The 69,197-nt window shown below is 46.6% G+C and overlaps 6 protein-coding genes across 8 annotated transcripts; 2 read left to right on the plus strand and 4 right to left on the minus strand.

Moving 5' to 3' along the window:
• Window positions 1–4,329: 4,329 nt before the first annotated feature.
• Window positions 4,330–9,931, minus strand: LOC118794924 (galectin-3-binding protein A-like). Its single transcript, XM_036553214.1, has 6 exons — window positions 9,882–9,931; window positions 9,016–9,103; window positions 8,332–8,523; window positions 7,717–7,848; window positions 5,899–6,172; window positions 4,330–5,426 (listed from the first exon to the last, which is right to left on the minus strand). The coding sequence occupies exons 2-6, from the start codon at window positions 9,077–9,079 to the stop codon at window positions 4,358–4,360; spliced, it is 1,731 nt and encodes a 576-aa protein (XP_036409107.1). The 5' UTR covers window positions 9,080–9,103; window positions 9,882–9,931; the 3' UTR covers window positions 4,330–4,357.
• A 650-nt stretch (window positions 9,932–10,581) lies between these two features.
• Window positions 10,582–21,315, minus strand: LOC118795203 (soluble calcium-activated nucleotidase 1-like). Of its 2 annotated transcripts, none has more exons than XM_036553602.1 (4): window positions 21,151–21,315; window positions 12,848–13,531; window positions 12,255–12,458; window positions 10,582–11,373 (listed from the first exon to the last, which is right to left on the minus strand). In XM_036553602.1, exons 2-4 carry the CDS (start codon window positions 13,506–13,508, stop codon window positions 11,003–11,005), a joined length of 1,236 nt encoding a protein of 411 aa, XP_036409495.1. In that variant the 5' UTR covers window positions 13,509–13,531; window positions 21,151–21,315; the 3' UTR covers window positions 10,582–11,002. The 2 variants fall into 2 exon arrangements, with proteins under 2 accessions (XP_036409495.1, XP_036409493.1); XM_036553600.1 differs by lacking the exon at window positions 21,151–21,315 and adding an exon at window positions 17,715–18,046.
• Window positions 21,316–21,978: 663 nt separating this feature from the next.
• LOC118794975 (kynurenine formamidase-like) lies at window positions 21,979–27,638 on the minus strand. The gene is made up of 11 exons (XM_036553285.1): window positions 27,568–27,638; window positions 26,941–27,031; window positions 26,374–26,478; window positions 26,018–26,066; window positions 25,623–25,708; window positions 25,033–25,105; window positions 24,786–24,883; window positions 24,379–24,457; window positions 23,628–23,763; window positions 23,040–23,144; window positions 21,979–22,594 (listed from the first exon to the last, which is right to left on the minus strand). Exons 1-11 carry the CDS (start codon window positions 27,595–27,597, stop codon window positions 22,571–22,573), a joined length of 876 nt encoding a protein of 291 aa, XP_036409178.1. The 5' UTR covers window positions 27,598–27,638; the 3' UTR covers window positions 21,979–22,570.
• Window positions 27,639–28,444: 806 nt separating this feature from the next.
• LOC118795110 (thymidine kinase, cytosolic-like) lies at window positions 28,445–31,432 on the plus strand. The gene is made up of 7 exons (XM_036553472.1): window positions 28,445–28,606; window positions 28,724–28,755; window positions 29,116–29,229; window positions 29,339–29,432; window positions 29,764–29,853; window positions 30,084–30,203; window positions 31,217–31,432. Exons 1-7 carry the CDS (start codon window positions 28,541–28,543, stop codon window positions 31,394–31,396), a joined length of 696 nt encoding a protein of 231 aa, XP_036409365.1. The 5' UTR covers window positions 28,445–28,540; the 3' UTR covers window positions 31,397–31,432.
• A 4,400-nt stretch (window positions 31,433–35,832) lies between these two features.
• Window positions 35,833–41,522, minus strand: syngr2a (synaptogyrin 2a). Its single transcript, XM_036552912.1, has 4 exons — window positions 41,309–41,522; window positions 38,472–38,712; window positions 37,352–37,491; window positions 35,833–37,085 (listed from the first exon to the last, which is right to left on the minus strand). The coding sequence occupies exons 1-4, from the start codon at window positions 41,405–41,407 to the stop codon at window positions 36,888–36,890; spliced, it is 678 nt and encodes a 225-aa protein (XP_036408805.1). The 5' UTR covers window positions 41,408–41,522; the 3' UTR covers window positions 35,833–36,887.
• A 5,572-nt stretch (window positions 41,523–47,094) lies between these two features.
• LOC118794952 (transmembrane channel-like protein 6) lies at window positions 47,095–68,504 on the plus strand. Of its 2 annotated transcripts, XM_036553248.1 has the most exons (21): window positions 47,095–47,143; window positions 52,345–52,534; window positions 53,758–53,927; window positions 54,413–54,547; window positions 56,694–56,846; window positions 57,029–57,137; window positions 58,232–58,319; window positions 58,964–59,218; window positions 59,828–59,997; window positions 60,618–60,762; window positions 61,606–61,761; window positions 62,826–63,004; window positions 63,448–63,538; window positions 63,900–63,997; window positions 64,133–64,228; window positions 64,875–64,950; window positions 65,261–65,394; window positions 65,639–65,815; window positions 65,947–66,025; window positions 66,151–66,249; window positions 67,184–68,504. In XM_036553248.1, exons 2-21 carry the CDS (start codon window positions 52,479–52,481, stop codon window positions 67,199–67,201), a joined length of 2,484 nt encoding a protein of 827 aa, XP_036409141.1. In that variant the 5' UTR covers window positions 47,095–47,143; window positions 52,345–52,478; the 3' UTR covers window positions 67,202–68,504. The 2 variants fall into 2 exon arrangements, with proteins under 2 accessions (XP_036409141.1, XP_036409142.1); XM_036553249.1 differs by lacking the exon at window positions 61,606–61,761.
• Window positions 68,505–69,197: the final 693 nt, after the last annotated feature.

The following is a 69,197-nucleotide window of genomic DNA, read 5'->3' on the forward strand; positions in this document are numbered from 1 at the left end:
GGGCATCACATCTGTGTACAGTGACGTCACCCTCTTCTTTAGTGCTATTGTCATCTAGCAGATACTCTTTTCCAGAGTGACTCACATAGGTTACTATTTTTACTTGTTATCCATTTATACAGCTGGAAATTTACTGAGGCAGTTCTGCGTTAGGTGCCTTGCCCAAGGGTACAGCAGAAGTGCCCTAGCAGGGAATCGAATCGCCAACCTTTTGATTACGAGCCCTGCTCCTTACAGCACTGCCACACTACCTCCCCGCACACCAGTATGCCATACCACACATGTACAGAATCTACCAGACCCAAAAATCTCAGTGGGTGGAGTTACCTTGTGCTGTCAATCTCTGATCAGTGTCAGGGCACCAGTGTGGTGCAGCAGTAAGGAGCAGGGCTTGTAACTTGAAGGTTGCTGGTTCGATTCCCCACTAGGGCACTGCTGCTGTACCCTTCAGCAAAGTACTTAGCCAACGATTGCCTCAGTAAAATATTCAGCAGCATGAATGGATGAAATAGTAACCTATGTGCGTTGCTATGGATAAAAGAGTCTGCTTGATGACAATAATGTAATGTAATGTGCCAGTCAATCAAAATACTTTCCTCCCCAGATCTGATCAAAGTGGGTATTTCCAGTCAATGATAGCACCGAACAGCTCCATCTGTTCTGTGGGTGATAAATACCCACTCTCCCGGTCAGCGTTGGTCCCCATTAGCTACCAGCATATCATCATCATAGGAGCACTACACCATGTCAGTTTAGGACAAGCAGTACACGGCTCTGGACTCCGAGAGCCACAGTCTAGCAGAAATGAATGATAATTTCCATTGAGTCTCTTGCGTGGGAAGTGCAAGGCCAGCAATACGAGCCTGTCCCTTCAGCAAACAGGCGCGATCAGGGGCAGAGCATTAACAGCTCGAGGCAGAATCACCCTGGCTTTGGACACTGCTCAGAGGGACAACGCACAAGTGGCGCGCCGAGCACCCCTCTTTCCCCGAGGAGGGGCTCCTTAAAGTCCTCTGCTCCCTCCCATAGAGAGCTCTTTCAGAGAAGCATCTTAAAACCATCTCTTACTTCCTCTCAGGCTGTCTTCGCCAGGCTAACGTCGCGGTGACGCAGTGCAGGTGTCATGGGTGACCAACGCTTACTGGAATAAAAACCGTCACAGCATGCCTCAGTGATCACCGTGGCCATCACCCACACTCCCTCCCTGATCTCCAGACCGTCTTCCGGCCCCACAGCTCGGGATTAGCTGCATTTTTGCGGTAGGGATGAGACATCTTTGCAGAGGATCTTACCTGATTCACACACACACACACACACACACACATACACACATGCGCATAGTCCACTCAGGTTTCACTGTGACTCGGTGGGTACGCTGTACCTGCCTGGGCTTGCTCTCTCCGTGATAATATTGCACACTTCCAGACAGACACACATATCCGCTCTCACATCCCTCGAAGCTTCCAGAAGTCACATGCCGGAGCAGCAGGGGGTGATGGGAAGTCCCAGGAAGGAAGGTGCGATGTGCGTCTCACACCCGTGCCTGGCAGCCGAAATCACACGGAGTTCCTGGAGCAGATCCAATACCAGCAGTTTACCTCTGCTTTTCACAAGATGGCACGTAGTCACAGGATCAGTAACTCTCTTGAGCTAGCCCAGAAGATCTGTCCTTCACAGTGTCCTAAATGTTTCAAACAGTGAACGCTTACCTGATGTTTTGAAAGGGACTATTTGACTGAATGTTGTTTCAAAGGGCAACACAAGTGGATTGAGTGATCAGCTGGCTTGTTGGTTTCATTGATTGATTGCATGCTTGGCACAGATGATGGCATATGAAGGCAGACATTGTCATGGTAATCACTGTCATACTTTAGGTAAAAGGGATAGCATTAGTATCAGTAGCAGTGTGTCGTTGTGGTAGTGAGTGGGGCTCGTAACCGAAAAGTAACGACATCGCCGTTGTAGCTTTGGCGAAGGTACTTAACCCAGAACTGCCTTAGCAAATACCTGTCTGTATAAATGGATAATAAGTAAAACTGTAACCTATGTAAGTCGCTCTGGATAAGAGTGTCCGCTAAATGACAATAATGTAACGTAATGCAGTACGTCACTCACTTTAAAAAGAGCTTTACCTCACCAAAACCAACGTCGTAACACACAATATCCGCGGGTGGTGATGCACCGGGCCGCCTCTGTAAATTCGATCAGCGAGGCTGACGCTCTGAGCCAGAGACGCGGTGCTGGAATTTGACCGCTGGCTACCTCCTCTTCTTCCACGGGATCCATCAGTCATCGCAGTTCCGCGGAACCAGGTTTGTTAAAAAGCACCGCGAGTTTCGCCTGCGATAAAATAAAATAAATAAATAAATAAAAACCCGGGGAAAGAACTTACTGGCCGAGCATCCCGAGCCTGCACACACCTGTAGTGTGGCGTCAACCGACTGGGCGTGCGCGACATCCAATTTCCCACTTCCTCGGGAGTTCATTTTGAAGTAGTTATTGACTCTTTTTGCAGGAAACATTAAAAATGATAAATATTGGGTTATAATCCGATGTGCGTGTTAAACGATAATAGTAATGCTAACTAACTGAAATTTTTCAGAGAATGTACCTGTACCTGTAACTTATAAAAAAACTTATAAAATAGGTTTGTAAACTTTATTTAAATTTATAAACCCCGAGTACTTCACAATACACAATATCCATGTCATGCCTTTTGTTGTTTACCCCTTAGATTCAGAAATATGAGCGTCACAGGGCCATCTGCTGGATAAATACGTAACTACAGAAATTTTTATTATTTCGAAATGGCAGCAGCTGTTGGCAAATGCACACACTGGTCGTTACGGCCAAAGATTTCAGTCATGATCTATATAATAATGGCAGTAATAACCACGAGGACTGTTGTGTCTTTGATTATTTTATGTAGATTATTTTAAGACAGAGCTCTGATCGAGACTAGCTCTGTTCAGACCTTGACTTTCAGGTCTCTGACTCTCCCATAACGGTTGTGACAGCCACCAATCAGGACAGCACTCTGTCAGTCCTTACCAGCTGTTATGTAAGGTCACAGTACTGTAGGTTCCCCCATTCACTACGACACTTTACCGCTAAAGTGTTCTCTACAACCCATAATACTTTGCCACCGTGCCAAGTGCGTAAGTGTGTCCATTTACTTGGTTACCATCCCTTTTGAGCTGCGTGTGTCAGTGAGCGTAATGATGTTCTGTTTAACACACTTACCCTGGAGCGTGAAGGCAGCAGAGAGCAGACTGACAGCATAGATGCTAGTAGCACATGCATGGCCTGCCATCCACAAAGACAGTAACAGACTGGATTTACCTCCAGTTATGAATGTTAGAGTTAAGAGTTATTAGCCATTAGCCTAATAAAAGAGCAAGTGATTGGAAAATACAAGAGGAAGTGATTGGCTAACAAAAGAGGCCATGACGTGGCATTCATGTCATGGTCAGATAATAATAATAATAATAACAATAATAACAATAATTCTGCAAATCAGATAATAATCAGATAATAATTCTGCAACTCAGATAATTCTGCAATAACTCCATCATCTGGGTCGCATGAGTTTTCCCCTCCTGCATTGCCGTTTCTCCTTGCTTTGATGCCCCCCCAGCTCTAGCTGACTCCTCTTTGGGACAGTGTCAACCTCACCTGTTTTTCACAATCGCACGTGTTAAGGTTGTTGAAGGTCCTTTCCTGTTGGTTCCAATCGTATTGAGCGCCCTCTAGTGGAGAGTACAGCATATAGCGGAATTTCGTGCTCATTCAGCCTTTTGCAAGAATCGGACTCAAGACTTCACAACACATTTGACGAGACACCAAACTGGGGAATTTCAGGAAAATATAAACACGATCAAACAATAGTGAGCAGCTACAGATGACTAAAAAACATTTATTGGACATTAAAAAAGTGAAATCAATGAAAGCAAGCAAGAAGTATCAGCCAAAACAAAAATGTGAGGTGTTGTTCTGAAAAACATCTTCAGTCCAATGATCGCATGCATTTAGACATGCAGCAAAACACTTCATCACATTTTCATGAGACGCACTACAATTGAATTACACGTTTTTATAATCACACCTTTTTCGTGCATACACAGATTTTACCTCCAAATAAAAACCAGCGGCTGCAGATTACAGATATCTTTCTAAAAAAAAAAAAAAGAATATCTTTGACTAAAAAAAAGTTTAAACATGCCTCCTCACTCATTGCTGATCAGGAACTTGAAAGTGATTAGTAAATCAAAGTGGACTAAGGTTGGATTAGATAAAATGGGCCCTCAGGCTGCAGTCCTGTGGGGGTGGGGGTGGAGGGGTGGTGGGGGGAGTGCTGTCAGACGTACTCGGGACGCACCACGAAGCGGTAGCTGTAGGTGTCCTCGTAGCAGGGGTACGTCTGCCCCACGCTGCTGTTGGTAGGGATGAGGGCCAGGTCGTTCTTGAAGTCCTGGACGTGGAAGACGTAGTCGCTGCCGCCGCCGCCGCAGGCCATGAGGACCCGGTTGCTGAAGCGCATGCTGCTCCGGAGGTCACCCAGCCCACTCTGGGAGGACAGCCTGGCCGCCGGCACCGAGTCGCACCGGAACCCGCTGTTGGAGCACTCCTGCCGGCTCTGAAAGACGCTCGCCAACCAGCTCGCGGTGCGGGTCTGGAGGATGGCGCTGCTGTGGACCGGGGTACTGAAGCTGCGGCTGTTGCTGTAGTAACCGCCGTATTGATTGTATCCGTAAGGCTGGTGCTGCCTTCTGCCGTAGCTGATGCGGTAGTCGGTGGAGTTGATGGTGAGGCTCCAGGGGGCGCCGGTGTAGATCCTGGGGGAGAACTCCTGCCTGCTAGTGTCCAGGTGCCTCCGCAGCTGGGCGAGGGTGAGGGCGTTGAACTGGAAGCCCCGCAGCATGCTGGCACGGTACAGCTCTGTGTGCCGCTTGTACAGGTCGGAGGTGAACTCCAGCTCGTACAGCTGCTCGGCGGGGATCATGGGGAAGCGGACCAGACGCAGCAGGGCGGCCTCGCCCTCCAGGCCGGAGGAGTTGCCTTGCTGCCGAATCCAGCCCTCCACCCCCTGGAGGAGCGCGGCCTCGCTGGGCACTGCCACGTCGGAGCGGGACAGCAGGGCCTCCAGGGCGTGGCGGGACAGCTGGGCCCACGCCGGCGACGCCATCAGGGCCTCGCAGTTCCACGCCAGGTACTGCAGACAGGTCTCCTGCAGCGGCAGGTCCTCCGTCTGCACCGCGTACTCGTACAGCAACGCCGGGGTGTGGAACGAGGCGTCCCCCGGCAGCAGCAGGCCGAACAGCTGCCCCGCCTCATCCCGCAGCCTCTCCACGCCCAGGTCAGAGGCCAGCTTGTGGAGGCACTGGGCGGACGAGGCGGAGATGTCGATCTGGCGGGTGTACAGGTACCTGAAGAGGCCGGTGGGAGATCAGAGCAAGTCAGCACTGTGGATTACATGCAAATCTGCGCTGTTGACTCATTATTACATGCAAATCAGCGCTGCTGACTATATTACACACAGATCCACACCGCTGACTACATTACTTGCATATAAGCACTGCACACTCTAAGTTACATGCAAATCAGCACTGCTGACTCTATATTACAACCAAATCAGCACTTCTGACTCTATATTACATAAAAATCACAACTGCTGACTCCAAGTTACATGCAAATCAGCACTGCTCACTGTGGATTACATGTGATTGCAAGTTTCAGTCCAAATGATGATAAAATAAAACTGGGACGTTCACGCCTGGCTGCACTGGGCTCTCAGAGCTGAAATCACCGATGCAGGCTGTGTAAGACCCGCTGTATCAGGGCGCCAGATGAGGGGAGGCACCCGAGCAGGCAGTGGTATGGGGCGTCGGGTCACCTGACCTGAGGAAGGGCGTGACGTAGGGGCGGCAGTCCTGGCTGACCTCCATGGTCAGGTTTTTGGAGCCCTGGGTGTGGTTGAAGAAGGAGGCGTCGGGGTTGAGGGAGAGGACCAGCCTGTGGGCGCAGACTATCTCCTTGTCGGGGTCCCCTTCAGGACTGCGCACGATGATGGTGAGGTCACAGCCCCGTCCACTGTCGAACAGCGCCCCCAGGTCCTCCGACAGGCCCAGGCTGTGGTCCACCGGGAACAGGCGGTTGTCATTCACTGCCGTGTCTGCGAGAGATTGGCCACTTTTCAGCCTATCAGTGCGGTGCATTCCGAAAAACGATTTAGGTCATTGTTATGTCACTGTCATTTTTTTCTTTCCTTTTTTATATTCAAAAACATCTTGAAATAACAGAGCCCAGCATATCACCATGAGACAGCTGACAGCCAGCTAGCTAAGTTCAACTCAACTTTAATCCCAAACGCTACACATTTATACACAAAATATAACACACAACTAGTACGCTACGAATAACTAAAAATGTGCACCAGTTTAGGAGGAAATTCACTACACTGACTGAAAAAAATCACATTGTTTTCCCCCTGGAAGACAGCATGGAAGTGACATCACTTTGAGATGCGAGAGCATTTTTAGAGCAAACCGTAGCTGCATTTTCCCTGCTTCCTGGCTCCACTCTGGTGCTGCTTGCCTGTTAAATTCATTAGGGTCCCTGTCTGCTTCATAGGCCTCCTGCTTTTGTAATAATTCCCTTCTGAATCAGGTGTTTAATCATTTGAACACAACATTAATAAATCTATTTATTCCTCAAATGCTCCTATCCAGAGCGATGTACAAGTGTCTTACAGCATGATGCATTAAGCACACAGGATGGGAGCTGTTACAGGTAAAAAAAAAAAAAACATTCACAGTCAATAGGCATGAAGCAGTGAAAACAGAGCACAATACCTTCATCATACAGCAGTGAACACCTAGCCTAACAACAAGGCATACAAGCAACACCACTTTTGTTCATGGTGTGCCCAGATTTAGTTTTGATTCTGACGTAGATTTGATTTGGCTGTTTACCCAGAGCTGTATCAAAAGAGTGGGTATTGCGTAAAGACAAAAATGTAGGGGATAGATTCCTGGAAACCAGCTTCAGAAGGTGGTCTTTGGTAGAGGGTCTGTACAATTGAAAGGAATGCAAGAACCAAGACGCTCAGCTAAGGTTAAAAACGAGTTAAAATGCCTTCGTTACATGGCAGGTTCTCACATGAACATGTATAAAAACTCCAGCTTCGTTTAACTCCCTGAGGAAGGTGAGACACCGAAAAGCATCAGGGCGCTCCTGCACATTAACTATTTTTATTTTCAGCTTAGTTTAGTGCTGCGATTCTTGTATTCTTTTCAGCAGATATTCAGATATTTCAGATATTTTCATATATTTCAGCAGATATCTTTATCATTTTGGTTTTAGCAAATTTAACAAGTTAATGCAGTTTGTATGAATTTTGAGGTAAATTTAACATCACTGTCCTTAATCACAACTCCTCCTTCAATTAAAACTCCTCCTTCAATTAAATTAAAATTTTCATCTGCTGATTCAGCAAGCAAATAGAGCATTCAACGGTTACTTAACAAGACCAAAGACAGTCATTCAGAGCCCAAAACATTTGTCTGACTTTCAGGCATGCTCTGTCACTTGTCAAAGGACATTGCAAAAGGTCAAAGGTCACTTCTTTTCCCAACAGTGTGCTAGTCTTCCATCCTTGGAATGTCTCAAGTGCACTGCTGTGAAAACTGAATTATGGGAAAGGGGAAAGGATCTTACTTCTCTCACAGACGACTCCCGCGTCTTCGCTGTGAGAGCAGTCTGTGACTCCCCAGCCTTTGAAACGACAGCTCGACAGGGAGGTCTCCGTCCCCTTGCAGTCCATGTCGTCCAACCAGATGTAGCCGGACCCTGAAAATACAGAACGCAGAACCAGCAGCACTGAGAATCAGAGACAGAAGCACTGAGAACGCAGAACCAGCAGCACTGAGAATCAGAGCCAACAGCACTGAGAATGCAGACCCGGCAGATCTGAGAATCATGGCCAGCACCTGGGATTCAGAACTAGTTCTGAGAATCAGAAATCAGAAATCTTCTGAATTGCTGGCTTGTTATACACATTTTTGAAGGGGCGTAGTCAAATACAGAGCATCCATTATAACCAGAAACACGGACAGCACTGAAACCTTCTGTTACCAGCTGGTACCTCCTAGTCAAGGAAAAGAGAGAACACAGGAGCAGAGCTTCTTCACAGATACTCGGCTCCTGAACTCCTCACTTTCTCTGTCTAGGATGTTCCAGCGGCTCACAATGCAAAATATCTGTGATGACGGCGGTTTCCGCCTGCAGGCGGCAGGCGGTGTAATGTAGCACCCCAGGCATCATGTGACTCACCTTGCGCGTAGGTCCCTCCCAGGACGACAGACTGCGCCCCGGGGAAGCGGAGCTGACGGCACACCACCTGCGCCTCGGCCAGGTCCCAGCTGTCGTCGCACACCGTGCCCCACGTCCCGCTGTGGTACACCTCCACACGGCCCTCAGAGGACAGCTTCCCCCCCACCAGCCTCACGTCCCCCTCCCGCGCCGCTGCAGGACAACGACAGTCAGACCTCCCTGAGAATGTGAGGCTGCTCCATGGCAGCTATCCAGGTGGTGAGGCGGGGGGCGGGGGGGGGGGGGGGGGGTTTGGGGAACAGGAACAAGACTACACTCTCTAACCTACTTTTACTTCACCCACTCTCAGTGATTTACAGCAACATCTGGCAACAAGCCGATGAAAATGAAATCTGCTTGACAATACACAGCTACATCCGTCACAAAAACGTGCAGTTCGGCCAGCACTCTAGACTTCAGGAGGTCCTCAAGGGTTCTTACCCAAGTGACTCCTATTAGGGAGACTATCCGGTCTGTGTGCCTTCCTAGGCTGAATAAGGAACTTCAGTCAGTGCAAAGTCTCGGCTAGTACAGTACCTCTCTATTCTCCTAATACTATTTGTTGAAGGCATCTTCCCTACAGTCTGTCTGAAGTGGGAAATTGCTGACTCTGAGGACAAGAGGTCAGTGTCAGTCCGTACTCACCGGTGGACAGACCCACAGCCAGCACCATAAGCCACAGGGGGGAAGTGATTCCAAACGTCAGCATTTTCCGCACTGTCTGCGAGGGAAACTGGCCGCCGCACAAAGCAAAAGAAGGAAACGAAACCTCACATTGTTGTGCGGTATTAAACAGCTCCTCCGAAATGATAAAGAAATATTATAAGAACAACCTCAAAATACCTGCCGTCTCGCGTGCGCAAGACCACGCGTGAGAGACGTGTCTTTGGTTAATATTTTACCTTTAGAACACACGAACTGGGTTACAAGAAAGTAATGTGGTGAATCTTCTATTTGTGTGTATGCTAATTGTGGCTATCATCTTTATTCCGACTTGACGGTATAGGCTATAGTTAACTACAGAGTATAATTCGTATCAGCCACAGCAATCATCACAGTAAGTAATTAAATACAGACGAGTTACGTAAAAACACAGCAAGTGTTAGTAAAATAAATTCTAATGTTCATAACTCGGCGCGCCATGTTATCTGTTACATAACTGGTTAATGAAACACGCAAAAAAACAACAACTAATTCTACACTGTTCAAAAGGGACATTTGAGATGATAATCCTAACAGACATAATATCCATGTACGTATAACTGACCATTTTTGACAGACGCTGCTAAGGGAGGTACTGAGAAGAAAGTTGCTGCAAGAAGCTGCCTGGTTATTGCTATATGCATAGAATAAGTATATGCGTTCGAAATTCTAATTAGCTAATAGAAGCTAATATCTTCCTAACTCAGGCGCGTGGCTCCTTCATAATTATGCAAATGACAGTTCGAGATTTTCGGACAATGCAATCTGCCCTTAATCACACAGATCAAAAGTAACTTTTTCCTCCTTACCCCTTGATAACGGAGAAAAGCGTGTCGCTGTTCCTCTAGAAACCCCCACACCGTTTAAAGACGGGCCCGCTTTGGTCAGCAGCCTATATACGCTGACAACAATCGCTACCCCTGCGGGCAATTCCCCATTCTACAGAGAGCGGGAATTTTAAGTTTCGTTTCTCCGAAAAACGCACCGGCCATCCTGACCTGCTGAGGCACGACTCGCTCCGCTTACAATCCGCGCTTTTATCAGTCAAGTCAAAACTTGGTAACAGTAGCCTAACAGTATTGTACGTGTTTCAATTGTATATTTACCCTCTGTTTCTTTCACGTTCGGACGCCCGATCAACTCACAAAAACCTGCTGTACAGTGATACAAATTCGTTTCTGTGCGGCTGCACCTTTCCGTTTAAGTCAAGGTGCACCGACATCCTTACACTGCGACCTACCAAAACCGTGGCATCGTGATCTTCCGCGTTCTTTGTTCCTTTCTGTTTTTTTCCCAGAACAACCTGTTTTTTGCTTTGTCAGGGTGCAGCAGAGAAATAAGAAATATCTCCATAAACCAGAGTGACAGGGTGACATATTTAAAGATGACTCAAACTGCCCAGTTTTAACTAAGACATTTTACTGTAAAACAAACATCCAGCAAAAACTTTACATTTAGAGCAGGAGGTGGATTTTTTTAAACATCAACATTAAATGACAAAACAAACAACTGGTAATTTCATATGATCTATTCTGTATTTTTCTGGAAGTACAGTACATGGCATGGTCGTAAGTCTGTTTGATTGGTATTCAGTGTGTCCTTCTATAGACAGTACTTCCTCCTCGTTCTATTCGACTGGTCAGTTTTTTTTCCCATTTGTTCACGCTGCATTCGTCAGCGCAGCAATTGACTGCAGCAGCAGGCTGTGCATGAGGACAACGCCGGACAGGAGTCTTAGGGGGGGAGCACTGCAATGTCACCGAGGGGGAGGGGCCGAAGGAGGGGAACCAATGAGATCCTTCTGCCAGGCCAGCCACTGCAGGTGAGTTTCTGTCCTGGGGGCACTGGACTTGAAATCACGCCCCGCCCCGCCCTGCCCACCCCTCGCCCCTCGCCCCCCTGCCTTCTTCTCCAAAACGTCCTCGCCCCGCTAGATGAACTCCAGCCCCTCGTACTTGACGTCCCCGATCTTGGTCTCGGGCAGCAGGATCCGGCCGTCCAGAGTGAAAGCCAGGATGTAGGTGGCGATCTTGCCGGCATCCTCCTCGGACTTGAGCGCCAGCACGATCTGGTCGTCGGTGTCCGGGACGAACTTGAAGGAGGAGAAGCCGTGGGTGGGGTTGAGCGAGCCCACCCGGCTGGCCGTGATGTCCTGGAAGCTGGGTGAGCAGCTGAGCACCAGGTTGGTCCCACGCCGCTCGTCCGCCGTCTCGTCGTAGTGCTCGGAGCTGGCGCGCCGCGGCAAGAAGAACCACCGCTGAAGAGTGTCGCTCCACGCCGCCGACTCATGGATGAGGTAACCTGGGCAGACAGGGGGCGCTGTTTACCAAATTCAGAACTATCAACGGCGGCATATTAATGACCAGTGTTAACTGCTATTAAATAATAACTACTAAGATAATCATTCAAAAAGAAAAAAATAGTAAGTAGCACATTACATTACATTATTACATTATTGTTATTTAGCGGACGCTCTTATCCAAAGCAACTTACAAAGGATTTATCGATATATATATATTCCATTACATTCATTTATCCAGAGTGAGTTCCAGCACAAGAACTGAAGGTTATGCCTTCAAGTTGAATGAGCAACAGTGTCAGACCAGGCTAACAACACTTCCACATGTGTGAGTGTGATCATAACGCTATTCAAGCCCTACCACAACTTGTACAACCTGACCAGACAGCCTAGAAACTAAGGGAAGCCAAGTACACACACTATCATACATCACAGTCACGAGATCACAGAATCCAAAACACAGTGCCACACTTGCTTTCTATTTTATGGGATACAAGTTGCAGGTGTTAGGAGGTAGGGATTGAGCTGGATATACAGCTAGATGTTTTTACTGAGGCGATTGTGGGTTAAGTACCTTGCCCAAGGGTACAGCAGCAGTGCCGCAGTGGGGAATGGAACCAGTCAGTTATGACCTCTACTCCTTACCACTGTACCACAATGCTGCTAATAATTGACTGGAAGGTGTTTACACTGCTGATCTATATCCATGGAGGACAGGTGAGTGAGAGGCAGTGAGTGAGAGGAGCTGGGGGGGATGAGGCGTGATGGAGGGGAACGTGGACGGTGGCGCTGGGGAGAGTGAGAGAGCGTGAGAGAGCGTGAGAGAGCGCGAGAGGGTATGGGATGCAGCAAATGGGACAGCGCCACACCGCGGCGACCTCACCTGGGGGGTTGATCCCCGCCGCGCTCCGCAGTGCGGTGTACTGGGGCACCCAGTTCTCGTGCTTCACGTCGCCCCGGTAACCCACCACCTTCACCCACTCAGGGTTGTCGTTGACGACCTCCCCCGTGGTGGTGGTCCACTCCTTCCCCAGGCCGCCCACGTACAGGTGCTCGTCCTTCACGGCCAGCCACTCCGCTTTGAACCCTGGGACAGGGGTCAAGGGGTCAGTCGTAATCCGCTTTCCTCATTGGCACTACTGCTTAGCATTCTGAAGATGTGGGCAAATGTTTTAGAATACTACCTTTTAAAAAAATATATTTAGATAATAAAAAGCTAGACTCCACACAGCAGTAAAACACAAATCCAGCCCTTAATACTGCAATGAATAACAGAACAAAAAAGTCACTGAGGTGAATGGGGAGATGCCCTGTGCCTACAGGCCCTTCACCTGGATCCTCAGTCCTTCTGTGATGTCATGTCAAAGTGATGTCAAGCGAGTGATGTCACGTAAAAAGAGGCTGGGGAAAAAAGCTGGTGTCTGACCTGTTACCCCCAATCCCCACCCGCCCTTGCCCCCCCCGCTGACCCCTGACCTTTAGATACGGATCCGTCGCCGTCGGGCAGAATGACCCAAGGCACGGCCTTGCTGCCCTCGATGTGGTAGACCACGCCCGTGCGGTCGTCCACGCTGTAGAGCCGCCCGTTGAAGGCCACTAGCTCCGACAGCTCCATGCCCCGCCCCTTCTCGGCCAGGTGGGTCTCCAGCACTACCCGCTCCTCATCCCACTCCACTGCCACCTTGTCGCCGCTCTCCGACACCAGCAGGTGGCCCCGGCGCATGTAGCTGAACCAGGTGAGGTCCTTGTTGCTGCGCGAGGACGTGTCCAGGTCAGCAATGACGCCGATGCGGTATCGGACCCCCAGCGGCGTGCGCTCAGGGGAGCTGAGGGGGTAGGTGTCGTTGTAGCGCTCCCCCGCCCCCTCTGCCCCGCCGCGGCCCCCCCGCCAGCCGCGGCCGTCGCCGTGCGACGAGTGGCGCCACGCCCCCGCGCCCCCTGCAGCCCAATGCAGGTACAGCAGCAGGGCCAGCGTCAGCCCCACTACCACGGCGACGATGGCCCTCCAGCGCAGGCGGAAGCGTGAGTCCATGCTGCTGGTCATGGAAGAGAGCACCGGCAGCCCTCCCACAGAGATGCGCAGAGACGTCATGAACTCATTCTGCTTCACCTGCTCAGGGCCTGGAACTGCAGGCATGGAGGAAGGGGCAGCAGAATCACCTGCGGGGGGGGTGAGAGAAAGAGAGGACGGGGGGGGGGCAGGAGAGAGTCAGGGAAAGGAGAGAGGGTCACAGACAGAGAGGACGAGAAAGGAGAGAGGGTGAGAGAAAAGGAGGACAGGGGGTAGGCAGGGAAGAGGGATGAGAGTCAAAGAAAGAGTAGGAGGGAGAGAGACAAGGAAAAAAACAGGAGGAGAGAAGATAGCTGAGTTATGACAACCCCTGCATACACTATCACCAATACAGCAAGTAATACCATCACTGTCTTAATCCATCAGTGTCCCGGAAAATTTGGAATAAAGGAAAGAGAGAGGCTAAAAGCAAAGGATGAGAGACACAGCTGAAAAGATAAGATTAAGAGAGGGAGAGGGAGAGAGAGACGTAGGGGCGACACTGAATTCCAGAAAGAGACAGAAACAGAGCAAAGTTCTCCATAGAATGTTGTGCAACAGCTGATGACGATTGGTCTGTTCCTATCTGTGTGGAAAAAGGCCCTGCCCCCTTGCCCAAATTAAACTTCGTCAACAGATAGCAGGTTTCACACATCCTGTTAGACACCGGCCACCCAGAAATACTACTACTACTGTACAGTGCTGTACCACAATTTTTTTGTAGGGATACATGGTCATACCTGGCTATTATAAGGTCATACCTTAAAATAACCTTCATAACATGTCTTCATATCCACTGAGAAGAGTATTAGGCCTATTCCCCTGTATAAAATAATGGATATTAATAACTTGGAAGTAGCAAAACAATCCACCTCACCTCTTACACTACGAAATATCCACAGATACTATTCTATTCTAATCATATCTCCCACTCCACCTAAGCCCAGTGAGGGAGAACAAGGATGTTGGTAGCTACCTGAAAACACAGTTGGGCGTGACAAGAATTCATAAGCCGCCTTAAAAGCAGCTACAAACCTGTTCTGTTACCTTTCCCTCCCACAAACTTGTGAGGCCTTCTGACAGCGTCACATTAGGCCACTTAACATTGCCAGTCCCTGATAATAAATGCACCGTATGTGCTTTTCATAAATCTTTACTGCTTCCAACCGGCAGTGTCATTAGCCAGGCAGTAAAAGCTAATATCAGGCCGTCAGGAGCAGTCATTTCGGTTACTCCCACACAGAACTTTGTTGACACACTTTTCTTATCTACAGATTATAATCTTAGAGGGGTGAACAATGTAAAGGCTGAATGTAACATAACATGAAAGAAGAAATGAATATGCCTGTTCCGAGACGCTGTGCTTCGTGCATGTACTACCTGAACGCTAAGCACTGGGTCTTCACTCCACACACACCTGCATGGTCTCATTCATCACAGTCCAGCCGTGCTCCCAATCCAATGACAAAATAACTCTAATATCCCAACAATACCTTTTTCAGAGCCAAATAAAACACAGACCAACCCACATGCAAGCAGCCGTTTCATATGTCAGTGGTACCCATCAATACATGAAAATGAATCCTTAAGAAAAAAATGAATCCTGTTTTTTTTTTTTCCTTAAGAATTTTACCCTTCTTTTCTTGAGCTGCGGATTCCTGAGGAAAGTTTATAAAGGACACACAGTCCCGTATTTAAACACTAGGAACAGACCTCAGGTCAGTTGGACTCCCTGTCACAATGCCTACACTCCCAGTCAGAACTACCTCACCAACAGACCTCAGACGCCCAACCTACCAGAAACCCGGGTCCGGGGGTAGGAACGAAAACACAGGGAAACGCAGGTGCGGTGAGCCGGGGGGGGAGCAGGTGCACGCTGCAGGTGGTACAGGCGGCGATGTACGCAGTGTTAGGCGCGAGTGCGAGAGAGGCAGCGTGTGTGTGAGTCGGACAGATGCGGCGTGCCGACGTGGAGGGAGAGGAGTGGCCGTCCCGGCTGCACCGCAGGGGTGGAAAAGCCAAACAGGTAGAGCAGGAAGTGTGGCAGGCTACGTTACGTTTAGATCCAGCCTTACAGCACACGCTCCGACCCACAGCCGCTCACAAAAGAGCAAACCAGGAGGCAAAGGGGCAAAGAGCGGAGACCAAACTCAATCACAACCCGACAGCAGGGGTGTCACGATCCGCAAAGAGCGGAGACCAAACTCAATCACAACCCGACACGGAGTCATCACATAACAAGGCACATTGTAAGTGCCGTAGGAGGTGCAAGAGGAAGGCTGAGGGTAGAGTGCACGTGTTTGAGGACACTGCATGAACGTTTAGAGTTCAGCGTTTAGTTGAACCGAGATGTCTGTGTGAACAGATGCATTTTCAGACAGCGACGGGAGACGGTCAGTGATTCGGCAGTTCTGACTGCTCACTCCACCACTGGGGGGGGGGGGGGGGGGGGGGGGGGGGGTAAGAAAACAACAGCTAAACCCAGCAGAGTTCCACCCCGCACCCTCCACAGGGGTCCAGCCTAGGGGCACACCCCTCTTGCATCCCTGAGCAACTTGCTCGACTTGAATCTCTTCTAATCGCATGCAAGGTATGTGTAACTGCATCTGGCAGGCAAGTGTACATCCACTCTGCTCAGACGGAAAGCAATTTACAGTAAACCAACTGCAACCGTGTTACCGATCTGCAGCCCAGACAATGAGCGGTGCCACGCTGGGCAAGTCCCCCATGGGCCCGTAGCGTTTTTTCAGACGTCCTCTGCGAGAGGGGCCCTTTTTCTTTGCACAGTAACACAACACGCACAAACACAAACACACACACACACACACACACGTTCACACCGTGAAACAGGAACCTTTGTGACCCTGAGGTGTGTGCCGGTAATGACACATCCAGTTAGGCCTCCCATCACTCAATGGCCCTTTTCAGAACACGTCCCCTGGCCAAACAGAAACCCTTTATGATGTCATCAAAGGCCTGAGCTGGGTGGGGTGGGAGGCGGTCTGCTGTGACGGACAACCTCAGCAGCCTACGGCAGCCTCCTACAGGTTTTTTTTTTTTAAGATTCTGTTGACAGAAACTGACGTGGAACTGGTGTAGGTCACACTGATTTGATGCTGGTGCTAAATAAAATAAGAATAACAATAAAAAATAAGAATACGTAGACACATGCTATGGTACATAAATTTGACAAATATTTAAAACAAAACTAATAAAAAAAAGCTGGAACTGGAGTTACTGAATAACAGCTTCAGTGGAATATTGGCAAGAATGAGAATGAATGACAAAATGAAGGAACCGATCTTATGTGGCAATGGCACTGGAACTTAACTTGTGCAACTGACCACACCATGCTCAGCAGATACAAATTTTAACCAGTTTCGCTTAAATTGGCACTGCAACACTAGAGCACCTTCCAGAGGACTTCCACAGGCCACCCAATCCTGCTATGGGTGTACACCGCTCCTCAACCTCTCCAACACAAAAGCGACTCCCCCACAGCAGATTGTAAAACGCGACAGTAATCCTAGCCTGCTGTGTATCAAACAGCTCTATAAACTACTTTACTGGTAGCCCTTTACAGCTCTGATGCCGACTCATTTCAATGCTACTGTTATTTCACTTGTTCTTTCCAAGAACTGGGGGCATTCCAGGCAACTGTATCTTCAGCCCTGCAGCTGTATTATTGCCATATCACTATCCCTTTATCCTGAGCTGCACAGTGCAACTTAACATAGTTTCAACAAAATCAGGCTTAAATCTTTAAAACAACCCGCAAAAGAAAAAAGGTGCTATTGTTACACCCACACAAATGGGTGTTTCTGCTGCCCAAAGCCCTACAGCACTGAGAGCCCCCCCCCACCACCACCACCACCACCATCCAGCAGAGTACATTAAGTTACCGTACATTACATTATTAGCATTTAACAGATGCTCTTATCCAGAGTGACTTACAGAGGTTACAGTTTTATCCATTTATACTGCTGGATATTTACTGAGGCAATTCTCTAGGCTAATTACCTTGCCCAAGGGCACAGCAGCAGTGCCCCAGCGGAGAATCGAACCAGCAACCTTTCGGTTACGAGTCCTGCTCCTTACCACTATGCTGCCACCGTCACTGTACAGTATAGGTATCTGTCAGCATGCCCAGAGGCAATACAGCAGTCCAATACAACAGAGACACAGCGGTTGACCGGCGCTCTCTCCTCCCCTCCCCTCTCAAAGTCTCAGAACACCAGCCAGGCCGGGGCTAGGGGGCACCCCAGCCAGAACCAGACGCGCCAATTCCTTTACCCTTTCTTCTCTTCCTCTCCGCGCGCTGGACCGCCGGCATCTCTGGGCCCTGGGCATTCGTCTACGACATCCTGCCGCTCTGTCCCCAGCACATTTTTGTCTCCTCTCTTTGGGGGAAAAGTCAGGCTATGCAACGATGACTAAGGGAGAATAAAACCCCAGCCGCAAAGTCTCCCAGCACAGGGAGGATTACAACTGATTAACTGCGAGTCCAAAGGGGCACACCACACCAACAAGCAGGGCCGATCCGCTAAGTTTGCTACTCTTGTTTAAAAAATACCGCTACCAGGGAAACTTTGTTCCGGTTATAACAAAAAAATCTATACATACAAAGTTCAACACCCATCAGCCACTGCAGCTCAGTCCCCACCCCACCTGTAATTGTGGCCATGTAACACTGACATCACATGACTGTTTAATCTTTGCACAGTCACGTGAAGGTGTAGTACATCGAGCCAACATCATATTATTGGAACACGACTGGTCAAGTGCTGCAGGTGAGATGGAAGCCAATGGGAGACAGCTGTACACGTCTCGCTGAGACTGTACAGGCAGAATCCTGAAGACTCACGGGGCATCTACGACCCAAGCGAAAACGCAAGGGACACATGGGGGTACCAATGTCATGTACACTGGTGTGGGGGGGGGGGGGGGGGGGGGGGGGGGGCAATCAAATTTTTCTCCGTAGAAGTAAATAGAAGCAAAACACACAACAGTGCCACAGTTAGGCACTCACATGACCAAGGCATCAGGCTGACCGCTTCCTTCTGTGAAAGACGCAGGTCGGCAGTGTGGTGTAGTGGTAATGAGTTGGGCTCGTAATCAAAAGGTTGCCAGTTTGATTCCCCACTGGGGCACTGCCGTCGTACCCTTGGGCAGGGTACTTAGCCCAAAAAAATCCCTCAGTAATTATCCAACTGTACAAATGGATAATATGAAATTGTCACTTATGTAAGTTGCTCTGGATAAGAGCATCTGCTAACATAACAGCAGTGAAAGACAAACATTCAGATGAATGATAAGATGGAGTTGGAGGAACTGAATAAACTTCTGTGTAAACCCCATGACTCTAGAACATATCACAAAAAAAGTTACTCAGACAGAATTGCAAAGTCTGAAGCTTGGCAAGAGACTGAGGCTGTCTCATGGTGAGACAAGCCTAGTGTACAGCAAGCGATTCCAAGAAATATGTCCAAGGGGAAAAAGCATGCAAAACCACAACAAAAGGGCACAACCATAAACAACTTAAAAACATAAACCCTACTGTTTCTATAGTGCTGTTTTCAGACAGACTTGCTGGTACGACCAGTAGGGGCTGTGAGAGTAGATGTAATGTGTCAATCCTAGAATGCTTGTTCATCCCACCGCACTGGCAATCCACTGAGTTATAACTAGCGGGGTATTTTCACTAAGGCCTTAAATGTGCTCCCCAACACCTGCTGGGGAAAGCAGCCCTGCAAAGCTCAGCGGGAGGAGGCCAGGTATGAGAGAGAGCGGAGCAGTGGCTGTTAGGATGGCTCCTGCTTACCTGTCTGAGTGTCACACCTGCCTCATTAAGCCAGCCTCTCCTTCTCATATTCACTCACCTGTCTAACCTGCCCCTTCTGTGATGAAGCCCACCTGCTGTGTGATCATTTAAATTATGAATTACCTGTAACTTTTCTCACCCCCCCCCCCCCCCCCCCCAACTAAGCCAACCCCCGAACTATTTGGCTCCTCTCTCCATGACAACACCTGCCACATTGGATTGCTCGACCGTTGTGCAAACATTATCTCAGATTACAGTGCAGTTGTCACAACACGGTGCTAAGACATGTAAAGATACTGCTAGTAAGACTTGTACCACAACACAGGGTATAATAAAATGATCAGGCTATATAATGCAGACATATAATTAGGCCGTGAAGAGTGTTGCACGCTCCTTTCTATGTGGACTTCCTCCTCCTGTCAGACATCTTCAGAAAGTCCCCGGTTGCCTAATTCATCCCTGACAGCTATTACAGCACTGGAAAGCAGGCCCATATTATGTCCCTGTCATACAAGCATCCCCTCGGCCTTTACTGCAAAGAGGCAGAGACTCAGATATGACAGCTCACTGAGGCTTGCATTGACACATCGTCTCCATGCAAATAAAGGTGGACAGATTTACCAAGGAAACCACATTTCTGGTTAGTTCTGCCAGAGACTGCTCCCCTTGGCTTCTGATCATGCCACATGTTTGCCTTAAGGTAAGTTACAACATTAGTGACTGCTCCTTTGAACATGCTAGCTTGGCCACATTTTTAAATAAAATCAGACCCAAGATTAGCAATTCTGATGTTGGCACCCCTAACGAATGCTTTTTCAGGCAAAGGCCCACGTCGGGGGTGGTGGAAAGCTTGCTTTTTTTTTTAAACATCGCTTGAGAATTTCTACAGTCCTCTTGGGGAACGTTTCTTACCCCTTGTCAAGACCTCCAGATGAGAACGATACCATATGTTCCCATGTGAAAACGCCATTCAGGTGAAGTTATGTTGCAAAGTAAAAATCCCAGACTCACTGAAATGGTCATGGTAGTTAGGCAGATAATAGACTACTTTTTAACTGAGCCATATTTCTTCCACGCTCACAGTGGAACGCAACACTTTAACTAATTTGCAGGTAAAAGAGACATTAGTGTTGCTAGCTACATCTCAGCTCAACCAAACGAAACATCAGTTGTGATTTAGGCTAATGTTAGAGTTAGACAGCTTCCATCGTAGTCACTAGCACCCCCGAACTAGCTGGCAAGCTAGCATTGGTATATATTGGAGCTAAATTTTAAACTAACTGACTAGCAACCTTACACGTGCATGCAACGTTAACGTTACTGTCGTCTATAATGAACACAGCATTGTAGAGATCAAGCGCTTCCGTGTATTTGAGTGCTGCTAGCTATTAGCGTTAGCTTACACGTCTGCCATTATAACTGCACCGAAATGACACTGATTGCTAGCTAAGCTGTAAGGGCAATGCTGGCTGCGCGCAGTCGCTGGCAACTGTCCTTTTGGCACAAACTGAGTGACTTCCATTAACGGTTATTCTGAAAACCCCAGAATAGCGACAGATGTTTAGCTTCGAGTACACGCAGCCCATCCGAAATGGGGCAATGGCTAGGTAGGTAGCTAGTTCAATAGCTTACCGAGCGCTGGTACACCAGGTAGCTAACGTTAGCTCACTTCTTTTTACTAGCAAATTTAATATTTATGCCTTGATGCTTGCTTTCGATCTGACGGGCATACAGGTACAGGACCTGGTGGTTACGGCTGACATTATGCAAACGGCTGCCAAAGCAACTCCCAGTAAGCTGGCGTTTATCACTAGCGATGTAGTACGCAGACCACTTCCACTTTGCTCGACTCGTCCATGGCAATGAACCAAGCAACGTCCTTTGCTGACGTATTCCAGCCATACTTACTGTGAGCCTGTTATCGGCAGTCCAGAGCGATCTTTCAAAGCAAAAGTCAAGCTTTTCAGCTGCCCCAACCCCGGCTCCGTCGCCTGCATACCGTCAGGGAAGCAAGCACTTCCTCCTGCCGTTGTAGATCGGGCAGCGATGACAACGCGTCGATCGTGTGGGACAGGCGCTGGGACCGCCTACCCTGCCAACGCGTTCTGCGTAGTGTGCGGCAGGCTGCGCTCCGAGCGTCCACGACCGTGGTGAAGTCGCTGCGGGAAACCTGCGGGCTTGGTCGGGCGTAATAAAACAGTTGACACCCAAGGTTTTCACAGGACTTTGGATCACCTACACGGCTAAGGAGTATCTTATCGATTCGTTTCGTTCGTCTGGGGATGCCAAGGCATATTTTTTGTGAAGTCTAAGGCACGTTGTATGCTGAGAGGTCACCAAGTCTAGAGAAAAAAATAATGATGTACCAAGTTTCACCGTGAATAGGGCCTCTGTGTTATGGCGTGGAACAGTGACGGCATTGATGGAGTGAAGAATTAGAATTATGTAATAATTATCAAACAAAGAGTTTCAAATGTGGGGCTACATAACTGTACATAACAAATCCTTAAAGAGTCAGCCTAACATTTTCCATTACCCCCTCAACATTACTGTAAACAATCCTTTATTAGTTACATGACATTCAAAAGTGAGTTAAAATAAAATACAGTACACTGTGTAGTTACAGAAACATAAAAAATAAATGACACTAGATTATTTGAGCAATGCTTAAGACAATCTAACACCCCAGAAGACTCATTCAGATTCAAATTGTCTTGGGGAACAATTAACACTTTTAGACTAAACCAAAGTTTAGGGAAGAAGATTAACGTAATTATTTAGTGCATAACAAGAACATACAATTATGATTTCACATTTTTGCACTACAAAATATCATGTGTCTGAGGTTTTTCATGTTTAAGTTTGTAATTTTAAAAGTTCTGTATGCAGTCTTGTATGTTCCCATGAACATTAAGTTCAAATCTGAGTAACCTTATAATATCCTATAAACTGCACCTATATAAAACTGGCCTCCCTCACTATACTTTTCAGATGAGAAAAAGCTACATTAAAAGCCTCTCAGTTCAAGCAGGTCTGTGACAAGATTGTTCTTTAATCTATGTGGAAAGTTAGCTTTGTCAGTCTCCTCAAACTGCATGTCTCTGTGTCTATGGTAATCTATATGGTTACAGATGCTCGGCGTGACTGAACCTTGTCCGCCAATACCTGTCTAATAGCCTGGCAACAAAAACGCAGAAAGGACGTTGCCGTTACGTTGAAGGTTAGGACAGAGTCAGGTTGGGTCCATGTTTTGCCTGTTCCCATTAAAAAAAAACAGAAAGTTGCATCATGGGAGAAAAACAGGAATCTTCCATCTGTCACCTCATATCTAGCCAATTATCTTCAGTAGGAGCTGCACAGAAACACAAAGGGAAAGAAAAACATTTTAAAACAACAGTTAAAAACTGTTAAAAACAACAGTACATATTTCCACTTTTATGCTTGATTCTGTGATATCACGGAGAAACATTGACGTGGGTGGTAAAAATATCACTTCATATTTTTTGGTATTTTCAGTAGTCATTTTTGGGTTAAGAAAGTCATTAGTCCTTGTATATATTATTCGTACAAAAATATTTTGCAAGAAGATGAGTTCCTACAGGGTAGGGTTTTGTATTGTATTAAAATATCTCTGCATAGTCTAAAAAATATGTATCATTATTATTTCTCTTCTCTAAAAGTGGGACTTTATCCTCACAATTGTAACTTTATCACCAGAATTAAAAATATTTTATATTTACGTAATGTACATTAGGCTTCACTGAAGTCAGAAATAGAAGACATGCACACACACACACCTGTGTGAGGTAATAATCTTCATCAACGAACTGCTCAATGATGTTGAAGTGATCTGTGTTGGGGACGTCCTCAAATGTCACCGTGAGTCCTGAGGATTTCAAAGCCTGCAGCAGGGAGAGGAAGAGAGGGAGGATTCCGGAATCCTGCCTTGGAAATTTGACTGACGCACAGGAGGATGTGATGAAGACATTCTGTAGTGTGGACACACGGCAACATTTTGGAGAATGTACATGGCTTCTCGCTTAGCTGCTCACACACATACGCATTCTGTGGGACCTTCCCCTGTGTTGGGCCAGATAGTCAGAGCCATTGGTGTCCACAATGCTTTAAGTTACCATACATGTCTTTGATGTTATGGGGTGAGACAAATCATAATGTGTTTCATTGAGATTTATTAAATTTTATTTTATAAACTCAGAATGTTGCGATGTCACGCAAGCTGTGATATCATCATGATTTAATGAATATCCACAATTTGCCTGCTGTTTCTGTTCATATGAATTCAAAAAGTGGTCCATTGCTCCAATGCCCAAAGCAGCTGTGCAGAGCCCCAAAAAGGTGACCCCCAGGCAGTACACAGTCCTGACCTTGAAGTAGTCCTCTGACTGCTTCCTGAACTCGGGCGAGTCGTTCTGCGCCACGGCAACCACAATGTGGCATGCAGAGGAAGCCTTCTTCAGCTCGGGGACCAGTTGTCCAGGGCTGTTCCTCAGTGCTACCTCTCTAGAGTGGGGACATGAGACGTGTGACATTATCTCCTGAACGACCCCCCCCCACAAGGAAGGCATGCATGAAAAACAACACAGCTGTATATAATTGAAATAAATATAAATAATATAAGCATAAAACGACTGCTCTGCTCTCACACCTACATTCCACCGCTGATGTGCAATTCACACTAATCTTATCTCTTATGTGATGGCAGTTCCACGCAAACCGATGAGATCAATATGCCAGATCAGATTCGAACGATGAACACTGACTCGGTGGCTCTGTGGTTAATGTCCCATGTGACCCTGCATCCCACTGTGGCCCCGGGAGGGTGGAGGGTCAAACCTTTAACTTGAAAATTGGCGACTGGTGACATACTGAACTAAAAGATACGAATTGTGGTCACGTAATGCACTGGTGTCCTGCTGAGTGAGGACCCCGCCCATCACCTGTAATGTGGCAAATAAATTTGGATCAAACAGATCCTTCATTACATAAACATAAAGCACACTCCTTCTGTATTGCTCGCAGCAATAAGATCCACAAACGAGTGAAGCACCCTCCTTCCCTCAGCTTGTAGCACTGCTGCTGTGAATTTTAGAGGGCGCTACGACGTGCAGTACGTACTCCGTCATCTTCAGGGGCTCGTTGACGTAGGTGGAGAGGATGGGGAGGAGGTCGTAGATGCCACTGACGAGGAACGCTCCTATCAAAGGCAGAGTGAACCAGAGAGCGGAGAGAAATAAAGGGACCCTTGATTTGCTAACGCAGTGTGTCTTTGGCGTTCTGTCCACTTTGCACAGACTTACAGCTGACTGAACATGAGCTACAACACAATCTATTCATCCTTGCTTATTTACAAAACCATGTTTAACGATAAAAGGCAGCCAGTAAACCATAATAAGACTTGGCAAGAGGATAAGTAACTGTGTGTGTGTGTGCGTGCGTGCGTGTGTGTATGTGAGCCTGTCTGTGTATCTGCGTTAGGGTGTGTCTGAGTGCACAGCCATGTGAAGGTGGAGCAGCTTTGGCACCTTTGATCTGGGGTGAGACACCGTACTGGGTCCAGTCTGTACAGAGGACCATGGCAGCCAGGTGAGCTCCCGCGGAGTGCCCGCACAGGTAAACCCCACTGTAAAAGGACAGGGGAGGAAACAGAGAGAGACACGTCACGCTCCGAGACGCCCCTCACCTCAGAGCACCCCAGCCATGTGCTGTTTCTAACAGCTGTCTGAATGCCAAACCAAAATGGCAGCCATAGCCTGAAACCACTTTCTGTACCTCACGCGGGGGTACTGCTGAAGGACAGACAAAACGCTGCGTCGCACCTGAGACACCATCAGATCCATGTTACCTGCAGAGACAGAGGGGGGAGGACAGCGCTCTTACATTACTGTCATTTAGCAGACAATCTTATCAAGAGCAAATTACACAGGTTACAGTTTTTAATAATTAAATGGTAGAACAGTGGTAAGGAGCAGGACTCCTTACCACTGTTCTACCATTTAATTATGTATATTAATTTTATGTATCACTTTCCCATTAAAATAATCATAATTGTGTGCATGTCCATTGGCTTATTGTGTGTGTAATGAGATCGTACTGAGGCTGAGAGAGAGAAGAATAAGGCACGTAGAAACGGTAAAATAAGAACACATGAGGAAGAGCAAGACGGAGCAGGAGAAAGAGGGAGAGATTAATCATGAGAGAGGGGGATCGAGGACTAAAGAGAGTGAAAGAGCGAGGAGGGAACATGAGAGGAGAGGAAGAAAGCAGACAAGAGCGAGACAGAGGAGGGGGGCTGGATGCAGTCATTCTGAGAAAACTTGTTATTAACACAACCCCCATCACATCACTACCAGCCCTCCTACCTTTGGGTGCGATGTCATAGCCTACAGCCACGACAGCCACGCCCTTCGGCACCAGAGACGCCGCCATAAAGCCCGACTCCTCTTTACTGCAAAAACCACAGCAGTGTACAGTAAACTATGCCTCACTTACTCGCAATGGAACACTGGAGTCTTATTTAAAACGCCTCAACCCAGTCTCCGATATATTACATGAGAACAACTGATGTTCACCATTGTTATTAAACCTTTATTTATCAAGGAGGGTCAATCAAGAGTGTAAGACTTTCACCAATATTACATTAACAGAAGCACAGCTGCAGAGAAAGATTTGGAACAGGGGAAACAGAATTGAAAAACAAAGGTCCCTGGGGGAGAACCTTGCCAGTAATACTACTTGAGAAACAGAAACGGCATACCTTAAAAACTGCCAGTAACCCCCATGGAGGTAGATAACCAACGGCAGATCTGAAACAGAGAGCGTGCTAACTCTGAGAAATGGGTCTTTTACTCCACCATCACCAGCATCAGCTGAGGGTAGGTGCTAATCTTGGAGGCCTACGACACACTACCAAAGTCTGCTTTTGGTGGCACCACACACAGACACATTCAGCCGGCTCTTCAGCGCCAGGGAACTGGACACAGAGTGGTCTGTAGAAGAGAGGGACGCGTGTGCTGTACCACGCAAAGGAGGGGGTGATGGGGGCAGAGAGGAACGCTGCATGGATTGCATAACCATGCCTTCCCTACAGAGGGGCCCCACCTTGAGAGCTGCTGCTGCTGCTGCTGCTGGGCATGTAGATGTCCAGCTTCTCCCCCTCTCCCTCTCCATACGGCACATCCAGCAGGGTCCGGGCCACACCGCGAGCGGTCTGTGTGCCTGCACGCACGCACACACACACACACAAACATACACACCAACGCATACAGTACATACAAACACACACACCAACATATACAGTATGCACACACACCAACGCATACAGTACATACAAACACACACACCAACATATACAGTACACACACACACCAACGCATACAGTACATACAAACACACACACACCAACGCATACAGTACATACACATACACACACACACACACACACAAATGTGCTGTTACTCTGCAACTGCACGACACTCAGACCCCAACAATAGGGCTAGTGTTCACACAGCAAGATTTACTATCAGCACCTCTCTCCAAACGCAACAGAGACTCACACAAATTACAGCAAAATCTGCGCACACACACTCAGTCCCCGCTGCAGTGAGGCAGCTCAGCGTCCTGTGGTTATCAGCAAACTGGGGACAAAAGTCCGGCGAACGTAAGTGAGTGACCACTGACCTTCTCTGAGCGAAGCCACATGGACCCTGATCACATCATCGGCGGCCATCCTGTGGGACCACTGGCTGGGCGAGTACTGCTTCTCCAGCTCCTGAGGGGCAGATATGCTGTCATTTCGCTCAGCCTGGCACGTGGACAGCCCAGCGTAGAGCGCAGTTCAGCACACAGCGCCCTCTGCTGGACACCACCCTGGCCTCACACGCTTACCTCACACAATGTCTGGCTACCAGGCCAGCCACTTCTCTTTGCAGTCTGTGAAAGTAATCCCTTCACCATTTTACCTTCTAATCCTAAAGCATGAGATGCAGGCTTAGTTCACTGAAATAATGTAATGTGGACAGACACAGCCAATTTTCTGACCTTTTTTTTTAGTGAGCAGGCCCATTGAAAAATACCAATAGTAACTTCAAAAACAGAATACACATAAGACAGAAAACAAAATCCAACAGGCTGCACATAAACATTAACATTTTACAAAGCCTTACAAATGTTTGAACACTGAAACCTCTGTCAAATACTCAGTAAAGAAAATGTTAAGAGAAGATCGTGGACAGATATTGGTAATACAAAGGTACTCAGGCTAAGAGAGACACTGTCATTCAGAGAGCAATGGCTTCAAATTCTTACATCTTTCTTCATATCCCTCCACTGTGCCATGGTGTGAGCAGCGGATAGCAGAACAACTTGTGGCAACGGGACCTTTGGTCAAGCGCACAGACAGACACAGAGAAGCGAAAACAGTTTACGTTTAAACAGCGAGGCAACAGCAGCCAATGAACGGGAGGCCTCTCTGACCTGCATCCCTGTTTGCACATTGTCTCCACAGTCCAACTCCCCTTCTGCAGCACCTAAAAAGAAGCAGAAGTTTGGTCACAAGGACCTCTGGCCTACATTCAGTCTTTCAGCTGAAGGCTACCAGAACAGGCTGTTAAGCAGCTTATTCTCTTGCAGTGTAGCAAGCCTGGTAGGTTGATTTGGTTTTTCATGAAAAGACAAGGCACAGCAGAGCTCTGTTGTGGGTTCAGTGTATCCTCTCAAGCTACGAGTTTATAGCTTAGACAACCCATTTTGTTTTAAAAGAACTTATATACAGAAACTGAAACTGTTTGCTTCCTCGTTTTTTTCGCAGGGTGTATTTAAATTAGATAATTCATGTGTCTTGTACACTGGATTTGTAAGGGGAAGGACAAAGGACACACTAATAGTGACTTTAGCCAGACAACATTTTGATGCGAAATTTCTCCCAAGGGATCGGTAAAAACGTATTATGAAAAACAACCTGTAAATGTCAATATTTCGACTGTGGACCTTGTTTTCCTACTCCCGCCATTTAAAACACCACCCATCCGCTTCCTCTTCTACTTAAATCTCGAGCTGTTCTGTTGTTACTCTGTCTTCGCTGATTGGTTCTCGCGTCCATTCCCAACCGCAGTTGCTAGGCTACGTCACGGACACGTGGGGAGGTCCGTAGGGAAGCGGAAAGTTCAATTCAATAACACACAACCAAGCCCAGGAAAGATACATTTCGAGTCGAGGAAGTAGCAAGTAGTTGCTGCGGTGCAGATCGTGTTATTTATTTAGTGTAGAGCGTGAACAAAATATGGACTGTTTGAACGTTCCGCAGATTTTGCCAAATTCTCCGGGAAAGAGCAGAGGACAAATTCAGGTAATTGGTTAAGACCAGCGAGACTAGACAGTCTAGCTGGATAATTAGCGCCAAACCGATACTGATTTCAGTGATCACATTAGCTAACGTAATTGCATGTTTTTGTTTTCGCTGTAGGTTATTTTCGGGCCCATGTTTTCAGGAAAAAGGTAAGACCTGTAGCGCGAACTACTGTACATAAACAGCTAACAAAGCCATCTGCAGTCACCGCGCCAAAAATCTTTGCCCAGAATCGACAGTACTGTTTGTCAGCTACTGGTAACTCGTTAGCCTAGTAGTTATATTATCTGCCTAGTGCTTGTGACTAATAATTCTGCCGTCATATTTACCTTTGGTTTCAGTGTTATTTCATTATGTTTATTGTGTTATTTTTTAACGTTGAATAGTTTTGGTAATGTGATCACGTTAAATGGCTAACGTTAGCTAAATATCCCCCCGGCTAAATGTATACCAAGCTGCTTATCGATGATATATTTGGTTTTTGTATGAATATGCGCTTAAATTTACAGCACGGAGCTGATGCGCAGAGTTCGCCGCTTCCAGATCGCGCAGTACAGCTGTCTGGTGATCAAGTACGCCAAAGATACGCGCTATTCGGACAAAGGAGTTGCAACCCACGACAAGTGAGACGCTTTCCTTGTGTACTTACTATGAAATGTGAAGTATGTCGAGGCGTCACCCCGGAAATCAATGAAATTTCTGCTTCCCTTTGGTTTTTTTCCCGCTCTCAAGAAACACTATGGCGGCTGTACCGGCCACTCGCCTGACGGACGTGCGTGCACTGGCCCTGGACGCGCGCGTAATCGGTATCGACGAGGGACAGTTTGTAAGTGTTTTCTAAACGCACCTGATACACTGCAGATCAAATACATCTGCAATGATTCCATACAGTTTAGAAAAATGTAAAACTGAGCCTCCTTTCCCTGTTCACCATGTTGGCTATCTATAGATGCGCGTATACATATTCCATGATGGACCAAATTATGGACATTTAAACTGTAAACGCGAGGGGCTGTTGTTTTCAGGCACGTGGCATTATGCAGGACAGGACAGTGTTTAAATATTCGTCACTGGTTAACTGAGGTCGCTGGTTAGTTGCTCCTTCGTTTGGCACGCGCACTCCTGGTTGGCCTCACGCTTCGCGCTGTCTGTCGCAGTTCCCGGACACTGTGGAGTTCTGCGAAGAGATGGCCAACATGGGCAAGACGATCATCGTGGCTGCCCTGGATGGCACATTCCAGAGAAAGGTACAGGCAGCTGTTTATAAACGAGTGTGTATGTGTGTGTGTGTGCGCGTGTGTGTGGGAAGGATAGAGGGAGGGGTAATGTGCAACAGCTTGAATTCCTACCAGTGCACACCAACAATACCTGCAGTGTGTGCCTTTAAATGGCTTTTTCTGAAGGGATGATAAAAGGTGTGTTGAAACAAGAATAACCCCTCCACCGGGAAAAATTGTTTGCGCTTTGATTGGTCCAGCCGTTCGGGAACATCCTGAGCCTGGTTCCGCTGGCGGAGAGCGTGGTGAAGCTGAACGCGGTCTGCATGCAGTGCTTCAAAGAGGCCGCCTACACCAAGAGGCTGGGTCAGGAGCGGGAGGTGAGTGTGAGGCGTGTGTCTCACCGGCACGGCCCTGCCGCACACTACAGCTGCTCACCAGGGAGCTCCAGGGCCTTTCACCACCATCACTTCACCTGTGCTAGTGTCGCACAGACACGTCGCAAAATGTTCGTTTCATCCGATCCCTGTCTCTACCGGTCCCTCAGTGGTGGAATGAACTCTCCACGGAGGTTAGGACAGCAGAATCGCTGGCCATCTTCCACCGCAGACTGAAAACTCACCTCTTCATACTACTCTTGAGTCCCGCTTCAATCCCCGCCCCCTAACACTCGCTACCTCTAGTATTTTATGTGTAGTATTGTGACACATTTTGATTCTGTGTTCTCGGGACTGTTGTATCGCAGTATGCTTGGCTTTTGTCAGAGTGCACAAGTTAACTTTTGGTTGGGCCTGAATAGTGTTAAGCTTGCACTCCCTAGTCTGGGAGTGTTGTTAGCCTGGTCTGACACTGTTGCTTGTTTAAGTTTGAATGGATACACTTATGTTCTAGTGTTGCTCTGGATAAGAGTGTCTGCTAAATGCATGTAATATAATTTAATGCAAACCCTACCAATGTTTGACTGCTGACCTGGTCAGGTTAGGCTTCAGAGGTCTAGCATTCTAAGGCCCTATAGGTCTGGTGTACAGCGTGGTTCCTGTGGTTTCCAGCTTTGCTGGTTTTTGTTTTGGCCACACCTTGGCCTCATCAGCTAATCAGCAGTCTACACCAGTTCCTGTGTTAGACTAAGGGTATACTGGACTGTGTAGCTAAGGATATGAGCACAGCAGTTATTTGTGGCTGTATCGAGAGCATCGGACATTAAGTAAGTTTAAATGCAGAAGTTGGCTTGAAATCCCGTTAACCTGCTGTAAAATCCGGTGATTGTGTGCTGGCACCTGTGAGTGACAGTTTCTCCGTGCCCCCATTGCTCTCCTCCTTTCGGTCATCATGGAGGATGTGAAAGCTGACCCTCGTGTGTGCCCCCTCCCTCCTCTCCCCTCTCCCTGTCCAGGTGGAGGTGATCGGGGGTGCGGACAAGTACCACGCGGTGTGCCGGGCCTGCTACGGAGGCCTGACGGAGAGCAAGGAGAACAGCGCTCCCCAGAGGGAGGAGACTCCCCTGCAGAACCACCCCAGGAAGCAGCTGGACCTGGGCGCCCCCCGCGTGCTGTTTGCGACACTGCAGCTCTGAGCCCAGAGCAGCTGACACTGCGGTCCCACGCACAGCTGGAACAGGTGGAATTTATGGACATTTTGAGGGGGGGGGGTGTTAAAACTTGAAGTAACATAATGCATTATTGAAATTTTGTACTGTATGTTTGCTTTGCAAGCACTGTCATCCAGAGTGACTTGCACATTTTGTAGTATTTATGTTATCCATTTAGACAGCTGGGTGTTTGCTTGCCCAGGGGTACAGTGGCACTGACCTACCTGGGAATGAAACCAGTGACCTTTGTGCTAGGAGCCCTGCTCCTTACCACCACACTAAGCTGCTGCCCGTAGATGTAGAGTTACAGATGGAAGTGCCACGAAATGGCATCATGTTATTGGATGGTATGGCTTTTAAGCATAAATTTGTGAGAAAAGGTGTATTTCACCCTCATTACCATCACATTGTGTCTGGGTTGTCCTGTAGTACGCCTTCGAGAAAGTAAACACAAATGCAAGAAGTTGCCCTATACGTGAATGGCATGCTAAAATTGGTGCAACACTATATGATGAGTGACTAAGATCGTATAGGAAAAGGAGTGGGTTTTTTCCCCTCTGTACAGCTGTTACACACAGTTCTGGCAATGCATAGCCGAGGTGCAGAGTACTTGCTTAACAACTTGAAGACTTTACTGCTTATTGGAGGATCTGCCATTTCACCTCAGTGGGTCAGTCAGACTGAGAAATCAGAAGTGTTTATTTTTTATCTACAGTGTACTGTACTGCTGTTGTGTGACAGTGGATCTTGTTTAATATGTCAACATTTTAAATGAATATGAGTGTGTGTGTGTGTGTGTGTGTGTGTGTGTGTGACTATTTTTTTCATTGTTTTTAAATTCTTTATGTATTGGTGTTGATGACAAGTCAATCTTATTTAATGAGTCAGCATGTTTTGGTTCAATAAACGTATCTGAACCCAGGGAGTCGGTCTGAAATGTTTTTTTTTTTTGCAGAAATATCAGTTGGTGTCAGAATTTTAAATTTAACATGTATTTTTCTACAGCTGCTTGCTCTTCACATCCAGTTTCCACAACCCTGTGACTTGTGTGGTTATTTGGCATGTTTCCATACTGAACAACTGCAGAATAGAGGAAGTTAACACTCATAGTGAAAAGTAAACTGCACCTATTTCTGAGATTTGAGTTGGCGTGTCTGGCCAACTGGCTGTAGAGTCAGCTCCACTAATGGAAACCTTCACTAATGTGTCAACTGTACTTACATTTTTAAATTAACAGTTCAGGAAGTGAAATGGTGGAATGAAGGATGATGAGGAAATGCAACAAATAAAAAAGCAGTTTGCAAAGTTTCGGTTTTGTCAGTTTGTCGGGTCACAAGGATATGCGCAATGCCAAGGTGCAGGTCCTGGTGAAACATGTATCCTTACCGCCAGACAGCAAATTTATTTTGTGTCAGTCAAAATAACTTGCAGTAGAGTGGATGTTGTGTTTAATCAGAATTTCAATTCTGCAGTACCATTTAACTGGTTATACTGGTTGGTTGGGCTTTATGCTTAGAAATCTTGGCCAGTCACAATACAAAGAAGCATGTCAATAAACTTACTAACCCAAGTAAGTTTATTGACATGCTTCTTTGTATTGTGACTGGCCAAGATTTCTAAGCATAAAGCCCAACCAACCAGTATAACCAGTTAACCTGGTAAGTATTTCCTGAAGGACAGAAACTCAAAGGGCTGTCAAAGCCCACTTCTGGCAGGCTGGAATGCATGCTGGGTTTTAAATCCAAATTAATCTAGTTTTAATTGGTCTATTAGCTGTACGCACTCACTGATACATTTCAAAATGCACTGCAGTAAACTGAGGTTAGTCATCCTCTCATTGTGTAGCACCTTCAAATGATCCTTTGCGTTACGCTATTTCTCTTTACAGCACAGAAGAAAGTAAGAACAAAACCTCTGAAAGTTCATACAATTTTATTTTGTCCATGTGTAACAAGCAGGTGTGTGATTATTGCCAGTCTGCACACCCTGAAGGTTATGGGTTCAAATCTCTGCCACGTGACACGTGGCGGCAAATGGGTGCCTAGCTGCTTGCTTATCATGAACAACATCATGAAATCAAAAAGGCCATACTTTCGCAAACACAAGTGGCCTACGCTATGCTATTCAAAAGATTAAATGCACCTGTTCGTCCCTGTAATAATTTGTCTTTTAGGATCTAATTACTTCACACACCTAAATATGTAATGAATCTGACATTCAGTGGAAATAAAAATAACAAACGTGTCAAAGATCAACAGATCAAATGAATACTGTAACATGCCTTTCAACATACCAGGAAAGAACAGCGATTTCGTCAGGATTTGAAGCAATACCATTCCTTTAAGTGAAAATTCGTATAAAAGCATCAACACAAATATAGTTACATTTCAGATATATACTCAATACCCAAGGTTCATGGAGTGAGCGCTTATGCATGGAAGATTTTTGACCAGGGTAAATAAAATTTCCCAACAACCCCCAACTTAATGTGAATAATCCATTACTTCAATGTGGATGCAACCCAAAATATTAAGAACTACACTAAAAAGAATAAAAACAAACACACACACACACACCCATTACCCTTTCAAAAGTAACTGTTCACACTGCAACTGTAATATATGGCCAGAAGTAAAATTATAAAAACCTTTACCCTATCATCCATCTGTCACAAAGACACCATTCTCAGCTCAGGCACAGGGACTTTATTTGGCAGTGGTCCTCTGGGAGGACATGTACATACAAAAGGCACTGGGTACAGTATATGGCAGGATCCCCTCATCTGCACTTCAGAGCAGAAGAAGCAAAGCTTTAAGAGAACAGTAAATTATGACCCAGAGAAAAATGCTTTGGGGGGTGTAGGGGGGGGTCTGTCATCAATGGGGAGTCCTCCCTTTACTCAGACAACCGCCTCTAACCTACGCCCATGGGATAATATAACATTCATGACAATTAAGGATTAACTTTGTTTTTTGGGGGCCCTGTACCAGTAGGTTGTTGCTCCATTGAGGGACAGTCTGAGTAGAGGCAGGGTTACAGCGCCTTATTCATAAAGCAATAACACCATCTAAAAATTTGCCGATGTTCATACCTCCCCAAACGCACCATTCCCCTAATAAAAAGCTGTCATTTCTGGGGGGAAAAAAAAAAAACTTTAGCAATGAGTAGTCCCACAGAATGTACGCAGTTGGTGGAGAAGAACATGGCAAATTAAAGATGTTATTTATGCCTTATGAATAACCCCACAGGTATGACATAATATCACAGGATCAGAGGGTCAGGCTTGCCTCTGGCCACCCCTCTCCTTTAGACACCGCAGAAACCTTTTGGCAGGCACTTTGCTGGTCAGAGCTCGACCTCCAGGCAGAGTGAGGTGACTTGCTCGCTTTCAACAGTGCGTTCTGAAACTCTTGCATTGCATAGACACAAATATACAACAAACTTCATCAACAAAAATCAGGAACCACATCAAAGATAACGCGTGCAGCAGACATTGCATCAGGAAACCCACAGCCATTACCTTTAAAAAACAAGCATTAAACTTTCATATTACACAAGCGCATATGAAACAATAACAAAAAAAAAAAAAACACCATTAAGGCACATTATATCCAGTGTGCGAAAAAAGTATGAAGATTTCAGTGGCATTGAAGGCTAAGGCACTGCTTACACCACAGGCCAGAGACTGAGAGGGCTGGAGAGGAATACTACGTTTTAAGGGCACTTTGGGCGTTTCCCTGAAAAATATCAATAAATGATGTTAATACTACATTACAAATGCAACTATGATTATGATATGGAAGCCATATTCAAGTTCACAGAAAAACAAAGAAAAAGTCAGGTAATTTTGGACAAAACTTGGGGTAAGGATTTGGCGTAGACACACTGCGTAACCCACTGTGACGTTGATTAGTAAACGACTTTGTTTGTCCAGCCAGTTCTCCCCTCAGTTTGCTGGTGAAAGCAGAGGCCCTGGTGGCCTGTGGGAGACTCAGAGCCCCCGTGAGATCCAGTGAAAACACAGGATCCAGTTCGCCGTGCAGGACTGAGACACAAGTGGAGTTTCAGAGCACCGAACGCCTGTGTGTGCGCTTGGGTAACGAGTGTTCTCGTTTCTGCACACGTGTAATTATACACAGAAAATGCATAAATTAGGTCTTTGGTACAGTGCGTTTTCAAATGACCTGTGATGGAGGGGAAAAGGGTATTCTTGAGATTATGCTGAGCTAGGCACTGAAATATATACATCTTTACTCCTCTTTATTCCTGGATAAATACTCTCTCGGCACTGCAGTTCCCCTCTACTGCCTCTCAGCCCCAGTGTCTGTGGGACCAAATCATCAAACCTGCATTCACATCCTCCCCCCCTGCCCCTTTGGCCTCCCCCAGTGCATCAGTCTCCCCACCCCCCCACCCCCCCGTTCCTTTACATAGGCTGTCAGAATGACTGCTGATTGTGGGACCGCTGAATACATTTTAAATACTGATGCAGCCGACACAAAACATTCTCATAACGTCACTCCCCACGTCTCCGCATGTGCTACCCACTGCGAGGATGTCTCAGTCCCACGTTCACTGAGCAGGACATGTGCTTCATTCCGGTTTTCCAAAGAGCTCTACAACGAAGCATCAGCGAGTTGCACTGACAGCACAGAGCCTAGCGTACACTAAGTAACTAATGGTCACTTATTTGGCACTATCAATGGGTTCGATCATTGGCAGCGATTAACAAGCTGCTGTGTATGTAGCTAGATAAGGAAATGTACAATTCTGCATTTCCAGGAAGACTGACCAATACACAGCGTGTCATAGCCAATTAATATAATAATAATAATAATACTATGCATTCATAGGACACCCCAGATTTATGTTCAAATCAAAGCTAATCTCCTAGCAGGTCTTATTCAGTGGTTTAATAAAATCCATTCATCTCACTTTCATGTCATCGGCCACCTTAACAATTTGCTCTCTGTTAGCAGAAACACTTTCTGCTGTCGTTTACTGGAAAACCTAATAAGCACTTTGGGTCTTTTCAGGGTCACCTCCCTCATTCTGCAGCATAAACAGAACAATAAGTTCAACAGTAATTCAGATTCAGCGGTCCCACAATAGCCCGTCGTTTTGTAATCACTGAATCTTTTTTCGGATCAAACCAGGATTACAATGCCTTTTCAGGATACGCGTCCTACAGTATGTATGAGAAAAAGACGTTAACACCCATTCAGAACCTCACTTGGCTGTGAATACAAAGCTAACATGCATGTGCCGTGCGTGCATGTCCTTCCACACGCAAGTGCACGCAAGAGGTTATAAATTGTACTCAGAATGAAAGACAAAACAGTGGAGTGCAAGGACCGGTCCTCACAGTTGAGCTCTCATTGGCCGTTTAAAAAAAAAAAAAAAAAAAAACACCAAAGAAACGAAACCAAACAAAACCTCCCTACTGCAAGTCATGTGATCAAAACATCAGGCCGCCTCAGTAGACGGGAGGCTGATAGCCTCCCTCTCCCATTGGCTCTGAGCTGGGGGTGAAGGGTGACTGCTGGTAGCTCTCTGGGCCACTGCTCGGGTAGGGGTAAGGGGTGGTGTGATCATTAGCAGGGTCAGTGTAGTTCTGGCCAAATTCAGGCACCCCCTGACGGTACCTCTTTAAGGCGAAGAAGGTCAGGATTCCCTGTTAAACGGAAGACAGGTCAGAAAAATGTTACACAACGCTAGGGATTTTAGAAGGTAATATTAAACAACATGCTGGCGAATTTCCAGGACGTAAATATTTACTTGTTTTACTGAAATAAAAGAATTAACAGGTCAGGCTGGGGCTTATGAGTCAGTATGGCTAGGTATGTGATGTCATCGAGCTCAGACTTCTGATCAATCGAAACAAAGAGAGAGAAGGAGAGGGAGAGGGAGAGAGAGAGGGAGAGAGAGAGGGACGCTCACCCAGCTGACAGTAGAGAAGAAGGAGAAGGCCACGACGGCTCGGGCGGCATCGCCCGGGATGATGTTCTTTTCATCTTTCGTATGAGACCACTGATTGGCCAGGTAGCAGAAGCACACAAACCACAGGAACGTCCACGCACCTAGGGTGGAGCAGGGGGATGGGGAGAGGGCAAGCGAGGGTTAAAAAATGCTCCTGATATCAGTCTGCTGTCCCCTGTGTGGGACACAGGACTTACTGCGGGGGTTTTCTGAGCCTGCTGGGGTGATTGCCCTCTCTGAGGAGGGCAATGAGTCAGGGTCTGAACAGAAAACACAGGTCTTTCATCATGGCAGTATTGAGCCTGTGTCTCTGGATTGAGTCCTGGAGTCAGCTCAGTAAGAAAGCATTCTGCAACCTTCAACAGAGGTGCTGATGGGAAATGGAGTCCAAAGCTAATGTAAAAGGACTCAACAGCCTTTATATATTGACTACAAGTGTCAGCTTAATGCAGATTATTCTGTTTCCCCTTAATGGCTGCCTGCATAGCTGTATAAATAAAAAAATAAATATGCATGCATGTGTGTGTATATATATCTATTATTATATATAATTTGTTCTTATGAATACTATACGTAAATAAAAACAAAACAAAACAGACTATAAACTCAAACATCTCTTTTCTATTTATTTTAACGGAGCACAGTTTATTTGTGGGGTAAGGGTTATATAATTGATGTGGTAGTGAAAGAAATTTAAAGCTTAGAGAAACAAAAGAAGGATGCAGTACGAACACTCAGGCCAGCATGACATCAGAGTGTTTCTACTGGTCTCAGTCTTTAGGCTCATTCAAGTTTTGAAAGGCCTGGTTTCCTCTGAAAGCCATTTTAAGCTCCCTCATATCAATCACTCGTATCAGACTGGCCCTTCTGAGTAACCTCCACAGCAACCGATTTAATGACTTGCGAAGCAAGAGGACAAAGTGCATCTAACACAATCACAGGGGTAACTCTGCGTGCAGCACATGACTGATCACGTTGACCCATGTCAGACCGTCACACGGTGCTGTAATATCCGGTGTCTGCCATGGGCGTTTTTCACCCCAGGTCTCCCAGGGCTAAGAGGTATTTCGGCAGCCCTCACCTGAGAAGATGAGGTCGGCCATGACGATGCGCCTCCTGTCGTTGGCGTTACTGATCTGAGGGAAGTAGGCATCCAGCACCAGGAAGGCCACACAGGCCAGGAAGGCCAGTATGCCGATGCCCACCCCGTAGTGGCAAGCGCTGTCGTTCTGGTTGAACATGCACGTGGGCGTCGACTGCTTCGGGTCGACATTGTAATAGCCCTCTCCCGTGATGGTGGCGAACACTACGATGGCAAAAACCTGGGAGGAAGCGGTAGAGGTACATGCCTGTGAGTATACATGACATTTCGGTACATGAATGGTACAAGACGAATTTCCATACAATGAAAGCATGATGGTTGTGTTTGATGTGGTTACAGCAGTGCTTCTGTTTGGCTTGGGGCCCGTCAAAGGGATCGCACCTGGCTGTGAGCCGAGAGCACAGCACTGTTTTAGGTCTCCTCAGATAAAGTCACCACTGGATGGAGGGCGGTAGGGTAAGGTATGAATCATACGATTTAGGCCTGATAGGATTGATTGTGCCTATGTAAGTAAAGAGACAGATCTGAGTGGACCCATACTTTCAGGTAGGAAAACTGTTTGAATGTCTCATAAGTGTGCTCACAGTACTCTACTCTGTAATGTTAACGGCTGCTGTTCAGTGTAATGACAATTCCTGACTGGCTGAGGAAAAAGGAGAAAATAAACAAGAGCACAAGCCTCCGGAGCAATCAGCTTCACATGTTCCACACACTCTGCAGACGTATTCAAATCCATTTCCTGATCATTAATAAAAGATCAAGCAGGAACTGAGGAATCAGCATGTTTTGTTGCGTTTTCCTGTCCTTTTGGTCTCAAAAATAGAGCAGCAGTTAACACAGAAGACCCACTGCTCTCACAGGATGGAAATGTGGCCTTTGGCGGCAGTTCCTGCTAAAACCATACAGGCCCGCCTCCAAATCCACAAGAATCAATTAGTCATCACATGACCAGTGTGTGACACCCCCCCCCCCCCCCCCCCAACAACCAAAGGCAGGCTGCACAAGAAGAGGATTGCTGCTAGAAGCTCTGCCTTTCTGCGCAGTTCTCCGTCTCTGCCTTCCTTTCTTTCTGTTTTTATGTTTCTCTGTCTGCCTGTACGTGTCTCTTCTTAAGATCTGAGGGGGAGCCGAGCCAGACTCAGGGACGACCCACGTGCTCTCCGGAATGCAGATCTTAAATGTGTTTTGGTCTTGCCTCATACGCCCGTTACCAATGTGGGTCGCCTGGCCGTGACGCGCCCGCCTGCGATATCACATTCCCAGTCACCTGCTTCTGTTTACCCGATTCGCAGCTAGCAGCGGGGTGGGTGAGGGCACATTCTGTCCCAATGGGGGTACGTATACCCCCAAGTCCCTCCAGTAAACCGCCGGCTTAATTTCAGGCTCCGCATCTAGTCAGACGCCACAAGTTGCAAGCGCGCACCCTTACGCACGCAACAGCCGGCGAAAACCTACTCAACAGGTGACCTCAACGCAAACATCACCACTTCAGAAACAAGACCGGTCCACATTGCGACAGGAGCAATAAAAAGTCCCGGAGCCAGCAATTAATTCAAATGCTTCAGAAAACGAAAGAGTTTTAGGACACCACAAACAATGGCGGGGGAATTCACAACAAACATTATCCGGCAACATCCTTTTTTGACTTTCGGCGATGTGAGGAAAAGCATTTGAGGGGAAAAAAGTCACAAGTTAGTGGTTCTGCGATCAGGGGGACACGTGCTGTTTATGGGGGTTTCCAGGATCTCTATGCGGACCTACATTAACTATAAACACCTGCAGCTGAAATAAAGTAAAATGACTCGTTTTTCTCTTAGCCAGTGTGAAAGACTTTAAAAACATGTAAGACTCAACAGTCATTTCAGGGATGCAGTCCACAGTAAAAACGTATCGTTATCCACATGCAAACCCAACAGCACGGCTAGCTAGCCTGGCAAGTCTAGCCTCAGGTAGCCTGAGTTACATGATGATAGCCGACCTCAGACGTTATCAAAATGAGTTATGAGTGCAGCCAGTGTGTCTATCTGACCCGGAGCCCGGCTAAATACACAAAAGAAAATACGCTGACACGTAGGGCGAAGTTAGCGATGCCGGTTGCACATTCAAATATAGCTTGCTAACGTTAGCTAGCGCTAAATGCAAATATTTACAAGGTGGGTGCGTACTAAGGGCCCTAGTATGAAGCTAACGTCAGTTAGCTTGCTTGCTAGCTAGCGAAACTTCACCGCTTAGTTTGGCGACATTGTCTTTTGCCACCAACTGCATCGTTTTCCTTTCTCCCCTGGAAGGCAGGCGGTACTTTGCTAATCCAGCTCTTGCACACTTTTTTTTCTAACTAATATTCATCTAACCCAAACCAGGAAAAGAGCAAAAAAAAACTCTTGATAGCAAACCAGTTTTCTATAGCTGCTTAGCTACACATGCCAAATCGATCCTTTATCAATTCATCTTTTATCTAGCTGAAATGCAATTAATCATATTTAAACATATTCTGCGCTTTACTGCAGTGGAACAGCTGTGTCATTCGCACCGGTGAGCAACAGAACTTGCTATGACTCCATGAGAGAAAACGTCAGACAGCTCGCTAACTAACGTACCCAGCTAGAAATCTTGCTAATCTAAAAGCCACATCATTACGTTACACAAGCAAAAATGACAATGCCGTTGGTCTTCTTGTACAAGGGGGTTTTATTAAAAGTCTTGAAATGACTGCTAGCTTGCTAGCCAACTAGCGAGTTAACTTTAGGAAATAATGCCAAGCTAGCAAGCTAGCAAATTAACCACTTCATCAAAGTAAAACTTCGAAGCCCGCTTACCCAGCTCAAGATTCGCACTATGGTTTGCGGCTGTCTTAAAAAGCTCACGAAGTCGAAGGCGCCTCCGGCCAGCGAGGCCCCGTACGCACCAGTCTCCATTTTTTTCCTGTTAACTAAACTGTACAAAAGTCACAGGCCTGAACAGAGGCACCCGACGTCCCTTTCTTGACAGCTTGTTTTCACTGCTGACCGTTTTCCGAATGTGAAAGTACCGCCCATCACGGAAAGGAACACGTCAGAACACGCGTTTCTGCTCTATAAACTCGGTCGCACAAGCGCACACTCCTCTAATTGGCTAATTCGCGGTCTCTGAGAAAGGCGGACCAATCGTGAGCGAGTGCGACCTGGACGCGTTGAGAAATGCAACCTTTTCGTTTACGACTCCGAAGCCGTCTCCAGAAGAAATATAGGTTTAGCTGTTGAGTCACTCGTAAATATTAACAAACGCCAAATAACTAGAAACAGTTGTCATGAGTTATTTCTGAGTAAATGGAAAGTGAATTGATAATTTCCGCTTTGTTCTGTTTGATAGATGTGTCATCATCTGACGCCATCAAGTTTTATACGTTTCAGGTTGAACGTATTGGGGACTTACCAATGTAAAATACAGTGCAGAGCAGTAGAATTTTATAATTTATAATTTTACTTTTTAAATTTAAACTATGGTTATTTCATATAACGGGGTGCAAACGATTGCTTTGAGCTCGTGAAAATGATATTTCAGTTACATTATGCTTCACAGAGAATGTGGCCAAAGTACCTTGGCCAGCATCAATGGCTGCTACCCGCATACATATGTGTCTATTTGAAACAGTTTACTCATATCCCTTTGCTTGTAATGAATGTCAGCAATCGGCAATAGCCATGCTACTGTATTATAGGTCAATTCAAAACCAGTTAACTGAACTGTAATTCAAATTGGAAAACAATCCTAAGAATATAGAATTAGTATGTGGATTGCCTTGAACAGAAACTGCATTCAGACCAGTTAAATTTACTCCAACACAGAGGTTTATTTTCTGACAAAGAATTCCAACCCCATCCAGAATTGACCCTTAATCCTAACACAAGATAACAGCTATGAAAGAAATTAAAGGGATTTCTTGGACCAAAGATTTCCTCTGCCCTGCATCTTCCATGCTGTATCAGATAACTCATATCTTTACAGATCAGGTCTTTGCTTCGTGGTTTCAAGTCCAGCGCCGTCATGGCTTCTAAACACTGTAGCTTTTTACAGCCTGCCCCCTGTCTGCTGTCTGCTGCGGCTGAGAGGAGGTTCTGTCTGCCACTGCAGAGTTCTGCGGAAAAGGGTCAGAGAAATACATTGACTTACTCTGAGACTGAGGGCGTAGCACAGCCTCTTTGTACACATGGGTGGGCACACAGAGGCTTACCCCTGGCAGCTGGGTAATGATTAACTGCGTTTATTTGCACAGCTATTGTAAGCGCAAACATTGCCAGCGATCACTCTTTGTATTCCCGTAGCGGTGACCTGAAGGCACAGCAGTTCTTTGTTTGCTGAGCTCTTCGTTTCTGTGCGGTTCAGGTCACAATGTTATCCACACCAGAACGTCACAGCATACCCTGCTCTGTAGTTCCTTTACATCCAAGGGCTTTTTTTTTTAAATCCTCAAAACAATGCTGTCACATCGCAAGATGGACACATACACGATGCGCTCCTGTGTTCATGAGTGAGAAGTGAACAGAGTATGACAGTTACCTTTGATCAGCAGCGCTGCTCAGATCAGTTTTATTTTTCGCTTGTGTTGTATTGAATAAATGTTACGTAAATGTAACATCACGAGGCAAAAGGGAGCATGTTATTGCTGCTCTCGAGTGTGACATTTTAAAAGAGCCCTTGGTGGATACTGGCAAACCAAACATTTATTTTCAGAACGAATAAACTGAGAACAGAGGGAAATAAAAGCAGCTGTCTGAAATGCAGCGTCGAGTCTCCGCCTTATGGAAGAAAGAAGAACAAAACACCCGGTGATCTCCTTGGTAGTTGAGCCCTTGGTTGGTCCAGTGAATCCCCTCACTGCTTATATTCCAGGTTATAACAGTTCAATGTCGCCTTTTCTGGTTTATAACTGTAGGGTATTAACGAGCTTGCTGCTGAATTGTTTTATGGCAGCGCTTCTGTGTTCAGTGCTGCACTCATTATTACAGCTCTGTATGGCAGAATGGCTTATGCTCAGATACGATCTGTTGTTTTCTCGGTGTTCCTCTGTTCGTAATGCTTTGTTGTTTGCGCTTTTGCACCTGGGGAAAGAGCATCTGTAAAGTGACTAAATGTCAATGTGAATGGTTATTCCCGCAGGAACGCTCTGCAGAAAACATCCAGAGCATAGCCACAGAAAATAACACAGTTTTAATTTTCATATCGCCTGCCTAATTTAGGACTCGTTGAAAACGCATTAAATACATTGTAAATGTAAATGTAAGTGTACATACAGATCAGAATCCCGCATAATTTCTAGTTTCATAGTTTGACCTTGCCGGAGTTGTTTTCTCCCACACAGTTACTCACTAGCTCCACACAGTGGCAGATGTTGTTAATGCAAGTACAGTGCGCGGCGTTTCTGCCAACAGCACAAAAGATTCTTCTCTGCTGTAAACCGCCGTGGTAGGAATGGTAGAGTGCACTTTGGGAATTTTTTTTGATGTTGGTCTCTTTCTTTACGAGTTATTTTCGCGTCTAAATAGTATGACCTTGGAGCTGCAAAGTCATTTGAAATCTCCCTTTTAGTCCCAAACGTGGGATTACAATATTACAGTGTAACCTTATGTAAAGAGTCAGGGTTTTATTCTCGTTCACAGTTGCACAATTATCTCTGGGCGATAGTCTGAGTACATAAGCAATAAATAACTTCAGCACATAGATATATTTAAGCCAAAATATCATATGATAAAGTAACCAGGGACAAGGACCTCTACTCGCTCCAGACTACGTTTGTTCGAGATCCTTAAGACTTCTTTTAAATCTTCTTCTTTAAAAAAATCTTTTACAAGCCTAAGAACGCCCACAAGTGCAGGCGCGCACCCATTCACGACTACGAGTACTGTGCTTAATACATAGAAAAGAAACCTGTAAAACGGTGTATAGCAGACCCCCGCCGTAGAAAATGTTCTTGCCATGCTACCACAGGGTGACGCTGCAGACGCGCAGACACACTCCACAACGAACAAACAAATGTAAAAAATTGCACCGCATAAAGAGACTGATTAGAAGCTTTAACTTGAATGGGCGTCCAGAAGCTACAGTTTGGTGCGTTCATTTTACTACGACATGCAGTGGCTAACATTTTTGTCGTCGACAAAAACACGTTGTCACGTCGTAATGTAGTAGTGTAGTGTTATTATTGTGTTATTATTTTTTTAAATTATTTTTTTCCTTGTGTTGTAGTGTACTCTACCTCACTTGTAAGCCGCTTTATGTAAAAAATGAAAGTAAAAGTGAATAAATGTACATGTAAATTTTATCATTTAAAAAGTAAACCTGCTATAACGTATAAATATAAGTTCGTTATTACATGCTCAAACAAATTAATCTACGTCCTCTAAAATATCGTAATAAGTTTAAGAAGCTATATTGGGGCAGACACTCAGCTCCCAGGAACAGGATACAGGCAGTTAGTGCGGAACCAACTCGGAGCTACACAAAGGATCCGACCCGCTGGCAGCGTGACAGACCGGAGTGGGAAATAAATTCGAGGCAGAAACATATTACTAGAAATACTGATGAAACACATCCAAGCAGAGCGCTGAGACCTCCACAGAAACCAATAATAATAATAATAATAATAATAATAATAATAATAATAATGAACGCATATCGATTGATGTAGCTGTATACTATCAGAACGAAACACAATTGGCAGCTGAGTAACTGACAAACTATCTAAGTACAAAGATCTTGAGATTGAGTTCAAAAGGATGTGGGGAATGTACACAGAGATTATACCAGTGCTTATAGGATCACTAGGACTTGTAAAAAAGTCTTGGAAAAATTTAGATCAGGATTCCAAGTAACAAGAAGATAACCTTCCTAGCAACAGCGCACATTTTGCCGAGGGTGCCACCCCATCCTATCCTATAGCACCCAAGGACCATTGCTTAGACCCAATTGTATAGTTGTATTACAAGATGCAAGAAATAAAAAAATAAATAATAACAATAATAGTAATAGTCATCATCATCATCATCATCATCATTAAAAAAATAATCAAACCATTTCGTGTCCATTTCATGTCAGGGTTTGAATGGTGCCACTGAAGGGTAATGATTAAAAAGAGTTCTCATTATTCGCAGGCCAAGAAGTAACAAATCAATTATAACATTTATGTTAGCTGTACACCTACAATGATTGGTTTTGACCTTCAGTTAGCGTTAAGAATTGTGTTGGATAAAGGGCATAGCGTTAGTCATCAGCTAAAAGCAGAACTAGATGACACTCGTGGCTATGACAAAAATAGCAGATTAGCAAAAGTGAAAATTAAAATTTAACAGGTGTCATATTCAAACAAAGCAGACTATTTTTACTGTAACTTCAGGGATCACCCATGTATGTCAGTCTGTGAGCTCAGGCTGCCTGAGCCAGCCTTGTTAAACAGTACTTGTATGATATGATACAACGCTCGTATTTGGTGTGTGAGAGTGAAGGGGAAAAGGCAGTTCCTCTGTGCTGAATGAAACCACACACAATACCCTGTGTCCTAATGTTGCTGTGGCAGTGCAGTACTGTGCATTGTGATTACCGCGTGGGGGGGGGGGGGGGGGGGGGGGGGGCAGGTTGGGATAGTGACAGGACACAGGAACCCTAAATAAAGACACATTGCAGGCTAACGCCCTGCATCCAGCACTACTAGAAAGCATTTTTTTTACTAGAAACCCTTCCAGAGAAGCTTACGCAGGTTACGGTTGTGCATGTTACCCACATTTATACAGCAGGATATTTTCTGAGGCAATTTTGGGTTAAGTACCTTGCCCAAGGACACAGCCCCAGCGGGGAATCAAACCAGGTGTTTTCTGTATTACGTTTGAAATGCTTCAGAAATGCTCAAAACAGCCATTGCTAGGGAAGTAGAGGGGTTGATGTGACAAATAATAATGCTGTCAGATCATGAAATTGCTTAAAATTCATTTGTCTAAATACAGATCAACGGTGTGACATTTAGAAAAATCTGCTGTCACTGCACGTGTATGAGGGTAAGGGTGAATATGCGATTCTGTAGCAAACGTGATGCACTGGCTGTCAGCCTCTTACCTGAGCTCTGATGTTATAATGTTTAATTGCTCGATTGTTCTCCATCAAAATGACGCTGGTTCTCAGTCACACCAGTATACTCGAACACCCTTTTTGACGGGCTGTTTACTAACCTTCACTGAAGATTGTTAACCGCAACTGGCAAATCAGACAATATAGGAAGTAGCTAAGGCGAAGTTAAGCCTGAAGAATTATAGCACTAATTTATAACTAAATGATCTATTGGACATTGGCCGCTTGGGAACATTAGGTTTCCCCGAGAAAACAATTCATGGCAAAAACGGACTGTACCACGGCCTCGGACATTTTCAGGGCAGTGGTGCTGGCAGCAGACAGGCTGGCAGGCGCCGGAACTGCCAAATAATGTTCAGCAGTCGAGAACGTCTGTGATCGCCGCACAATTTAAGCAGACACTTTTTTTAAGCGCCCCCCTCCAGATGTGACGATGGTTTGCGCTGGCTGCTACCTGCCAATGCCTGTCTGAAAGTTATCGCGTTTAGAGTTGCGGCGGTCGGGGCGACGGGGCGACGGCGGCGACTTAGCGGAGCCGCACTTCCAGTTCACACGGGGTAAGTGCGGTATCGTGCTGACTGGTTGGTTTCGGTTCTTTTAATCGACGTTTGTGGATTTCGGGGGTCAGTCTGCGCGGTCCGGTCCCCGAACGGTGCGGGAACAGACAGAGTAAAACATACAGCTGTCGCAAACAAGAACAAATTAATCGGACAAGACACAGTTAGGATTTGATACAGACTTTCTGCATGGACTGATAACTTGGGGAAAAACTCCAAATACGGTTTTTTGGCTGTATTTGTTGAATTAAGACTGAAGTTACTTTCAGGAAAACGCACGACTCTTGCGGTTATCTCTGTCTTAAATCTTTTTATAGTCTGTGTAACACACCCTGATGTATCAACTAATGTAGCCAACTGGATACACCCGTTTGATCATTGTATTTCTTTTAAATTTATAGTATTTTTGGCGGTTCCAGAGCGATTGGAATATTTTGTATTTCATGAAACGCAGGCTCACCGTCAGGAGAAAATACAGAGGGGTGCAATTGCGATCCACAGGGGTGCACAATGTAGACATTGGGATCTAAGAAGACAACTTGAGGTCCGTCTGGGGGTGCAGAACCCCACAGCGCTGGGTCTGATGAAACGTAAATATTGTCAGAATTCTACCTCCTTTCCACGCACACTACTTTACTTTGTACAATGAAACACGCACACGTACTCAGCCGCTCTGCCCGTGAGATCCTGCAAACATTACACCACAGCGTCTGATGCCAAAGGTAGAGAACTTTGCACAATGTTAAGAAAACATGAAACAAGAAAACAAGAAACTATTTTGTGTGAGAGCACCGTTATGTGGGGAACTTGCAGCAGAAAGAGCGTACAGGGTCTTTGCCTGATTGATGACGCTTAATTTGACGACATGAATTAATAACCACGCTTTGCTGTACAAGAACAATCTGTTGTCGTGTGGTTAAAGATTTGATTTTTTTATGACAGTATCACTTGATACGTTAATACCAAGATTATACATTATCAGCGGGTGGCTGTGATCCACGAGTGATCTTTGGGTGATGGTACAGACTTTGGTCAGCTATCTTGAGAAGTCCGTTCCGCCGCGTTAAAGGTGGCTAAAATGCGGAACAGCGTGAAAGAGCCATGTACATGTTGTATCGGCAACATCCTGGCATTTAGTGTGACATGACGAAGATGGTATCCTCCAAAATGTGCTGTGTGCGCCAGAAAGAAGTCTGTTTTCACTGGCTCTCTTTGTCTTTCTTGATTTCTTGCAATTCAGACTCTGTGAAACTTTAAAAGGTTGACCTTTCTGGTACTGAGCAAGATTACCAAACCTATTAAAGTGGATTTTAAAAGTGATGTTACTTTGCCTCCTGTACACGCGTAAAATACAAACCAATCATGGCTGAACATTACAGAAGCACACTGGTCAGTGCATCATTAGCAAGATACTACACTGCAAAACCAACAGTGGCAGTTACTTTGCTAAATGCTCATGACCACTGATGCCAGTTACTCTTGTAACTCTCCATCTTAAGTCCATTCATTAGCGTCCCTCTCAGGTTCTGTTGCTGGACCTGACCCTCTGTCCACTATAAGCTAGAAATAAAACGGACACGTCAAAACAAATAAGTCTGTAACACAGACCAAAGAAGTCAGCAGATGAGTACATCCGTCAGGGTCAGAGAGGGTAATGCAAAAGAGATTGCATGGAAGACAACCTGCAAAGGCAGGCATGCAAAATTTGAGACAAAACTAAGACATTAGTTTTACAGCTGTTTTAAAGAGAATGACAACACAGTAGGCCTCTGTTCTTACAGTCGTCTGCCAGTAGTTGGTCATTTCTGAGGGAAGCAGGAAAAGTTTTCATCTGTAGAAATAAATAAGTAAATAAAATTCTAAATGTACTCATCTTATATGTTGCTCTGGATAAGTGTCTGCTCAGCGACAGACTGTAAATGTAAATGTAAAATGAATGAGGAGCATGGCCACCAGTATGCACAGAACTTCATTTCAAAATTGTTTTGTTAATAATTTTGATAATTTTATCCCTTGTATATTTGCTTCATTAAGAAGAGGAAAGTATTCAGTATCCGACCATGTTTTGCTAAACAGGGTCATGTGCGCTTCAGTAAAACAGTGATGGTTAATGTATTTCCAGTCTTATTTGAATTTTCTTCAGAATATTCCAGAGATGTTCTCTAAAACGTTTGACCGGGTCTGTCATAACTGTCAAAGCAGTACTGTAGATGATGGACCATTCATATCTCATACCACAGTGCATGCCTTTGTCCAGGAGATTATGCAGTATTGTGGCAAATTTCTAACTGATAGGTCAGGGGATATGAGCTAAAAACATTTTTTTAATTATTGTCATTTAGCAGACGCTCTTATCTAGAATGACATACATTTTTACAGTTTTTATAATACAGTTACATTGACAGTTTTTATAATGTTTTCCATTTATACAGCTGGATATTTACTGAAGCAATTGTGGGTAAAGTACTTTGCCCAAGAGTACAGCAGCGCTGCAGCAGGGAATTGAACCGGGAACTCTTCGAGTATGAGTCTTGCGTCTTAACCACTATTCTACACTGCCGCCAAAAACCTCCACCCAAACAGTGATATCAATGACATGTGGAATTTCACAAACGTAAAGGAATGGTGATCTCATGGTTCAAAGCTGGGTCTGCTCAAAGGGGCGTAGTTTTTGTTCCCTAAGAGCGCTCCCCTGCTGTGCCCCCAGCCAGCTGGAGGAGAACGCAGTGTCCGGTGGGGAGGCTGTGGTCATGACACAGCGCGCTCCCCATGCACGCAGCGAGACGGTGTTGTTCTCCTCAGACTCTCACACACGCAGTGAGACGGTGTTGTTCTCCTCAGACTCTCACACACGCAGCGAGACGGTGTCGTTCTCCTCAGACTCTCACACACGCAGCGAGACGGTGTCGTTCTCCTCAGACTCTCACACACGCAACGAGACGGCGTGCTCTCACACACGCAGCGAGACGGCGTGCTCTCACACACGCAGCGAGAGGGTGTCGTTCTCCTCAGACTCTCACACACGCAGCGAGAGGGTGTCGTTCTCCTCAGACTCTCACACACGCAGCGAGAGGGTGTCGTTCTCCTCAGACTCTCACACACGCAACGAGACGGCGTGCTCTCACACACGCAGCGAGAGGGTGTCGTTCTCCTCAGACTCTCACACACGCAGCGAGACGGCGTGCTCTCACACACACAGTGAGACGACGTGCTCTCACACACGCAGCGATAGGGTGTCGTTCTCCTCGGACTCTCACACTCGCGGTTATTTTAACCTCTGGCTAATTAAAAAAACAGATGGTGAAGACTGATACAAAGCAACATTTGCGTTGTGCTTGTTGTGGTAAAGAGCAGGTATCCAAGCAGATCTGCTGGTCACATCTTCTGCCTGGTTTCAGAGGAAGGACCTGGGGGTGGCAGTGTAGCATAGTGGTTAAGGAGCAGGGCTCTTAACCCTGGTTGTACCCTGGGGTAAGGTACCTAAACCACAGTGGCCTTATCAAAAATATCCAGCTGTATAAATGGATAGCATTGTAAAAAAGCTGTAGCCAATGTAAGTTGCTCTGGATAAGAGTGTCTGCTAAATGCCAATAATGTGATAATGTAACCTAGGCACTGAGAACTGCATGCCTGTGGGCTGACTTGCATATTTGCTCACATTTAAGAAGGGGTGTCACATTATTGATATGCAGATTATTGCAATACCTAGCGTGCTGGTTCACAGCCCTGGCAGCAGGTGGGACAGGTAGCAACACGTAGGTGCATCGGTTTGGTCTTTAACCAACATCCTTGTCCACCATTCCAGTACTCACCTTCAGTACAGATCTTACGTTACCTCTGACAGCAATGCAGTCACTGTGCCTAGCAGCATACAAATCAAAAATCATCACAGAACACAGTGCAGATAAGGTAATGACAGAAGCCCCCTTCATAACTCTGCCATTGAAACTTTCTCAGAGACTGAGTCACTTCAGTTTTATAATAATCAGTGAGGGCCAAGGCTTTTTAGGAAATCCATCCCACAGAGAGGGGGACAAGTCAGCATGTCACCAAGGAGCCTAAAACTCAGATATACAAAAACAGAAAATCTGCTGTATCGATGTGGAATTGAGTCAGAAGTACGTGGTCAGATCCCTCTCGGTAGGGTCCTCGGTTAACGTATGATAACTGTTTGGGTCCTGCAGACATGCAGAGGTCGGTGGGTTGGAGAAAGAGTCTGATTTTGTGTTTCTGACCCCTCTGTTGATTAACAGCCAGAATGGCTTGCTGCTGTTGGAAGTAGAGCTCCACCTTGCACACACTGAATACCACATTGGGTCACTTTGTTCTTACTGAACGAGATTGTTTTTTTTTTTTTTTTTTTCCCCTTGGTTTTGCCTGACATGTACCTTAGGTATTACAGTTCAGACCTTGTCTATGTGGACTAAATCGTGTTTCAGACGTCACTCTTTTTCATGTTCATTCTCTTTGTCATGTTCATTCTCTTTTTCACTCTTTTTCATGTTCATTCAGTCTCAAAATATCAAGTGTTGTCTGTTGTGACATTTTCACACCTTCTTCAAGTTCTCGATTTAGGTTTGCATCTAAAAGAACCACAGCCCAGGCCCTTGTGGACAAAGTCTTGAGCGAGCAGGCTCGCAATAAATTCTCTCTGCTGGCGTTTGAAAATAAATTCTCACACACACCTTCTCCCTGCTGTCTAGACGACGAAGGAGCTGGCCTTGCAAATACCACAAGGTTAAGATCCCACTTTAGATGCTGATGTAGAGATCAGAGCAATGCATTTAGCCTCAGTCAGTTCAGTAAATATCCAGGGGTAGGAATGGGTAAAAATGTGAGAGCATCTGCTAATCAAATGAAGAAGTATATTAGTTTTCCTCATTACGTCAGTGGCATTTGTAAAGTATGTCCTCTGCCAGCTACTTATCAGCGGGAGACTTGGTGTGGTATTCTGTGGTAACACGCCTGTCATCGCACATGTTGGGTTATACAGAGATATCCCAGATGTGGAGTCATGCTCTACATTTCAGCTGGGTGGGCCTGGCCCGGGGGGGAGGTTGAAGGTTTTTCACATGGAATCCAGTCACCCAAATGGAGAAGGCGGGGGCCGGAATTTGGAACACGGCACAGCAAGCTGGGACACGCAGAAGGAAGGACTCTTTCTCTTTCTGTCTCTAACTTCCTGTTCCTCTCTCTCTCAGGGAGCATGACTGGAGGGAGGCGTGGAGTGGATCGGAAGGGGCCACACGTCTGATCGTCCCGGGCCTTACTGCCCCGTGGCCCAGCTGATCAACAGGTGAAGACAGACACACACACACACAGAGACGGACAGACAATGGACCGCCGCGTCAGCTTCGACTCAAACCCACATCACATGGAGGCAGGGCCGGAGTGAGTTTTGACAGATCCAGTCTATCCTGTTCCCACCGCCCCAGATCCAGTGTCTTCAGCATGCAGGTGTCTTCAGTGTTTTGTCTGTATTTACATATAATCATTTAGCCGACGCTCTTATCCAGAGTGACTTGCAAAAAATTAGCAAGTAATTAGTAGGTTGTGTCTAAAAATAAGAAAAAACTTTTACCTTCTCAGAAAAGATCAGTGTGTCTGTCTTTGCCCGATTCCGCTGCGAAGCCCGATCCTGCTGCGAAGCTTGCGCAGCCCTGACGCAGTCAGCGCTCTCTTCTTTATCTGGCTGTTATTGAAACGCCTCCTGCAGTGTTTTGGTTTTGTCTGTGCTAGCCTCCTCCGTCAAAGGAGGTAGCCTACACGGAGGGGAGGGGGCATATTTACGGCCTTCTTAATGGGGCTGAAACCTGGGGAACCCGTGCAGCGGTCTGCACGTGTGCAGAACGATGAGGGAAGGAGAGCTCTATGGGTGAACCTATGGGTGAAGTTCTAGAACCGGAATTGCCCCTGTGGGCATCCAGCGTCCAGCCGCCCCGGCGGGTAAAGAGCACGGTAAAGCGCAAGCGGTTGCAAGCAAGCCAGCCGTGACCGAAACTGTCTGCGTAGCAAAGACAATAAGTAATGGGGTCTGCATTAGCGAGGCGTCTGCATAACAGTGAGCTGGCTTTTTTCCCTAGACGGCCTCCCCTCTTGTGTGTCTGTTTGTGTCTCCAGCATCCTGTGCACTTTGCCCTGTTTGTTTGCTTTGTGTGGCTGCCAGCAACTCTTGAGAGTGTTTGTGAGAATTGAGCCATATTGCGATTTGTTTTCCCAGCCTCTCCTGGTGCTGTTATTACTTTATAATCATTTATTTCCATAGCAGAGGGGCCTACCCATCCCGGTGCTATTAGTTTAAAATGAAGGTGAGACTTAAGTGCAAACCTTGATAAAAAAGACACATAATTGAGAGAAAGCAAAACATGTTTCTTTATGTAACAAAAAAGCTGGGATGACAGTTAAGAAATCAAGCCAGACCTTATGTGGAATCTTTCCGATCTCTTTGGAACACATTGCATGCCATAAGCTATACTAACACATGCAAAAGAAGATAAAGAGCAAAATTACCTGAAGATACAAAGAGCTTGTGTGAGCGTATGAGGTGGAATAAAACTAAAAGGGCGTTTAGGCCTGAGACTTGGATGGCCGAGTGAATCTTCCTCTCCGCCCAGGAGCCCCTGGGACGAGGGAGTGGCACACCGATCCTTCAGCCCGCTGATCGAGGATAGCGGTCCAAGGCCAATCGGGCACGGCGAGGCCTTGGAGATGGCGGACCTGGCGGTGGAAGAGGAGGAGGAAGAGGAGGAGGAGGAGCAGGAAGAGGAGGAAGAGGGGGGCAGAGGTACTGGCCCATGGGAAGAACATGTTTGGCACGTTTCCCTTGTGCGGGGTCACTTCCTGTTTTTCTCACAGTGGCTGGGGTTGGTGGGTGGGTGGGGGGTGTGGTGTAGTGGTGTAGGGGGAGCGCGTCTGATACCTCTGGAATCCGTCCCTCCTGTGTCTCTCCCAGGGATCTCTGGTCTGCCAGGCAGTGTTCACTACATAATGTGGATCATTATTCACAGAATTACATCTTTCATGCAGTTCATCTTATTTTTATTTAGTAAATACTTTCTGTTCTCATCCCCACTTTTTACTGAAGAGTGCTGCTGCAAAATGAATCAAACATTACTGGATGACTGACGGGTATGTTTGCAACTTGGGTTGACTGAGTGGCTGGTTGGTTAGTTGGTTAAGTGATTAATTGGTTGATTTACTGACAGATTAATTTGCCAGTCGGTTGGCTGGTTAATACCTGTCTGACTACCTGTGTCTCCTTCCACTCAGATAACCCGGCCTTCCTGGCAAGACAGAGTGATGACCCAGGCAGTTCAGCCACCAGGGAGACGAACCCCCTGGTCAGGCAGCGCTGGTCCGCCGCCACCCAGCGCGTTTTGTGTTCTATGCCCAGCAGAACTATGGGTGAGTGCCCAGTCTGAGGTCTGAAGCACCCCTCATCCATAAGCAACCCATGGGTCTCATTCACACCACAGCATTGGTTGACAACCGTAGCAACAACATTGTGCTTTGTGCTGTTGTATGTTTGTTAATCTGCATTTGTACTGTGCTTTACAGTGAGTGTGTGTGTGTGTGTGTGTGTGTGTGGGGGGGGGGACACATCTGAAGCAACACTAAAATGTCACACCCACCTGTTTTGTACCAGAACACTCACCACACAGGAGCTGATGTCGAAAGGGTGGGAATTATGTTGCCAGTCAAACTAGGGGTTAATAGACAGCCAGATTGCCAATCAAGCAGGTCACTGGGGACCCCCTGCTCTTTGCAAAACCTGCCTCTGGATCTTTAATGACTCAAGAGAGTCAGGGCCTCAGCTTAGCGTCTCATCCGAAAGGCTGCATCTCCTGAAGCACAGTGTCCCCATCACTATAGTGGCGCATTGATCCTACGGTGTTTGGTCCTAAGAGAAGGCTGCCCCCTACTGGCCCGACAGCACCGCTTCGAGCAGCACCCTGTTTGTTCCCAGATAATCACCCATCCGAGTGATGACCAGGCCCAGCCCTGGCTTAGCTTCAGGCATCAGGAGAGAGCTGCAGGGTGCGATGGCTACGGGCTGCTAGCTGCTGTCCGCTCTCTGCAGTTATCATCTTTTGTTTGCCTTGACTGCCCCTCAGTTCTCATATCTCACTAAACTGGGGTCAAAGCTTGACCTTGAGAAAGTCTGGCCCTTTGCCCCGCAGAAATTCTCCTTGTTTTTAACCAGTGAGAGTCTCATGTTTTGGCAGCTGCTTTCCCAGTCATACTGAAAGCCATCAAATGCATCTTTGCTGTCCTGCCTGGACTGCCCCCATCTACGACTGACAGCTTAGCCGATCAGACCTGTAGTCGCAGGGCAGGACTTTATTTTTTCTTCACACTTCTCAGCAGCGTCCGATATTTCTGAAGCAGCAGTACAAGATGTCTTAACCACGTGGGTTCAATTTTAGCACGTATTGTGAGTGGAAAGGGGTAACTCAAGAGGAAGTGTGGGCTGTATCCTGTCTGCCAGGTAGAGATAGTGCATTTAGTGAATTGTGCAAGGGTTTTTTCAGGGTGTTGTCTAAAGAGGAGGCACTGTTCTCTTAAAAAAAGCAGTTAGAGTTTTAACTTGGTAACCCCACTATCTTAAGGTACTTAACCCACAATTACCTCAGTATATATCCAGCTGTATAAATGGATAACGTTGTAAAAACCTGTAGTTGACGTAAGTCGCTCTGGATAAGAGCGTCTGCTAAATGCCAGAAATGTAATGTAATCTGCTTGGATGAGTAGAGCCAGTGATGCTTTGCAGACCTTTCTGTCTTGGGCCTTGGGGTGTTTCCAGGTCCTGGGGGCCAGGCTCTGCTATTGTACCCCTAAGCGATCTGTACGAAATAGCTGGAAGCAGCCTATTGTAAAAAAAAAATACATGCTCAGTTAAGCTGAAAGTCTTTCTGGCTGCAGACAGCATCGGGCTGTGTCGTATTAACGCATCTGTAAAAAAGAGAAGCTAGAGCCATTGAAAATTGATGTGAGTCACCTTCCCGGGTTTAACTTCAGTGCGTTGGTCCTGCTACAGAGGGGGGTGCATCTACAGCGTGCACGGAATGTGAAGTGAGATGCACATTCACACGCAAAATTTTGGGATTTTCCCCTGTGCTGCCTACGCACCAGATGTGCTGAAGGCAGTCCGCATTCAGCTTCTAGATCTCCATGGAGATCCTGTCCACCTCATTGTCTGTGAAATGCAACTGCTGCGACGAACTGATGCCTTTTATGTGTTGTTTTCCATCATTTAAGTCTCTCGAGTCTCTCGACTGCCCTTTCCTGGGGCCAAGGAGTAATCTTCCAGTTTCTTCCCAGTTGACCCTTTGTTTTTCAGTTTCTTGATTATTCCCAGAAAGTCCACAGTGCCACATGTACAGTGCTTTGATTGTGAAAATGTAATATAACAAATACAATTTGATTAATCGATTTTCACCCCCTCAACCCCCCACCCCACCCCACCCCTGATGACAAGATAAAATTTAGTTTTAACCCAGCCCACTCCCACCCCAGGATGATATGTGATTTTTAACCCTTGCCGCCCCAGGGCGGGCCCAGGACGCCATCATCTCCCGCTACTGCAGCCGGTCAGAGCAGCTGCGTCTACGCAGACAGACCCAGACCTCCATCCGAGACTCCGACCGCTCCGCCCGGCCCAGTATCCGTGGATACCGCATGGAGGTGGAGCCTGAGGAGGAAGGTGAGGCCCCTTTCGCCGTCTTCTGTGTAGCTGATTCTTCGGAGGAGACGCCGGGCTCTCCAGGATGCCTCTGACCCCGAACGGGCCGACAGTTCGTATCTTTGTGGGGCGGGTGTAATGGGGCGCGCTGTGCGTGTACCTGAGTGGGATCTGACTCTCTGCCGCATCTCTGTACGTTTCAGAGAACAAGAAGGAGCAACTGGTGACCAACCTGCAGAGCCTGTCGGCCGCCGACCGCATGCGCATGCTGAGGGCCATGCCCGTTAGCATGGCGGAGAAGAGCGAGCTCAGGTAGGCCCTGAAGGATGCCCCGCCCCATTCATCCTTCCCACCTGTGTATGGCCTGCCCACAAACACACCCTGCCCTATTCAATAATCCAAGCCAGGTATGCCCCGCCCAGTGCCAGGTATCCCCTGACTCCCCCCACCTCTCTCATCTTTACCTGGTCTGCAGTGGCCCACGTTGCGCTCTCCCCTACAGTTTCATGTTCTGTTACTGGACAAACTGTTTAATGTGAAATAAGTGAAATACTTACCATCGTCTTCTGTTCTGCTGATTATTGCAGATGAGTGATTATTTTTTTGATGCACGGTCTGTTATTGTTACTTAAAATAGACAGGTGCTGGGAAGCGTGTAGTGTATCTCCTGGGTGAGGTTCCAGGGGCTATAATTAAACCAGATCTTGCCTGATGTGGGGAGGGTTGTTGCAGATCTCTATCACTGGGTCATATGAGATGTTACAGGAGATGTGCATTTTTCAATTCTGTTTTTTTTTTTTCATCAAAACCACCTGCACATGGTTTGGCTGGGACCCCCCACAATAAATGCATCCTCCATCCTCCACTGATCCTGGATCAGTGGCGTTGTGTGATCCCCATCACCCCCTTTGGCCATTCTGCATCTTGACCCTGACCCCTTCAGGGAACTCCTCCCCGTCTCACTCTGTTGTATTTCACTCTGTATGTATATATTCAGTTACACACCTGCTTGCATGGCTATTATTTGCTTTGGGGTTTTTTTGGCTCCAACTAAACAGCTCCTGAAATGGTCTCCTGTACTCACTTTTGCACTCGTTGACAGTGAGAGGCTCACTCCCCATCTAGTACTAAAACAAAGGCAGTGCCTTTGTTTTACCGCTATATGGCAAAAAGGCAGTCACAGCATTTGAGTGGTACCTTTTTAAGCTCTTGTCCTTCATTGGCCTGCTTTAATCCAGTAGAAACTACAGCCATGCAGCTCCCCTGACAGTCTGAGTGTGAAGTGGCTCGACTGTTTCTGATGAGTGATGAGTCAGACGGGCTGAGCACAGTGGAAGATTCCTTTCTGAGGAAGGGTTGTGAAATCTGCATGACTGGTGTGACATCTCTCGCAAACCTCTTTCCAGGAAGCTGGCCTGCAACTTAAAAAGTGGGCTTCCCCTCTCGCACAGAGAGGTCTCCTGCCACAGCCGCCTGAAGTACTGCACTGCCAGCGTGAGTGCTTCCCAGCATGCACCTCTCTGTCCATGCGCCTTTTTAGAAGGGTGTGTAGAACGTGAAATCTGCTGAGCGTTGGCCCACAGGTGTGGAAGTGGTTTCCCGCTCTACTGGGTGTCAGTGGAGTGACAGTGGGGGTCTGGTGGAAAGTGAGCTGCTTCCTTTTAGTGAATGATGCGGGGATTCTGTGCCCTCTTTTGAATCTTGAGCATCCACAGGAGTGTTTTGACAACTGCTTATCTAAAAAATAAGTTTACTGCTTTTCTAGTATTAAAACTGAGAGATTTCAGGAATAGGACTAATACAAATGTGTGTGTGTGTGTGTGTGTGTGTGTGCGCTTGCGTGAGTGTGTGCTTGCATGGGTGTGTTCTTACCTGTGTGTGTGTGTGTTTGTATGGGTGTGTGTGCGTGTGTGCGTGCGCGTGTGTGTGTGCGTGCATGTGTGTATGTGCGTGCATGTGTGTATGTGCGTGTGTGTGTGTGTGTGTGTGTGTGTGTGTGCGCTTGCATGGGTGTGTTCTTACGCGTGTGTGTGTGTGTGTTTGTTCGTGCGCGCGCGTGTGTGTGTGTTTGCATGGGTGTGTGTGTGTGCGTGTGTGCGTGTGTGCGTGCGTGCGTGCATGTGTGTCTTGCTCCCCAGGCTCTGAGCGCCTGGAGCAGCTGCCTCTCCTTCCTGCAGTCCCTGCAGCTGTGGCAGGTGGCGCTAAAGAGGGTGAGCGGGCGCTTCGGCACAGGTGTGCTCTCCTACTTCCTCTTCCTCAAGACCCTCCTCTTCTTCAACGCCTTGCTCTTCGTCATCACCGGCTTCTTCCTGGTGATCCCTCAGGCTGCGAACCCCCCTCGGCATGAGGCCGGCAACGCCAGCTTCACGGGCCTGGAGCTGTTCACGGGAGGGGTAAGCAGCACCACAGTCCCCTCCCCCCTCGCTGACACGCCTCAGGACCGAGGACCTGCCGACCGGGTCCTTTTCCGCTGCACTCGTGGTTGGGACAGTACCTTTCTGCCACGTCCAAGGGCACAGCCACGGTGCCCTTGATCAAGGTGCTTTAGCTAGGTATACGACCCAAGTACGATCCTCGGTCAATCACAACCTCGTAACACCTGCCACGTGTGTTACTTGTGGTTTAGTTTATGTATAGCATCCCGATGTATTATGGATTCTGTAATCTAGTGACTGCGGTGAACAGTATGTGCACATGGCTTCCCTTTACTTTTTAAGCTGTCTAGTCATGTTAGCACAAGTTAACTTGTGGTAGAGCTTGAATGAATTTGTGCTCACTCACTGGTCTGGGAGTGTTGTTGGCCTGATCTGACACTGTTGCTTGTTCAACTTGAATGGATGGACTTGTGTTCTCTTGTGCTGGAAGTCACTCTGGATAAGAGTGATTGCTAAATGCATGTATTGTAATGTAATGTAAGTGCGAAAATGCAGGACGCTCCCCTGAAGAAGGGTGTCTGTGGGAGAGTGATCGGAAATAATGGCGATCCCTCTGTCCTTCCACAGGGCTACTTCACCCACACCGTGATGTTTTACGGCTACTACACCAACTCCATCACCAACACCAGCTACGGCGGTGGAGCCGCCACGCGGCACTCCACCTACAACATAACCCTGGCCTACTTCTTCACCATCGGGATCGCCTTCTTCATCACCTGCATCATCCTCGTCTACAGGTGAGCTTTACCCCCCCCACCAAGTCCTGCTGCTGCTCCTTATGCCCTGGCAAGGCTGTGGCCTCTGGACAGGTGTGGTTTGTGGGCGGTTTGTGGACTCGTAACCAGAGGGTCGCAGGTTTTTAAAGCTGGGTTTGACTTTTCTGTTGCACCCTTGCTTGAGTCATCTCAGTAATAACCCAGTTGCAATGGATAACATGTAAAAAAATGAACATTACAATTAAGGAACTCATCCCGGAGAAGTCAGGTTAATAGTATGGTTGTGGTTAATAAACATTTTCAGTATTTTTTAGTTTTTTTTTTTTAATTATTACTTTCAAAGGGTGACTTGTTGAGACTTAATAGCACTGGTGGCTGTATAGCCCCTTAAAAAACAGAGCACAGGGTGTTGTCTTCCTTGACCCACACAATGCGATCACCTCTACAAAACTCTGTGCTTGTGAGCGACTGTCATATCATCGTCCTCCACGTTAGCGGTAAACTTGAGCGCCGATCCTGGGTGTGTGATGCGTCATTCTGCCTGCGCTGATATTGATTGCAAGGCCCGGCCGTTGGGTGATGTCAGGCGTGTGATGCACGCGATGCAGATGATGCAGTGCCTGTCTGTGTGCCTCCCACAGCATGTCTAAGTCCTTTGGCCGCAGTTTCCGCATTTACAAGTCTCAGGGGAACCTGGCCGTGAAGGTGTTCTGCGTCTGGGACTTCAAAGTGATCAAGGTGTCATCTGTGAAGCTGCAGTCTGAGAACATCTGCACACAGCTAAAGGTAGCGCACGCACACATGTGCGCATACACACACACACGCACGCACGCACACATGTGCGCATACACACACACACACACACGCGCACGCATGCACACACGCACACATGCACGCACACATGTGCGCATACACACACACACGCACGCACGCACACATGTGCGCATACACACACACACACACACGCGCACGCATGCACGCACGCACACATGCACGTACACACGCATGCACACACACACATGTGCGCATGCACACACATACAAACAGAGACAAACACGCATGGACATGTGCACACACACACACACACACTCACACACACACGTATACACATACACACACATAAACACACACACAAACACGCACTGGCAAGCAAGCACACACGCCAACACACAAAGGCACAAACACACACACATAAAACCGTGTACTCTCACACGCCACACATACACACACAGGCTGACATATTTGCACATATGTAGGCAAGCCAGTACCTCCCACAATGTGCCAGCAGTGCTGATGTGGCATGTTACTCCATCTGGGCTGTTACCGGGTTAACTTGTGGGAAATTGGTGAGAGTGGAGCAAAGACATGCTGACTCACTGTCAGGAGCTGAGGAGAATACAGGGAACTGAAAGCGACAGATTCAGTGGATGTAAAGGAGCTGCTACAGAGCTCGTGAGGAAGGCGTTTGGGAAAATCAGTGCCACAAAAGAGACGACACATAGAAATCATAAAATAAGACATGAAATGGTGACATTTCAGTAAGTGACAACAGTAAATCCAGTAATCTAGGCTGGTGCTGGGATTTCACATGCCCTGCTATGACTCGTCAGTGACCCCCCCCCCCGGCAGGAGCTGCTGTCGGAGGTGAACTGCAGGGAGGTGGAGAAGAGCGTGACGCAGAGGCTGGCACGGCTGGCGGTTCACGCGCTGGCGTGGGCCATATGTCTGGGCAGCACGCTGGGGTGTGCTCTCTCCGTCTACTACTTTTCCAGTTACATGCACAAGGTTTGTAAAACCCAATGCAGGCCATACATACAGAGAGAGAGATAGAGAGCTTTTTTTTGCTTTTTATTTTGATCCCAGTCCGTTTTAATAAAAGTGCTTGTGACATCTCACATGTGGCTTTGACTAACAACTGAACATTTAGCTAACTTCGTAGAAAATACAGAGATATATATATATCGTGTATCGCCATTCAGCCTAAAAATACCGAGATATGATTTTTGGTCCATGTCACCCAGCCCTAATATATGTCTTTTATATCATATAATCATATCATATAATGTATATGACACCTCATTACTGCCATTTCTGCCTAGACGGTTGTAGCTAAGCAGGGTCCCAGTGAAAAAGCACAGACACCGTGAGTGAATGCTGTTCGTAGCATGCTGTATGCCTTTGCTCGGTATTGCTGTAAGCCCAGCCCAAGCGTCTGGCATTGCGATAAGCTTTGTTAAAGGCTATCTGTCAGATCGGTGTGGTTAACTACGCGTTGCTTCATGTAGCTGGCCTGCAGCCGTGTCACTTGGTCATCATGAGGACTGCCTGTCTTCCAGCAGATGGCAGCTTAGATACTCAGTGCTACTTCCTGTTGGAATCAGCCAACAAGCTTGATCTTATTTTACAGTTTGGTCTGTGTTTGGGTTGTGTTTTGGGAACATGTTGATTGATATGTAAACCCTGTGTGTGTGCATGTGTTTGCAAATATATGTGTGTGTATGTATATGTGTGTGCTTGTGTGTGGTTCTGTGTCTGTGTGTATGTCTGTGTGTTTGTGTATCTGTGTGTGTGTATGTGTGTGTGCACGTGTGTGTGTATGTGTGTGTGTGTGTGCACGTGTGTGTGTATATGTGTGTGCACGTGTGTGTATGTGTGTGTGTGAATGTGTGTGTGTGAATGTGTGTATGTGTGTGTGTGCACATGTGTGTGTGTATGTGTGTATGTATGTGTGTGTGCACGTGTGTGTGTGAATGTGTGTGTGTGTGTGTGTGTGTGTGTGTGTGCACATGTGTGTGTATGTGTGTGTGTATGTGTGTGTGTGAATGTGTGTGTGTGTGTGTGTTCTGCAGGACAATCAGCAGAAAGCATCCTCCAGAACAGTGTCGTCCCTCCAGTGGGAGGCTCGCATGCTGGCCCTGCCCGTAATGGTGTCCGCCATCAACCTGCTGTTGCCCAGCTTCTTTAACATAGTGGCCTGGATGGAGGAGTATGACTCCCCCAGCGTGCGCATCCACGTCGCCATCTTCAGGTAAACATGAATCAGGTACAAAAAAGCAAAATAAGAAGGGAACACATTTTTCACGTCAATTTGCACACACATAATATGACTTGGCCCCAAACAAACATGGCAGAACCCCCCCCCCCCCCCCCCCCCCAGCCCTTCTCTTTACATTTTAGAGCCCTGTGGCAATTATGTCAAAAAAGAAATAAGTTCTTGAAATGTTGATTGCAGTGAAATTGTACACTGAACATTTTCGTAATGTGCTTTTTTCAGACCTTCAGAAATTTCAAATTTAATTGAAGCCACAAATTCTTGTCTGGGCCAGCAGAATGTTTATGGAAGATTTATGGAATGTTCTAGAATGTTCAAATAGATTCATTCTATTTGTAGAGTGTGTGGGCAGGTGCAGAAGGCCCGTGTATTAGGAGTTTGTGGGCAATGATCTAAAGCAGGTGCTTTCATCCCGGCAGGAACCTGATGCTGAAAGTTAATGTTCTGGGAGTGCTGTGCTACCACTGGCTGGGAAGGATTGCTGTTGATGGACAGAGTCTCAGTCTTGAGGTGGGAGGCTCACTCCCTGAGTATCCGTCACTACTGATCCAACCTGAGCAGGTGGCATACTCAGTCCACCTGACCTACCTGTCCTGTCCAAGTCTTCACCTCTGTCCTTTGACATGGTCTAACTGAGGTTACTTTGAGGCTGAGTTGAAAAGCCATGATAGAAAACAAGAAGAACCACCTGAGATTGTTAGTCGTCCACAAAACAAATTCCGGGATTTACCGCATGCAGTTGTTTACTGACCAGCTTAGTTCGCAGTTACCTTCAGATACAGCTGTAGCAGTGAGACCCGAGGCTGTGAGCGTGAACGCCAGGTCTGTTTGCGCTGTGAGATGCAGTCGGCTGCTGTTTTCTCACCTGCAGTGCTGGGAGAGCTTCGTGGGCCAGGAGCTCTATCGCTTCCTGCTGATGGACTTCATCTTCATGGTGCTGGACACGCTGATCGGGGAGTTCCTCTGGAAGTAAGCAGTGGCACATCATTGCATCTCTCAACATCACAGATTTTCTCTCTCGTCACTGTGTGCCAGTATGCTCTGTCTGTTTCACCGATTGGTCTCTCTCTCTCACTCTTTTCCCTCCCTCCCTCTTTCCTGCAGGCTGTTTTCACAGAGAGTCCTGAGGAGGAAGAGGAAGCCGGTATTTGATATCGCTCGCAATGTGCTGGAGCTTATCTACGGGCAAACTCTGGCCTGGTAACCAGCCCTGAATACATAAATTTGTTGTATTTAGAATGCCAAAGTTTGTTCAGAAATTGAGACACTGTCACGCTGAAAATATGTCAGGGAGAGTGTTAGGGTTCTTCATGACTGGGTCAGTGAGTGTTAAGTTTGTGTCACTTAGTGTTGAGCTCTTCAATGCTTGTTTCACTGCAGATGCTGAGGTTGCTCAAAGCCATTGCAGAAGTGATAGTGTTAAGGTTCTCCTTGATTTTGTACCAGTGTCAGTGGGAGTGTTAAGGCTCCTTGTGGTCTGTGTCAGTGAGTATGTTAAGGTTCTCTGTAGCTTTGTGTTGTCTCAGTGAAAGTGTTAAGGTTTTTTATGCCTTTGTGTCAGTGTCAGTGTTAAGGTTCCTCTTTCCTTTGCGTCCTATGTCACTGAGAGTGTTAAGGCTCCTCTTTCCTTTGCGTCCTGTGTCAGTGAGAGTGTTAAGGTTCCTCTTTCCTTTGCGTCCTGTGTCAGTGTCAGTGTTAAGGCTCCTCTTTCCTTTGCGTCCTGTGTCAGTGTCAGTGTTAAGGCTCCTCTTTCCTTTGCGTCCTGTGTCAGTGAGAGTGTTAAGGTTCCTCTTTCCTTTGCGTCCTGTGTCAGTGAGAGTGTTAAGGCTCCTCCTCTCTCCCGCAGGCTGGGTGTGCTGTTCATGCCGCTGCTTCCTGCTGTGCAGATCATCAAGCTGCTGCTGCTGTTCTACATGAAGAAGGTACTGTAGCTGTGCAGACCTCCACGCTCCCCTACAGCTCACAGCCTCTGTGTGCCCCACAGAAGCGACCTCTCACCTTTCCAGAGGGAGGGTGTGGTCCAATCCCACTGTCAGCTCACACGGGACACACAGTAATTCAGTTCAGCCCGCAGAGCTCAAACATCCAGATCTCTCACATCCCGATGCGGGAGTCTTTGCCTTGTCTGAGTGGGATTGTTTACCAGCTAAAAGGCTGAAATGAAAACGTATGACTCTGTCTGACCCAGCAGTGAGTTGTGAAGTCATTTCAGGCTCTGTTTAACCCCTTCAGGCCAGCCTGATGGTGAACTGCCAGGTGGCGCGGAAACCGTGGAGAGCCAGTCAGATGAGCACGCTCTTCATCACCCTGCTCTGCTTCCCCTCCTTCCTGGGGGCCGCCGTGTCCGTCACCTACACCATGTGGACGTGAGCGCCTCGGATACGCGTGCACACACACACACACACAACCTGTACCCACACACACTCACACACACTCACACACCCTGTACCCACACACACAGACACAACATAGCTTACAAAATTAGAAATGCTTTGCATAGCCAACCAAATGCTTGCCCTGTGGGCCTGTAAGTATCAGAGATGATGAGTTAACAGCAGCCCTCCCCTCCTGTCTCCCCGCCCCACCCCACTCCACCCCACCTTGTCCCAGGTTAAAGCCGTCCTCAAAGTGTGGCCCATTCCGAGGCCTCCAAAGCATGTTCCTGTCAGGCAAACACTGGATCGAGCAGCTGCAGGAATCCAACCCCAGCCTGGGCTGGCTCACCTGGGTGCACATCTCCCTGGTGGAGAACCCCATCTTCCTGTTTTCCGTCGCAGGGATTTTCCTGTTAGTACAGCTGCCACCCTGGTTCCGCCCATTACCATAGAAACGTGTGTCTGTGACTTCACAGAGGAAGGAGCTTGGTGACCTCACAGAGGCTTAGTGATGCTGTGATTCCGATCTCCTCTCGTTTCCAGGATCGTCACTTACTTCTACACCCAGGTTGTGGACGGGCAGAGGAAAATAATATCCCTGTTGCAAGAGCAGATTGAGAATGTGAGTACGTGTGTGTGTGTGTGTGTGTGTGTTGGGAGGGGGATGTTTAGCGTCAGCAGGTGTGCCTGGTGAAGCCCGGTCAGTTGGCTGGATTGGTCTGTGACTGAGCTGTTTTCTCTCCACAGGAGGGACAGGATAAGAAATTCCTCATCTGCAGGCTGCAGGAGGCCCACGAGCGGAAGCACACTGTCTCCCCTCGCAGACGCCAACTCAGGAGCAGAGAGGTAACCCTCATTTCATTACATTTCATTTCAATTCAATTCATTTCATTACATTTCATTTCGGTTCATTTCAGTTTTGATGCAGTGAATTGGTCACGTGTCCTACCGTGTCCACCCAGCAATGCAGTCCTGAGCTCAAAGCAGGTGTTTCTGCTTAAGCATTTGAAGTGTCTGTCTGTCTATCTGTCCTTTGAGTCTGGTTAGCTCCTCTTTGGTTGTTTCTCCTAGGCACTTGCACATATAAGAGCCTCTGAATTTCACCCAGTGTAGAAATGCACCTCACACACATGCAGACAGGCATGTACTCTCTCTCTCTCTCACACACACACACACACACACACACATCCATCCATGTGCTCATACACAGGCACACAGACACACACACATCCAAACACATACACACATGCAGTGACCGCTTGGAGATCTTGCTGAGAAGGGAAAAAATAGAGAAATATTGGTGAAATTCATTCATTCAAGTTCCAAACAAAGATTCCAGAGAATTTTTTATGTAGCCCCTATGCAATTAACAAACCTGTCCCATCCTCAGGTATAAAAAACCATCTCACCATTTCCTTTTCCTGTCAGCTGTTCACAGCATCGCTGTTCCTCCCCACTTCCTCCTTTTTTCTATTCCTGTTCATGATATCCAAACAGAGGGGTCAACAGCCTTCTCTTACTGTGTTAAAATTCATATCTACTGAATAAAAGTTGACACCATTGCTGAATGAGTCCCCTCCTTAGTTCAAACAGTTTTGATGTTGTTAGCATTAATCTGAGATTGATCGTTAGTGTGTGGGCTATTCCAGTTTTTTGGATGCTGCAGACTGAAAAGCTTTCTTCCATGCTGGTTAACAGACATGTATTCTGTCTTGTGTGAGCAGCAGTTTTTCCCATGGGTTCTAACGTTTGATCATATTTCTGCCCTTAAAATTTACAGGACTCCGGCACTGATTGACTCAAGAACAGATCCACTCCGGAGCTGCAAACAGAAATTGTACTTTAGCAGGTTTTCTGGTCACCATTCAGGCTTATTCAGATTCAGAAATAAGAAGTGATTAAAGCATTTTGAGCATGACCAATACACCAGTTGTGCATTCAAGTGACAGGTCAAAGTTACTATCTTAAAATTCCCCTTTGGGCTGTTTATGAATGAGACCAGCTTATCTGTGTAGCACTGAAAGAGATCTGTCTTTGAAAAAGAAAAAAATAAAATAATGAAACTGCTTTGATGTGTAACTTCCTGAGCTGAAAAACTGGAAGTCCCTTGTTGGATGAGGATATGGCCCCTTCTCCAGCTGATCCATTTGCTATAGCGCCCCCTCATGGCCAGGGAGCGGAATGGCACGAGCCCACCTGGAAACGCGTCAGAAAAAAGACCATCGGCTGACCAGCAACGTTATGGATGAGGCTGCTGCTCAGCTTTGAAAGGAACCCTCTGAGGATGTATGGCCAAGACACTCAGGAATTCTCTTGACTGGTGGTCACCCTGGCAACCGTCTAAACATGCAGCCATGCATACTACATCAAGTGAAATTGAATGTGAATTTAAGTAGAATGTGCAATGGGATTAGACATAGAACAATGACACAGTGAGTATTACTGTCTCTCTCTTTTGGGGCGGTTACTGGTTAATCTTTTTCTCACCTTTTGTACTTATACTGATAATATTTGTGTGGTTATGATTACCAGTATTGTTCCGTGTAGAGTCTATATGAGGGATCTTTTCAGGGTCTAACCACTAAATGCGTCCTCTATGTTTGTATTGTTTAAATTTATTTTTGTGTCTTTTTTTATTTGTATTTTCTTGTGTTTTGTAAGTTCATATTTGTCTGTTAAAAACTGTATCCTGTGTCCTGTAGATAAAAGACATTAGCATCTATTTTGTGCTTTTAATGTTATTGTTTTTTTTTAATTTAGAACTAGCACAATTAATTTCTATATCATAACAAAAGCACATTTATTGGTCTTGAATAGTGGTCTTGGGTAGTGATAGCACAAGCGTTGGTAGTATGACCCCACCCTGTGTAAAACCCCACCTACAAAAAGCACAACCCAAAACTAGCTAGACAGTTATTAATACCAGTACCTCCATTGTACTGGTCCAGTAAGTTGACAGGACACCAACATGATACACTTACTTAGTTGAGTCAAGCAGTCTCAATTCATATATTCACTGATTGATCTCTCATTCACTCATATTCAGATTTTTTTATCGCCAATATTAAATTTCATTGAAATATAATAAAAGACTATGAACACTTTTATTGTGATTTTTACTGACATGTATCAATAATTATTATTCTATTATTTTGTATGTTTTAAGCAAATGCCTTTTTCCAGAGGAACTTTCAGGACTAATTCTGAATATTATACTAGATTTACACCAACCATAAAAATAACATTAATAATGTTTCAGAACTGCCTGAATTACAGCAATTGAACAGCAATTTGTAAAAAGTGCTAAAATAATACTAAAACATTAAACAATGAAAACAGTGCAACACAAAATCGACAAGCAACACAGTTACATCATATTACACTGAAGGTACAACCAAACAATGATCCATATCAACATTAACTTGCATAGTACTTCCTTATTCATTGACTTAAAATGATCCACATGACACTTTATCCCAATTCATTTAACAGTGGAGTGATTCCACATTAGATTTTGGATGGTGTCGTTGCCAAAATCCTCCAGTAGATGGCATCATATTGCATATTTTGTTTTGTTCCATCATCACCCAAGGCGCTGGAATGACGAAAGCAAAGTGTGTCCCAGAGGAGCACCCTTCCTCTCTGTCCTCAGGTACTCAAGCATGTCACCTCATGTGAGGTGTGGACTCGTTGACTGCTCACTTCCCTTGCTTACCTGGATTGGGATGAAGTCTTCCGTCGGGACACCTGCAACCACTTGGCTCTGCGCTGTTTTAGGGAAAGAATTTGGGGAA

Source organism: Megalops cyprinoides, chromosome 19 (assembly GCF_013368585.1).
Source record: "Megalops cyprinoides isolate fMegCyp1 chromosome 19, fMegCyp1.pri, whole genome shotgun sequence".
In the NCBI taxonomy this organism is placed as follows: Eukaryota; Metazoa; Chordata; class Actinopteri; order Elopiformes; family Megalopidae; genus Megalops; species Megalops cyprinoides.

Bases quoted from the DNA above. Each gene is read 5' to 3' on its own strand.
- LOC118795203 (XM_036553600.1), bottom strand. From the start codon at position 17,754: ATGCCGGCGGTCCAGCGCGCGGAGAGGAAGAGAAGAAAGG. The intron at 13,532-17,714 runs GTAAAGGAATTG...CCCCCCCCGCAG, and splicing joins GGAGAGGAAGAGAAGAAAGG to GTGATTCTGCTGCCCCTTCC. The intron at 12,459-12,847 runs GTCAGGGGTCAG...CCCCTGTCCCAG, and splicing joins CGACGGATCCGTATCTAAAG to GGTTCAAAGCGGAGTGGCTG.
- LOC118795110 (XM_036553472.1), top strand. From the start codon at position 28,541: ATGGACTGTTTGAACGTTCCGCAGATTTTGCCAAATTCTCCGGGAAAG. The intron at 28,756-29,115 runs GTAAGACCTGTA...TTAAATTTACAG, and splicing joins CCCATGTTTTCAGGAAAAAG to CACGGAGCTGATGCGCAGAG. The intron at 30,204-31,216 runs GTGAGTGTGAGG...CTCCCTGTCCAG, and splicing joins GGCTGGGTCAGGAGCGGGAG to GTGGAGGTGATCGGGGGTGC.
- LOC118794924 (XM_036553214.1), bottom strand. From the start codon at position 9,079: ATGCTGACGTTTGGAATCACTTCCCCCCTGTGGCTTATGGTGCTGGCT. The intron at 8,524-9,015 runs GTGAGTACGGAC...GTTGTCCTGCAG, and splicing joins GGCTGTGGGTCTGTCCACCG to CGGCGCGGGAGGGGGACGTG. The intron at 7,849-8,331 runs GTGAGTCACATG...CTGTATTTTCAG, and splicing joins GGGAGGGACCTACGCGCAAG to GGTCCGGCTACATCTGGTTG.
- syngr2a (XM_036552912.1), bottom strand. From the start codon at position 41,407: ATGGAGACTGGTGCGTACGGGGCCTCGCTGGCCGGAGGCGCCTTCGAC. The intron at 37,492-38,471 runs GTGAGGGCTGCC...GCTCCACCCTAG, and splicing joins GGCCGACCTCATCTTCTCAG to GTGCGTGGACGTTCCTGTGG. The intron at 37,086-37,351 runs GTGAGCGTCCCT...TCCGTTTAACAG, and splicing joins TCTTCTCTACTGTCAGCTGG to GGAATCCTGACCTTCTTCGC.
- LOC118794952 (XM_036553248.1), top strand. From the start codon at position 52,479: ATGGACCGCCGCGTCAGCTTCGACTCAAACCCACATCACATGGAGGCA. The intron at 63,005-63,447 runs GTAAACATGAAT...TCATCCCGGCAG, and splicing joins ATCCACGTCGCCATCTTCAG to GAACCTGATGCTGAAAGTTA. The intron at 65,816-65,946 runs GTTAGTACAGCT...TCTCGTTTCCAG, and splicing joins TCCGTCGCAGGGATTTTCCT to GATCGTCACTTACTTCTACA.
- LOC118794975 (XM_036553285.1), bottom strand. From the start codon at position 27,597: ATGGCACAGTGGAGGGATATGAAGAAAGAT. The intron at 26,067-26,373 runs GCAGCTCTCAAG...TCTCTGTTTCAG, and splicing joins GCCCAGCAGCAGCAGCAGCA to ATCTGCCGTTGGTTATCTAC. The intron at 24,884-25,032 runs GTACAGAAAGTG...GTCCTTTTACAG, and splicing joins CAGCAGTACCCCCGCGTGAG to TGGGGTTTACCTGTGCGGGC.